Here is a 72089-nt window from a genome sequence, read left to right on the forward strand (position 1 = left end):
GGAGGCTGTAGAGATGGGTTGGCAGCTGAATGAAGGGCGGCTGTAGAGGCTGGACAGTAACTGCAGGAATGGAGGATGCAGGGATGGGAGGGCAGCTGGATGAAGGGCGGCTGTAGAGGCTGGACAGTAACTGCAGAAATGGAGGCTTCAGAGATGGGAGGGCAGCTGGATGAAGGGCGGCTGTAGAGGCTGGACAGTAACTGCAGAAATGGAGGCTGCAGAGATGGGAGGGCAGCTGGATGAAGGGCGGCTGTAGAGGCTGGACAGTAACTGCAGGAATGGAGGATGCAGGGATGGGATGGCAGCTGGATGAAGGGCGGCTGTAGAGGCTGGACAATAACTGCAGGAATGGAGGCTGTAGAGATGGGATGAGAGGAACAGAGGCTGTAAAATTAAGATGCCAGATGGAGCAATAGCAATAGAGGCTGTGAAGGCTACATCACAGCTGGAAAAATAGAGGCTGTAGAGGCGGGACAGCAGCTGGAAGAACGGCGGCTGTAGAGGCTGGAAACTCAGCGAAGGAACAAGAAACAGAGTTTAATGCCAGAGCAGACTAGAGTTGTAGATGTAGCAGAGCTGAGAAGGTTAGACCTTAGTAGAGTGCTGTTGCAGTGCCCATTGGAACATCAGAGCTAGTTTTCTCACTTACTGAATGTAGCAGAGCTGGATTTGTTAGGAGTCTCAGACATTGTAACAGCATCACAGCAGAGCTGGGTTATTTAGTAGGAACACTTCATAAATATAGCAGAGTTGGCGCAGGGAAGCAGAAAAGGAAGTGGCAAGGACAGCAGGTACCTGAATACTCAGGTGGGAAACCGCTGACTTAAAAGGTCTGAGAGGTAAAAGTTGTCCACCAAATTGCAATAGGATGGAAACTCGGCACTCTGAAGAGCAAAGGGAGACGGTGGGAAGAGGAGGAGGAGGCCGCCCTGGCGGCTGGATCTACGCGACGTGACTTACAATGTTATTACTGATGATGATAACCTAAAGTATAGCACTCAGACCCAGGCAGCTGCTTTAAAAGCCTTGTGTTATATTGGAATGGACATGGCCTGTACAGATGAAGGGTACTTTCTGACCGCCCTGATTTTCCTATGAATTTCTCAGCAATGGAACCTTAGCAAAACTACACCCAAAAATGGACATTTTGGGGGCATTCTGAAACTTGACGCGAATAAAAGGTTCCAAATTTTGCAATCTAATTGTTGTTAAATCTGGGAAAAGGTTTAATGTTCCTTCATTTTAAAGCACTAATGAAACCATAGCCATACAATCAGATATTGAGCACAGTTTCCTAGAAGTGGATGGAGACACCGTACATGTTTTGTTTTCTAGTTGTCGCCCAATTACTAGAAATAGATTATCTGGAAGTAAGAAAAAGTAAGATTAGAATTTTTGGAAACTTTTTACTGATGATTTTGGGAAAGGAAATATTTTAAATCTAAAAGAAATGATTCATGTGTTTCTTGTTGGATTTAACTAAATGCTTGCCGACCGAGATGTTCTTTGTTAGTGAACTGATAAGACCGAACCGTCTAGTTTTTATTTATTTCCCTGGTTATCTGTCACTCACACCATTGGGATAAGAATGTGCAGGGGTCCCCAAAATATTACTTTCCTGAAAATCATAGATTGAGGGACGGTCTTTTCTTTTCCAGAGGCTATTAATAAGCAACTCCTAAATGGTGATTATCTTAGGGTCTGGCAAAGTAAATGGCTCTAATCAGCCGCCAGAGGGTGCACTATTTAATGGTATTTATCAAGAGGGGCTGTCCTTTTTTATTTGTCATTTCCTCTTATTTCTTTTTTTTTTTTTTATTATTTTTTATTTACTCATGTTTTCTTGATATGTCTTACTTAAATTTCTTTTATTAACATACTTTAAAAAATGTTCTATTTTTTCATGTAACTAGCAATGTTAATTGTTTTTAAAAGGTTGTATTTCTTACACTGGTCCCTAGAGCAATGAGTGATTTAGCAGCTCACTTTACAGCTTTACTGTATAGGCTAAGACAGAGTGGGCAGAGTCATCTCATCATCATTAGGGGGCAGAGAAGATTATGACAGCTCTTTTTTTCTGCTGTAAGTCTAGATAAGCAGGATAGCAATACTATAAACCATACACACAGATATGGCGCTGTGTGCACCTACTGCGCCACTCCCTGGTCAATAGGGGATGTACTATACTGTAATAATTTATTTGATTTTTATGTCAATTTACTACCATTGTAGCCGCCATAATGCACCCCTTCCTTGCTGCATGGTCTGAACAAATGATACAGGATGGCAGCGTGCATTTCCAAGATGTCCGCACAAAGTAAAAATGTTTATAAACCAAAAATAAAAGACTACAAGATCTAAAAATAAATGACAAACACATTATTTCACTTCTACGGAATATTATCTAATCAATGAAGCTGAGATCACGTACCTGAAAATTATCCCTTTAAGGAGGCTTTTTTGGAACATTTGCTTTAGAAGTTGGAAATGATTTCTCCTAAGAATTCAACATAAAAAGCCACAAAGTGAACCTAAAACTTCTCTAAGAATTTACAAATCAGGGAAAAGTGTTTTACTCCTCGAAGCTCTTTTTTTTTTTTTTTTTTTTCTTCCCCTCACACTGAAATATTTTCTTTTCTCACCTCCCAAATGGAAGAAGATATTTTCCAAGCAAAACCCGCACACTGGCTGACCTCATGGGAATCGGTGTATTTATCAGCGCAGATGGTCTATGAAGAATTCCACCGTAGTGGGCGCACAACCAGTCGCTGAATTTGATGAATAATGAGCCACAGTCTTCATCCACATATGGTTGGTGGGGGCCACAAAGTGCAAAGTACATGAAATCTTTGCTTAAAGGGATATTCTATAAAAAAAAACACTATTAGCCAGGTGACTTCTAATGGGCACTTACATGTGACCTAATGTGAATTCAGTTCTGTTTTTGTGATCTGGGCCATTATCTCCCTGCTTACAACAACATGAAGTTCACAGATGATCACAGATGTAGGCAGCCATTACAGTTCATTAAAAGTTCAAAAGGGCAGAGGAAGATATTCTGTCTCCCAGCAGCAACAATCGTTTATTGAAGAGTGTGGAGGAGGTGGTAAAATTGTTAAAGTGGACCCGTCCCGTTAATTTTGGTGTCCTATCTGCAGGTAGCCGGACAGATAGGCCGGAGTCACACTGGCGAGGAATACGGGTGCGTGCGAGGCGCAAAAAGCACGCATTAGACACGGACCAATGATTCTCTATGGGGTCACTCGCACCAGGCGTATATTTCTCCTCCGTATCCTACGCTCCGTGCCACTCGCAGCATGCTGCGATTGTCAGCGTACTACGCCCGTAGCACGCCAATGCAAGTCAATGGGTGCGCAAAAAATACGGATTACACACTGACCACACGTGTGACCTGCGAGCAATACGCAGGTCTTTTGGCTGGTGAACAGGAAATGGACCAATCCATCATCAGGGAGCGTAGACGTGCAAATGAGCTCAAAAAGCGCTCCAGACATCCAGGAAGTACGCCTCCACGGAGTACAGCAGCAGCATGGTGTCCACATATATTAATGTTGAGATGCTCATTGTGCTGGTGCAGGAGCGTCCAGAAATATGGGACCCACGCGACGCAAACTATGCGAACCGCACACGAAAGGAGGCGTCATGGAGGCGCATCTGTCGCCAGATGTACCATGACTTCGGTGACAGACCACGTGATGAGCAGCAGAAAATTCGTAAGTGCAACCATAAAAATATAATTAACGTTAGCGCGCGCTATAAAATGACTCTACAATCAGCCCCCCCCCCTTCCTGGGCATGTAATTTTAGCCTCATGAGGCCGTTACATTAGGATGTGACACGTGGCTTCACACAGCCATAATTTGGGGTTAGGCCACAAGCTCCTCATTCTCCTAGCCGCAAAAATTATTTTCAGGGGAGCTAATGAGACCCTGGGTATCGGCCCAATTACATATGCCACCATGGGTAGAACGCACACCCCAGAAGGCCACATGCCTAGACTACTGTTTGAAAATGTGACCTCTCAAATATGTGATTTTGACAATCTTTCCTGTCACATTGCAGTTGAAGATGTGATGAAACGGTGGAGAAGCATCCGGGACCAATACCGCCGGGAACGCCAGCAGCGGTCCAGGAGTGGGGATGCTGGCCATGTAAAGCGGAAATATATATATTATGACCGGCTGAACTTCCTCGCCCCAATTCTGGCTCTGAGACCGTAAGTACATACCTCACACCACATGACACAAAAACATTACACAAATACTTTACAGGGACAAAAATATTGATGTATTTTTGCCTCTGTTCTATTTCATAACAGAACTCAATCCAACCTTACGGATCGAGGAACGGCCTCAGAGGCAGAGCCCATTATAGATCCTGTAGGGGTGAGGTGGCTGGCCCATCTTCTCCCCCTACAAGAAGGATGGCTGAAGAGGAGGCATCACCAGAACACACAATGGCTGCCCGACAAAACACACCACCAGGACGGTCTGCAGCTGCAACCTCACCCATCCTGGAAGAGATGGGCAACTTGAGCAGCAGCCCAACTGCCCAGATCAGGCCCTCCCCACAGGCTGCTCTAGCAACACGGCGAATAAGAAGAAGGCGCCAGGTCGCCATTCAAGAGAGCAGGACCAAAGTGGACACTGGGGTGCTGACTTACTTGTCCAGAGTCACTACAGATGATGGTGAGGAGGCCTATGCACGTAGCCTCACCCTTTATCTCCGTGCCCTTACCCGTGAGGTCAGGCTCCATATTAGGGGGTGTATTCAGATCCTGCTTGATGCAAGCACCCCCCCCAATACCCCATATGAGGTGTTTGAATTTCTGGAGAGGTGGCAGCTCTCACCAAGAAATTTAATGCGCATGAGACCATCCACACAGATGCTTGCTCAAGCAGGGTCTGAACAGCCCCTAATACATGGGCCAACACCTCAACCCCTTCCTCCCCCTACCCATCCTTCTATTCCGCAGCCCCAAATGTCTTCAGCAAGCCAACCCCACCAATATGGCCACTTGTACCCACCCAGTGTTGGAGGCTGGTCCCAACCTGGTTGGGGACGATCTGGCTATCTTGGTGGGTATGATCCACGGGCCTACCAGAGCCAACAAGAAGCCCCTCACCATCATCATTATTACTCTGGGCAGTATCACCAACAGGCCCAGGAGGCTGGACAACAACAGCATCATGGGCAACAGTATGGCCCCACACAGGGCGATGTTGGCCACAATGTCCAGCAGCACCCACAGGCAGTTCCTCCCCGTTCCCCTTCCCCTACATATGAGGATTTATGAATCCAAACTTTGGAGATGTCCAGTTACATGTAACTGGTGCTTCTAATATAGAGAAAAAAACAGGTGTTCTCCTTCACCAACAGTTAGAACATAATTTAACACTCACATTTGTAAACAATGTTTTCCAAACATATGAAACAATCCATCATGACAGGCAACGCTACCTCACGCCTTTCACACAGATATTACATGTGTGTATAAAAGAGAATATTTAAATGCGCTATACTGTTACCTGAAAGGATGAAAATACACTAATCACTCGCTAACGCATAGGAAAGGCGTGCTTGCCTTTAGTTAAGTAGTCAACTTTGTTATTAGCATTCTCTAGTAAACCAATTTGAGGCGAACAGCATTCACAATATCACGCTCTCTCTATGTCTTAACAAGTGAGTTTTGTATTTTCATCCTTTCCAGTATAGCATGCTTAAATATTGTCTGTTCTACAGACAGGTAATATCTGTGTGAAAGATGTGAGGTAGCCTTGCCTGTCATGGTGGAATCTTTCTATGATTGGAAAACATTATGAGGAAATGTGAGTGTTATCTTATTCACTTTATTTAGGTGATGGAGCTCACCCTTTGTTGCCTAATCAAGGTTAATCTAGGCATGCAGCAATGTTGTTATTGGCTCATGTTTGTTGCAGTTATTTTCTGTTATGTTAATGTTACATCAAGTTAACGAAGGCCCAAAGGGTCATTTTGGCCATTGCCAAATTTGTGTTATGGCAAATTTATGTTTGCCTTTAAGCAAAAACCAAAAAACAAAAAGGCAAAACTAAAAATTTGTCTACTATAGTTAACGTCTGTGTGATTTCTCACTATCCCTCACAACATACTAACAGACACCAACCAATGCAAAGAAACACTCATAGAATCATAAAAAGGCTTGAGTAATATATATTTAGACACACTTTGAACCAAAAATAATTAGAACATAGACACAGCATTCTCTTGCCAAGAAGTTGCCCCCTCAGGTGAGATAAAGTAATTCGTGAATATATCACGCACTTTGAGGCCAGAGAGCGGTCTACGTTGAGGGATGATAGGTGGTCTCACCCTGCGCACATTGTCCGGCCTACGCACAACACCATCAGAGGAGGAGCAATCATGTATCCTGGTGAAGTTATGCAGAACAACACAGGCTTTGACAACTTCATTCACATTTTGCTCACTCAACTGAATGGCAGACTGGAGTACATGCCATTTGGCACAAAGAATCCCAAAGGAACACTCCACCAGTCGCCTAGCACGTGATAGGCGCAAGTTCAAAATTCTGCGCCTGTGGTCAAGGTTGCGCCGGGGATATGGCCTCATGACATTACGTGATAACTGAAAGGCCTAATCTGCCACAAGGACATAAGGGACTGATTGTTCGGGGGAGCCTGGTAGCTGGCGTGGTGGTGGTAGTTCAAACTGGTTGGTGCGTAGCCGCCGACCCATTATGGAAGTATTGAAGACTCTAGAGTCTCCCGTCCTTCCATAGGCCCCAATGTCCACAATTATAAACTTGTATTGAGGGTCTACCAGAGCCAACAATACAACAGAAAAGTATTGCTTATAATTGAAGAATTGGGACCCTGAGTTCGGCGGCTTACGCACCCTGATATGTTTGCCATCCAGGGCCCCAATACAATTTGGAAACTGGCAGTCCTCCTCAAAGTCCCTTGAAATCCTTAACCAGTCTTCCATCCTGGGCTCGGGTAGGACAACCTGATGGAGTCTTGTCCAGATTTGTGCACATGTAGACCTCACTATGCCTGAATTGGTGGACTTTCCAATGAGAAACTCATGGTGGAGGGCGGCATAAGACAGGCCAGTGGACAGGAAGCTGTAGAACAACAGAAATAGTACAGGTTAGAATGGCTAAAGTAAAAAAAAAATCAGTTACATGCCGACCAAACTTGGTAGGAAATGAGAGAGAACAACACACACATATTTGGTGGCACAATGACTAAGTGATATGCAGGACATATTAGATGTAACATTCTGCTGTGTCAGGTGAAACATATTTTGAGTAAGATGAGGGTATTAAACTTTGTCCAAGAAGGCCAAAAAACATAAATTAACACACACATAATGAACATAGAGAATGTGGTTGTGGAGTACATACCGTATTGTGAGTAGAAGTCGCTCCTCTGCAGATATGGCTTGGCGCATCCTAGTGTCCTGAAATGTGATCCCAGGGCGCACTGTCTCCAAGAGGCGATCAAATGTGGAAATGCTCATTCGACAGTACTGGTCAAATTTTTCAGGATGCTCCCGCAGAGACGAATAGAGGCGGTGAAAATGCCCTCTTGTGAGTCGTTGCCTCAAAAGTGGATGGACCCACATGCGTCTCCTCCTCCGCGGATCCACTTTCACAGGATATGGTTGGCCAAAGCGCCGTGACAAAAGCCAGGTAAAGAGAACCTGCTCAGGTGTATTGAATGTCAGACCCTCTGCCATGCTGCACAAAGAACACCAACACACCTCGTGAAAGCAAGGTGACAAATGGACAGAATGTAGGCAGCCACCTGTTCCTGAGCCAATAAATAGGGTGCAGGCTAATGATTTAAATAGTTTGCAGGCCTCAAAACCGTTAAATGTCCATTTTGCAAGGCTGCGAGAAAATCTCTCCATACGGATTGCATACGGATTACATACGGAGACACACATGCGCAAAATACGCGACCTCACCTTGCTTACGGATGACCTACGGACCACTATTTTGTGGTCATTGATCCGTATTACGCATGTAAAATACGGAGCGTATTTTGCGCAGGTTAGTGTGACTCCAGCCATAAACATATCATTTTGCAGAAAGAGTCACTACAATTAGTTCACTGCTGTCTCTCCTGACTTATGGGTCCAGTGGGAGGTCCTGTTCAGTTGGAAGGGTGTCAATCAGTGAGTGACTCCGCCCTCTGGACTCAGAGTGAGCAGAGATTTGAGTGAATAAATTAACATGTTATTTTTTTTACACTATGGATGACATAGCTACACTTTAGAGCAGACCTGTTATTTCAAGCAAATTTTCAGAATGTCTTGTGTGCGCACATGAAGAATAACACCATCTGGCCATTATATGATTTGTATGCTGCATTACTCACCACTTTTCCTCTCTGCAGGCTCTATCTCCAATTTTCAGTTCTCGCTGAGCTAGTGGAACAAGGTTACCTTCCATGATGTCTCCCATATATCATGCACAGCACACTCAGACTAAATGAATTCCTGCTCTTATTTCCCTATGTAGCATACAGACAGAAATAGTAGCAACAGAATGGAGGAATATATATAGCAGCATTGAGCAGCGTAGCTGTGAATCCAGCTCTGGGAGATATCATTAATCAATATCTTTGTTTTCTTCCCTGCCTGTGTATCATCATGCTCCTTACTCCTCGCCATACCCTTTCCATATTGGGTGGTGTACCCTGAACAGTCATTCTGTTGGTAGTTTGTGTTGCTTTAACCTGTTTTTTTTTCAGAGTGGATGTTGAGTTCAGGAGACAGGGAGGAGGAGACAAAGTGGCTCATAAACGGAGAAACAAAGCAGATTTGTCTGATAAGATATATTACAAAAGTTCATTGGATTTGCTTGTACTATTGATTTATGCAAAGTTTGTTAAAAATGATGGCTTTTTAGACCTTATGATCACAAAGCAGCTTTCTTTTAGGTCACAGGGCCCATACAAAATGCAGAAGTTTCCTATTTTCTGTAGCTCAGTTTTTAGTTTTGCTGTGTAGACTTGGAAAGAGTTTGCAGAGTCATCTCAATATTATTAAAAACATCATCCAGAAAAGTTAATTCATTATCATTGAGCACAATGTCCTCAGAGTCATCAGACGGTAAGGTTAGCGGGGTCTTCTGAGGGGCTGCACTCTATGTCAATCCCCTTAGAGGTTGCAGATGCCCCCACAAACCAATAACACTGTATAGGGGATGAGAACAAGTCTGTGTAGTAACCAGATCACAAGCATGGTGGATACTGAAAAGCATTTCAAGGCAGTCTCACATTCTGCACCTTATCGATTTGGTTGCATGGAAAGAATGAGACATTCCGGTCCACGTACTTATTAGGGGGCTCAAATATTAAAGTGTGAGATAGATGAGCCCAATCCTAATCTTTACTGCCACGTGTCTCTGTAGGCTCCTTAAATACAAAAGCGACTCCTGAGTAGTGTTGAGCATTCCGATACCGCAAGTATCGGGTATCGGCCGATACTTGCTGTATCGGAATTCCGATACCGACTTACGATATTTTTTCAATATCGGAATTCGGCATCGGAATCGGAAGTTCAAAGTTGATTGACGGCCTGACGTCATCATGATGCGCGGTGTGTGCGCATCATGATGCGCCGTCATTTCGGGCCTTCTGGGGGTCTCTGCCGGCCTGCCGGGGGGCTGTGTGGACTGCCCGGGGTCGGTATCGGCCTGCCGGGGGGCTGTGCCGGCCTGCCGGTGGTCTGTGCACCCTGTGGGGGTCTGTACCGGCCTGCCGGGGGGCTGTGCCGGCCTGCCGGTGGTCTGTGCACCCTGTGGGGGTCTGTACCGGCCTGCCGGGGGGCTGTGCTGATGTCCGGGGGTCTGTGCAAGCATCGTCCGATGGGACTACAAGTCCCATCTGGCGATGCCTGCTACCATGACAGTGATTGACACATTAGCCAATGATGGGACAGTAGTAGTCCCATCATCCGGCTAATGTGTTAAATGTTAAAAAAAAAAAAAAAAAAACTACATACATACTACATGCTACATACATACTACATATATACTACATGCATGCTACATACATACTACATGCTACATACATGCTACATACATACTGCATGCTACATACATACTACATGCTACATACATACTGCATGCTACATACATGCTACATACTGCATGCTACATACATGCTACATATATACTACATGCATGCTACATATATACTACATGCATGCTACATACATACTACATATATACTACATGCATGCTACATACATACTACATGCTACATACATACTACATACATGCTGCATGCTACATACATACTACATACATACTACATACATACTACATGCTACATACATGCTACATACATACTACATGCTACATACATGCTACATACATACTGCATGCTACATACATACTACATACATACTACATACATACTACATGCTACATACATACTGCATGCTACATACATGCTACATACATACTACATGCTACATACATACTACATATATACTACATGCATGCTACATACATACTACATGCTACATACTACATACATACTACATACATACTACATGCTACATACATGCTACATACATACTGCATGCTACATACATACTACATACATACTACATACATGCTACATACATACATACTACATACATACTACATACATGCTACATACATGCTACATACATGCTACATACATGCTACATGCTACATATATACTACATGCATGCTACATACATACTACATGCATGCTACATACATACTACATGCATGCTACATACATACTACATGCATGCTACATACATACTACATGCATGCTACATACATACTACATGCTACATACATACTACATATATACTACATGCATGCTACATACATACTACATGCTACATACATACTACATGCATGCTACATACATACTACATGCTACATACATACCACATACATACTACATGCTACATACATACTACATATATACTACATGCATGCTACATACATACTACATGCTACATACATACTACATGCATGCTACATACATACTACATGCTACATACATACCACATACATACTACATGCTACATACATACTACATGCATGCTACATACATACTACATGCATGCTACATACATGCTACATACATAGTACATGCTACATATATACTACATACATACTGCATACTACATGCATGCTACATACATACTGCATGCTACATGCATGCTACATACATACTACATACATACTACATGCTACATACATACCACATATATACTACATACATACAATACATTCATACAATACATACATAGACATACAGTACATATAACATAGAGTAACATACTTACCAGTACTTGTCACATTGTTCCCCGAAGCCATTGTCTTTTCCGGAATAAATATTAACATAACAAACCACAAAAATACTCACCCACGATCCGAAGCAGTCCACGAGTGTGTCCCACGACGATCTTGGGTAGAGAACTGCAGCATCAGATGATGCTGCCGTTCTCTACGGGCTGCAGGAATCCAATGACGGAAGGTAGGTATCCTTCCGCACTGTATTCCTCCGCCACTTAAAAAAAAAAAAAAGTCCCTCCTGCAGTTCTCTACCCAAGATCGTCGTGGGACACACTCGTGGACTGCTTCGGATCGTGGGTGAGTATTTTTGTGGTTTGTTATGTTAATATTTATTCCGGAAAAGACAATGGCTTCGGGGAACAATGTGACAAGTATTGGTAAGTATGTTACTCTATGTTATATGTACTGTATGTCTATGTATGTATTGTATGAATGTATTGTATGTATGTAGTATATATGTGGTATGCATGTAGCATGTAGTATGTATGTAGCATGCATGTAGTATATATGTAGTATGTATGTAGCATGTAGCATGTATGTAGTATGTATGTGGTATGTATGTAGCATGCATGTAGCATGCATGTAGTATGTATGTAGTATGCAGTATGTATGTAGCATGCATGTAGCATGCATGTAGTATGTATGTAGTATGTATGTAGTATGTATGTAGCATGCAGTATGTATGTAGCATGTATGTAGCATGCATGTAGTATATATGTATTATGTATGTAGTATGTATGTAGCATGTAGTATGTATGTAGCATGCATGTAGTATATGTAGTATGTATGTAGCATGTAGTATGTATGTAGCATGTAGTATGTATGTAGCATGTAGTATGTATGTAGCATGTAGTATGTATGTAGCATGTAGTATGTATGTAGCATGCATGTAGTATGTATGTAGTATTTTTTATTTTTTTTTAACATTTAACACATTAGCCGGATGATGGGACTACTACTGTCCCATCATTGGCTAATGTGTCAATCACTGTCATGGTAGCAGGCATCGCCCGATGGGACTTGTAGTCCCATCGGACGATGCCTGCACAGACCCCCGAAGCCTGCACAGCCCCCCGGCAGGCCGGCACAGCCCCCCGGCAGGCCGGCACAGCCCCCCGGAGCCTGCACAGACCACCGGCAGGCCGGCACAGCCCCCCGGCAGGCCGGCACAGCCCACCGGCAGGCCGGCACAGACCACCGGCAGGCCGGCACAGACCACCGGAGCCTGCACAGACCCCCTGGCAGGCCGGCACAGCCCCCCGAAAGGCCCGTACAGACCCCAGAGAGGCTGTACAAGGCAAAAACAGGGTTTTTCTTATTCCGATACCGGAAGTCCCATAGACTTGAATGGGACTTCCGGTATCGGAATCGGCGATACCGATACTTTTTTTAAAGATCGGCCGATCCGATACTTTGAAGTATCGGACGGTATCGCTCAACTCTACTCCTGAGTCATTGGCCGAGGAAGAGAATAAGATGGGCCATGGGGTGCATGGCCTGTCAGCAAGTGCCATGAATTTTCCAGGGTGTGTAGGAAGCTCCTGAGATGCGCTGGGACGTCTGAGTCATAAGGGGTTATCACCAAGTAATATCTAGATAGGCATCACATAGAAAATTTGGGATAGAAAGTTAGAGAGAAATAGAATAAAATATGCAGAACTTTCCCATATAAAGATGGGTGCGAAGTTCTAAAACCTCTTAGGCTGTGTGCACACGATGCAGATTTGCAGCGGTTCCGCAGCGGATTTTACCGCGCAGAAACGTTGCATATCCGCATTGTGATGTACAGTAACCTTAAAATCAATGTAAAAAAAAAACGCTGTGCAGACGCTGCAGATTTTTCCGCGCGGTTTTCCCGCGGTACAAAATCTGCAGCATGTTACTTCTTTTGTGCGGTTTTCCATCTCCCCTGTCACCAAATCCGCAGGGGGAAAACCGCGATGGAAAACCGCATGAAAAATGGAAGAAATCCGCAGGAAAAATGCAGGTCATTTGACCTGCGGATTTCTTCCATTCTGCACGGAAAAATCCGCAGGGCCAAAAAGTACACCTGCACTCAGCCTTAGAGGGGCTGTTCACTGCTCAGACAGCCCCTTCAACGTTTCCACCAAGAAAAGTAATAACTCCTATACTCCTCTCCGGTGCCGGTACTGTTTCAGCGGCGTCAGTTCTGGCTGTCCCGGGGCTCACTTGTCATTGCGACCAATCATTTCGACTCCGCTATTTTGAGTCGAAATGCTACAAAATCCATTTTCTGATATTATTGCGGTGTCCTATTTTTGGAAGCTTTTTTTTTTTAATTTTTTTAGATAAATAGATTAGAGATACGATTTTGAAGCATTTGGACAACTTTAAGACAATGTGTGAGGCAGGGGCGGCCGCAGAGGGACCAGGACCCTCATACTTCACAGCTCCACCTGCATTAGATGTGATGGTGGCCCCTTTACTTCTTGGCGGCTGCACAGGATGCACTAATGGCGCAGTATGTCCGCCCCTGGTGTAAGGTCACCATAAGATCTGCATAATAATTAGTTTTGAGATACACAATATTGTATATACTATAATCTCATTACTTACACATACTGTTTATTATTTTTCTTCTTCAATACATTTCTGTAGAACAGAACATCCCTGTCCAATGTCCTGCAGTCTGATAGCATCCATCAAAGAGTGGGAAATCTACATACAGAATGTCAGAGGAAACGTGGAGAGGAGCTGTCAGCGATCTCTGGCCTATATACATTTCACCACTCATCACCCGAACATGATACAGAGACACATTCCCCACATTCACTGCAACTGGGAATATCTGTAAATTACAGAACCCAGAAACAACATTATAGTAGTTCTTGTACATAGGGGGCAGTATTATAGTAGTTATATACCTGTACATAGGGGCAGTATTATAGTAGTTATATACCTGTACATAGGGGCAGTATTATAGTAGTTATATTCTTGTACATAGGTGCAGTATTATAGTAGTTATATTCTTGTACATAGGGACAGTATTATAGTAGTTATATTCTTGTACATAGGAGCAGTATTATAGTAGTTATATTCTTGTACATAGGGACAGTATTATAGTAGTTATATTCTTGTACATAGGAGCAGTATTATAGTAGTTATATTCTTGTACATAGGTGCAGTATTATAGTAGTTATATTCGTGTACATAGGGGCAGTATTATAGTGTTATATTCTTGTACATAGGAGCAGTATTATGGTAGTTATATTCTTATACATGGGGCAGTATTATAGTAGCTATATTTGTCACGGGGGCTTAGTTCAACTAAGGCTGAAAGACCCGGGGCCCCTGTGGTGTCCCTTTACTAGGGGAAACCCTGTCTGACCCTCAACCCAGGGTTTTTGCTGAAGGTGCAAATGCCTGAGCCTCCGACCTTTCCTTATCTCCTGCTCAGCCCTGCACTTAACCCTCCACCCTCCACCCAGTGAGAAGTCACCACCAAAGCTCCCACACAAATAATGACAGACAGGGAGAACTTAAACTGCACTGCGCCGCACACACACAGGAATAAACAGTAATGTGAACAGGGCACAACTAAACACAAATATGGGAAGGAGAAAGGATAACGACGGATCATACGACACCAGATATGAATCTCTCTCTCTTGAACACCTCCACTCCAGACCGGAACCACTTGGTATGAAACACAAGCTATAATCGGCGACGCCCATAGGCCAGCATGACTATTTAAAGACCGTGGGCGTGACTAACCATCCAACCTGGTCTCCAGCAGGATTAACCCCCGAGAGCCTGAAGATCAGGCCGGCGCCACTGAGGCTATAGTGGCTGGAGGTGGAACTACCTCTGCCTGCCGGATGCTGTGGTGTGAACAGCGTCCGACATGACAGTACCCCGTCTTCTACGAGGGACCCCAGGGCCCTCAAGACTCATAGGACCCGGCTTGTCCGGATGACGACGGTGAAAAGAACTGACCAGCCGATCCGCATGTATGTCTGAGGCTGGAACCCAAGACCTCTCCTCTGGACCATACCCCCGCCAGTGCACCAAATACTGAAGAGTACGGCGTACTACTCGAGAGTCCACTACCTTGGCGACCTCGAACTCTAACTCGCCATCCACCATGACTGGAGGTGGCATCGGCGTTGTGTCCACAGAGCCTACCACCTTTTTCAATAAAGCCCTGTGAAACACGTTGTGTATCTTGTACACTGCGGGAAGTTCCAACCGATAAGCCACTGGGTTAATGATGGCAGAAATCCTAAAAGGCCCAATAAACCTTGGACCCAGTTTTAAAGAAGGGATTTTGAGTTTTATGTTCTTCGTAGCTAACCACACCCATTCACCCACACACAGGTCCGGACCTGGCACGCGTCTACTGTCAGCCACCCATTTGTACCTGGCACTCATGCTCAACAAACGCTGTTTCACCCGCCTCCAGACTGATGACAATTGGGCTCCTAGCTGATCCTCCTCCGGGACACCCCCGGAGTCACCCTGACGTAAGGTACAAAACTGAGGATGTTGACCGTACACACAAAAGAATGGAGACTCTCCTGATGACTCTTGGCGGTGATTATTTAATGCGAATTCGGCCAGAGGAAGGAAAGTAGACCACTCCTCCTGGTTGTCGGACACAAAGCATCGTAAATACTGTTCAAGATTTTGGTTCATGCGCTCAGTTTGTCCATTAGACTGTGGATGAAACGCCGATGAATGTGACAACTTGATCCCCAACCTTGAGCAAAAAGCTTTCCAAAACCTCGCCACAAATTGCGTACCCCTATCAGATACTATGTCAGACGGTACTCCGTGGAGTCTGACCACCTCCTTCACAAATACCTGAGCCAACGTCTTAGCATTGGGCAAAGAGGACAACGCCACAAAATGCGCCATCTTTGAAAAACGGTCAACCACCACCAGGATGACCGTGTTCCCTGCCGAGGCTGGCAAGTCAGTGATAAAATCCATGGAGATTTCTGTCCATGGCCTATTGGGTACCCCCAGAGGCTGTAGCGTGCCAGCAGGACGGGTTCGGGGTGACTTAGCCCTAGCGCACGAGATGCAAGCTGCCACGTACGAGACCACGTCCTGCCGGATTTTGGGCCACCAGAAACGACGCGATACCAGCTCTAAGGTGCCCTTCACCCCTGGGTGACCAGCCAGTACCGAATTGTGGTGTTCCTTCAACACCTTAGGCCGAAGATGCAGGGGTACAAATGATTTGTTGGCGGGAAGTCCTGGTGGTACCTCCTCTTGGGCCTCGGCAATCTCCGCCTCTACCTCAGTCGTGAGAGCCGAGACCACTACCCCTTTCTGGAGGATGGGTACCGGCTCTTCCCGAGGTTCTCCCCCCGGAAAACACCTAGACAAAGCATCCGCCTTGGTGTTTTTAGCCCCGGGACGGTACGTCACAAGAAAATTGAAACGAGTAAAAAACAATGCCCAGCGAGCCTGCCTAGGAGACAGACGCTTGGCCGACTCCAGGTAGAGCAGATTCTTATGGTCGGTGATAACTGTGACCTGGTGAGCCGCCCCCTCCAAGAAGTGTCGCCATTCCTCAAAAGCCAGTTTGATGGCCAACAACTCCCTGTTGCCGATATCATAATTCCGTTCGGCCGGCGACAACTTCTTGGAGAAGTAGGCGCATGGATGCATCTCGCTCAAGGACGAGCCTTGAGACAGTACTGCCCCCACTCCCACCTCCGACGCATCAACCTCTACCACAAAAGGTTTAGACACGTCTGGTTGCACCAGAATGGGGGCTGAAGCAAAACTATTCTTCAGACGCTCAAATGCACGTATAGCCACCTCAGGCCAGTTCGCCAGATCGGCACCCTTTTTTGTCATGTCCGTGAGCGGTTTGGCGACAGTCGAAAAGTGTTTTATAAATTTCCTATAATAATTCGCAAACCCCAGGAACCGCTGGAGTGCTTTCAGACTCTCCGGCCTCTCCCATTGCAACACCGCTTGCACCTTAGCGGTGTCCATTTTAAAACCAGCTGCGGACACAATATATCCCAAAAAGGGCAACTCCTGGACAAAAAATAAACATTTTTCCAGCTTAGCATAGAGCTGGTTCTCCCGGAGCAACTGTAACACCTGCCTAACATGCTGCAAATGAGTGTCCCGATCGCTAGAATAAATGAGGATATCATCCAGGTATACAATCACAAATCTCCCCAGGACATGAGCAAAGACATCATTAATAAAATGTTGGAAAACGGCAGGCGCGGTGGTCAACCCAAACGGCATAACCAGACTCTCAAAATGACCCTCAGGAGTGTTAAACGCCGTCTTCCACTCATCCCCCTGACGGACCCTTATGAGGTTATACGCCCCCCTGAGGTCCAGCTTGGAAAACCATTTTGCCCCCGCTACCTGGTTGAACAAATCCGGGATCAACGGCATTGGGTAGGGATCACGGATAGTAATCTGGTTTAACTCTCGGAAATCCAGACACGGGCGTAACCCCCCATCTTTCTTCTTAATGAAGAAAAACCCCGCGGCTACAGGCGAGGACGAAGGCCGGATGTGACCTTTGCTCAGACTCTCCGCGATGTAGTCTTTCAGAGCTTGTCTCTCAGGACCAGAAATATTAAACATCCTGGCCTTAGGTAATTTGGCCCCGGGTTTTAGCCTAATAGCACAGTCATAGGCTCTATGTGGAGGCAGTTCTGAGCAACCCTTCTCAGAGAAAACATCCGCGAAATCCTGCAAAGCCTCCGGCAGGCTGGGAGTCACGGCGGACACACATGTGGCCAAGCAATTGTCTTGGCAGAAACCACTCCATTGTACTATGTCCTGAGTTTTCCAATCAATTACCGGGTTGTGCCTGTACAGCCATGGAAAACCCAGGACCATTTGAGCTGGGAGATTACGGAGGACCCTACATGTAACCGACTCAGAATGTAGGACTCCAATGTGGAGTTTCACCTCTGCCACAAACTCAGTAATCTCCCCTTGAGGGAGGGGAACAGCATTAATGGTCACCACCTGTATGGGGTGAGGAAGTTTTTCAATCTTAAACCCGGCGGTGTGTGCAAACTCCTCATCTATGAGATTGGTGGCGGAACCGCTATCCACAAACACTGATATAGGTAGCTCTCTGCCGGCGACAATAACCTTGGCAGGGAGCATACAATGAGATACCATCATGGAGGATATGCATACGCTCAGTTGGGTCTCCTCCATACCCTCTGAGCTTAACAGTTTTCCACCGGTGTGACCCTCTTAGGTAGTACAGGGCAAACGTTAACATAATGACCTCCTTTACCACAGTTGAAACATGCTCCGGACCTCCGGACTCCCGGAGCGCGAGGCTGAACCTGTGCCACGCCAGCAATCTGCATAGGTTCAGGGGACTCATCTACTTCAACCACACCTGCACCTCTGTTTTCCCCCAGAGGTAGCGTCTCCTGTGCCCCCTGACGAAAACGGCGATCAATACGTATCACCAAACTCATGGCAGACTCCAATGATGCCGGAGTCTCATACATCAGGAGGGCTTGTTTCACCCTCCCTGATACCCCATGAATAAACTGGCTCCGCAGTGCTGGGTCATTCCACTGTGTGTCTACAGCCCAGCGGCGAAATTCCGAACAATAGTCTTCTGCCAAGCGCTCCCCCTGGCGGAGGGCGCGGATTTTAGATTCCGCTAGAGCCAGTCGGTCAGGGTCATCGTAAATGAGCCCGAGGGCAGAAAAAACATTATCGACCGAATGAAATGTAGCAGAATCAGCTGGTAAGGAAAATGCCCATGCTTGGGGGTCACCACTCAGTAATGACAACACCAGCCCTACTCGCTGGGCCTCATTACCTGAGGATATTGGCCGCATGCGGAAGTATAATTTGCAGGCCTCCCGAAATACGACAAATTTGCTGCGATCGCCTGAAAATCGTTCTGGCAGCGGAAACTTCGGCTCTGCACCGATACCTGCAGATGCCGTTTGCACCTTTGCTACTACCAGGCCCTGCTGCTAAACTGCCCCATTCAACTCGGAGACCTGTATGGACAGCGCCGCCAACTGGCGGGTTATGGAATCTAATGGATCCATGGACTCCTGAAAAAATGTGGGCCGATTATAATGTCACGGGGGCTTAGTTCAACTAAGGCTGAAATACCCGGGGCCCCTGTGGTGTCCCTTTACTAGGGGAAACCCTGTCTGACCCTCAACCCAGGGTTTTTGCTGAAGGTGCAAATGCCTGAGCCTCCGACCTTTCCTTATCTCCTGCTCAGCCCTGCACTTAACCCTCCACCCTCCACCCAGTGAGGAGTCAAACCACCAAAGCCCCCACACAAATAAGACAGACAGGGAGAACTTAAACTGCACTGCGCCGCACACACACAGGAATAAACAGTAATGTGAACAGGGCACAACTAAACACAAATATGGGAAGGAGAAAGGATAACGACGGATCATACGACACCAGATATGAATCTCTCTCTCTTGAACACCTCCACTCCAGACCGGAACCACTTGGTATGAAACACAAGCTATAATCGGCGACGCCCATATGCCAGCATGACTATTTAAAGACCGTGGTCGTGACTAACCTTCCAACCTGGTCTCCAGCAGGATTAACCCCCGAGAGCCTGAAGATCAGGCCGGCGCCACTGAGGCTATAGTGGCTGGAGGTGGAACTACCTCTGCCTGCCGGATGCTGTGGTGTGAACAGCGTCCGACATGACAATATTCTTGTACATAGGGGGCAATATTATAGTAGTTATATTCGTGTACATAGGGGGCAGTATTATAGTAGTTATATTCTTGTACATAGGAGCAGTATTATAGTAGTTATATTCTTGTACATAAGGGCAGTATTATAGTAGTTATATTCTTGTACATAGGGAGCAGCATTATAGTAGTTATATTCTTGAACATAGAGGGCAGTATTACAGTAGTTATATTCTTGTACATAGGAGCAGTATTATAGTAGTTATATTCGTATACATAGGGGGCAGAATTATAGTAGTTATATTCTTGTACATAGGGGCAGTATTATAGTAGTTATATTCTTGTACATAGGGAGCAGCATTATAGTAGTTATATTCTTGTACATAGGAGCAGTATTATAGTAGTTATATTCGTATACATAGGGGGCAGTATTATAGTAGTTATATTCTTGTACATAGGGGGCAGTATTATAGTAGTTATATTCTTGTACATAGGTGCAGTATTATAGTAGTTATATTCTTCTACATAGGGGGCAGTATTATAGTGTTATATTCTTGTACATAGGAGCAGTATTATGGTAGTTATATTCTTATACATGGGGGCAGTATTATAGTAGCTATATTCTTGTACATAGGGGGCAATATTATAGTAGTTATATTCGTGTACATAGGGGGCAGTATTATAGTAGTTATATTCTTGTACATAGGAGCAGTATTATAGTAGTTATATTCTTGTACATAGGGGACAGTATTATAGTAGTTATATTCTTGTACATAGGGGACAGTATTATAGTAGTTATATTCTTGTACATAGGGGGCAGTATTATAGTAGTTATATTCCTGTACATAGGGGCAGTATTATAGTAGTTATATTCTTGTACATAGGAGCAGTATTATAGTAGTTATATTCCTGTACATAGGAGCAGTATTATAGTAGTTATATTCTTGTACATAGGAGCAGTATTATAGTAGTTATATTCTTGTACATAGGAGCAGTATTATAATAGTTATATTCTTGTACATAGAGAGCAGTATTATAGTAGTTATATTCTTGTACATAAGGGCAGTATTATAGTAGTTATATTCTTGTACATAGGGAGCAGCATTATAGTAGTTATATTCTTGTACATAGAGGGCAGCATTATAGTAGTTATATTCTTGTACATAGGGGGCAGTATTATTGTAGTTATATTCTTGTACATAGGAGCAGTATTATAGTAGTTATATTCGTATACATAAGGGGCAGTATTACAGTAGTTATATTCTTGTACATAAGGGCAGTATTATAGTAGTTATATTCTTGTACATAGGGAGCAGCATTATAGTAGTTATATTCTTGTACATAGAGGGCAGTATTATAGTAGTTATATTCTTGTACATAGGAGCAGTATTATAGTAGTTATACTCGTATACATAGGGGACAGTATTATAGTAGTTATATTCTTGAGCATAGGGGGCAGTATTATAGTAGTTATATTCTTGTACATAGGTGCAGTATTATAGTAGTTATATTCTTGTACATAGGGAGAAGTATTATAGTGTTATATTCTTGTACATAGGAGCTGTATTATGGTAGTTATATTCTTATACATGGGGGCAGTATTATAGTAGCTATATTCTTGCACATAGGGGGCAATATTATAGTAGTTATATTTGTGTACATAGGGGGCAGTATTATAGTAGTTATATTCTTGTACATAGGAGCAGTATTATAGTAGTTATATTCTTGTACATAGGGACAGTATTATAGTAGTTATATTCTTGTACATAGGGGACAGTATTATAGTAGTTATATTCTTGTACATAGAGGGCTGCATTATAGTAGTTATATTCTTGTACATAGGGGGCAGTATTATTGTAGTTATATTCTTGTACATAGGAGCAGTATTATAGTAGTTATATTCGTATACATAAGGGGCAGTATTATAGTAGTTATATTCTTGTACATAGGGGACAGTATTATAGTAGTTATATTCTTGTACATAGGGGACAGTATTATAGTAGTTATATTCTTGTACATAGGGGGCAGTATTATAGTAGTTATATTCCTGTACATAGGTAGCAGTATTATAGAAGTTATATTCTTGTACATAGGGGCAGTGTTATAGTAGTTATATTCTTGTACATAGGGAGCAGCATTATAGTAGTTATATTCTTGTACATAGGGGGCAGTATTATAGTAGTTATATTCTTGTACATAGGAGCAGTATTATAGTAGTTATATTCGTATACATAGGGGGTAGTATTATAGTAGTTATATTCTTGTACATAAGGGCAGTATTATAGTAGTTATATTCTTGTACATAGGGGCAGTATTATAGTAGTTATATTCTTGTACATAGGGAGCAGCATTATATTAGTTATATTCTTGTACATAGGGGGCAGTATTATAGTAGTTATATTCTTGTACATAGTAGTTATATTCGTATACATAGGGGGCAGTATTATAGTAGTTATATTCTTGGACATAGGGGACAGTATTATAGTAGTTATATTCTTGTACATATGGGGCAGTATTATAGTAGTTATATTCTTGTACATAGGGGCAGTATTATAGTAGTTATATTCTTGTACATAGGGAGCAGCATTATAGTAGTTATATTCTTGTACATAGGGGGCAGTATTATAGTAATTATATTCTTGTACATAGGGGTAGTATTATAGTAGTTATATTCTTGTACATAGGGAGCAGCATTATAGTAGTTATATTCTTGTACATAGGGGGCAGTATTATAGTAGTTATATTCTTGTACATAGGAGCAGTATTATAGTAGATATATTCGTATACATAGGGGGCAGTATTATAGTAGTTATATTCTTGTACATAGGGGCAGTATTATAGTAGTTATATTCTTGTACATAGGGAGCAGCATTATAGTAGTTATATTCTTGTACAAAGGGGGCAGTATTATAGTAGTTATATTCTTGTACATAGGAGCAGTATTATAGTAGATATATTCGTATACATAGGGGGCAGTATTATAGTAGTTATATTCTTTTACATAAGGGCAGTATTATAGTAGTTATATTCTTGTACATAGGGGCAGTATTATAGTAGTTATATTCTTGTACATAGGGAGCAGCATTATAGTAGTTATATTCTTGTACATAGGGAGCAGCATTATAGTAGTTATATTCTTGTACATAGGGGGCAGTATTATAGTAGTTATATTCTTGTACATAGGAGCAGTATTATAGTAGTTATATTCGTATGCATAGGGGGCAGTATTATAGTAGTTATATTCCTGTACATAGGAGGCAGTATTATAGTAGTTATATTCTTGTACATAGGGGCAGTATTATAGTAGTTATATTCTTGTACATAGGGGGCAGTATTATAGTAGTTATATTCTTGTACATAGGAGCAGTATTATAGTAGTTATATTCGTATACATAGGGGGCAGTATTATAGTAGTTATATTCTTGTACATAAGGGCAGTATTATAGTAGTTATATTCTTGTACATAGGGGCAGTATTATAGTAGTTATATTCTTGTACATAGGGAGCAGCATTATAGTAGTTATATTCTTGTACATAGGGCCAGTATTATAGTAGTTATATTCTTGTACATAGGAGCAGTGTTATAGTAGTTATATTCGTATACATAGGGACAGTATTATAGTAGTTATATTCTTGTACATAGGGAGCAACATTATAGTAGTTATATTCTTGTACATAGGGGGCAGTGTTATAGTAGTTATAGTCTTGTACATATGGGGCAGTATTATAGTGTTATATTCTTGTACATAGGAGCAGTATTATGGTAGTTATATTCTTGTACATAGGGGGCAGTATTATAGTAGTTATATTCGTGTACATAGGAGCAGTATTATAGTAGTTATATTCTTCTACATAGGGGGCAGTATTACAGTATTTAGTTTCTTGCACATAGGGACAATATTATAATAATTATATTCTTGTACCTAGGGGCAGTATTATAGTAGTTACAGTTGTGGCCAAAAGTATTGACGCCCCTGCAATTTTGTCAGATAATACTCAGTTTCTTCCTGAAAATGATTGCAAACACAATTTCTTTGGTATTATTATCTTCATTTAATTTGTCTTAAATGAAAAACACAAAAAGAATTGTCCTAAAGCCAAATTGGATATAATTCCACACCAAACATAAAAAAGAGGGTGGACAAAAGTATTGGCACTGTTCGAAAAATCATGTGATGCTTCTCTAATTTGTGTAATTAACAGCACCTGTAACTTACCTGTGGCACCTAACAGGTGTTGGCAATAACTAAATCACACTTGCAGCCAGTTGACATGGATTAAAGTTGACTCAACCTCTGTCCTGTGTCCTTGTGTGTACCACATTGAGCATGGAGAAAAGAAAGAAGACCAAAGAACTGTCTGAGGACTTGAGAAACCAAATTGTGAGGAAGCATGAGCAATCTCAAGGCTACAAGTCCATCTCCAAAGACCTGAATGTTCCTGTGTCTACCGTGCGCAGTGTCATCAAGAAGTTTAAGCAACAAATATGAACCTAGCACTCAACTTAAAGGTATTTGTAAGGCGGTTTATTGTAGTACACGAAAAAAGACGTTTCGGTCAATGTGACCTTCTTCAGTTACGTGTGGTATATAGATTGTGTAGAGCTTATGGGCATCTGTCAGAAAGGACGATGGTGCTTTAGGCATTGAGGAGAATGATCTCTCTAAGGTAATGAGCTTGTCAGTATATAAGAGAGGGGCAAACGTGCCTCCAGATGCGGTGTTATATTCTTGTACATAGGGGCATTATTATAGTAGTTATATTCCTGTACATAGGAGCAGTATTATAGTAGATATATTCTTGTACATAGGGGCAGTATTATAGTAGTTATATTCTTGTACATAGGGGCAGTACTATAGTAGTTATATTCTTGTACATAGGAGCAGTATTATAGTAGGTATATTCTTGTACATAGGGGCAGTATTATAGTAGTTATATTCTTGTACATAGGAGCAGTATTATAGTAGGTATATTCTTGTACATAGGAGCAGTATTATAGTAATTATATTCTTGTACATAGGGGCAGTATTATAGTAGTTATATTCTTGTACATAGGAGCAGTATTATAGTAGGTATATTCTTGTACATAGGAGCAGTATTATAGTAGTTATATTCTTGTACATAGGGGCAGTATTATAGTAGTTATATTCTTGTACATAGGGGCAGTATTATAGTAGTTATATTCTTGTACATAGGAGCAGTATTATAGTAGTTATATTCTTGTACATAGGGGCAGTATTATAGTTGTTATATTCTTGTACATAGGGGCATTATTATAGTAGTTATATTCCTGTACATAGGAGCAGTATTATAGTAGATATATTCTTGTACATAGGGGCAGTATTATAGTAGTTATATTCTTGTACATAGGGGCAGTATTATAGTAGTTATATTCTTGTACATAGGAGCAGTATTATAGTAGGTATATTCTTGTACATAGGAGCAGTATTATAGTAATTATATTCTTGTACATAGGGGCAGTATTATAGTAGTTATATTCTTGTACATAGGAGCAGTATTATAGTAGGTATATTCTTGTACATAGGAGCAGTATTATAGTAGTTATATTCTTGTACATAGGGGCAGTATTATAGTAGTTATATTCTTGTATATAGGGGCAGTATTATAGTAGTTATATTCTTGTACATAGGGGCAGTATTATAGTAGTTATATTCTTGTACATAGGGGCAATATTATAGTAGTTATATTCTTGTACATAGGAGCAGTATTATAGTAGTTATATTCTTGTACATAGGGGCAGTATTATAGTAGTTATATTCTTGTATATAGGGGCAGTATTATAGTAGTTATATTCTTGTACATAGGGGCAGTATTATAGTAGTTATATTCTTGTACATAGGGGCAGTATTATAGTAGTTATATTCTTGTACATAGGAGCAGTATTATAGTAGGTATATTCTTGTACATAGGAGCAGTATTATAGTAATTATATTCTTGTACATAGGGGCAGTATTATAGTAGTTATATTCTTGTACATAGGAGCAGTATTATAGTAGTTATATTCTTGTACATAGGGGCAGTATTATAGTAGTTATATTCTTGTATATAGGGGCAGTATTATAGTAGTTATATTCTTGTACATAGGAGCAGTATTATAGTAGTTATATCCTTGTACATAGGGGCAGTATTATAGTAGTTATATTCTTGTATATAGGGGCAGTATTATAGTAGTTATATTCTTGTACATAGGAGCAGTATTATAGTAGTTATATTCTTGTACATAGGGACAGTATTATAGTAGTTATATTCTTGTACATAGGAGCAGTATTATAGTAGTTATATTCTTGTACATAGGGGCAGTATTATAGTAGTTATATTCTTGTACATAGGAGCAGTATTATAGTAGTTATATTCTTGTACATAGGGGCAGTATTATAGTAGTTATATTCTTGTACATAGGAGCAGTATTATAGTAGTTATATTCTTGTACATAGGGGCAGTATTATAGTAGTTATATTCTTGTACATAGGGGCAGTATTATAGTAGTTATATTCTTTTCCTTAAATATTAGCATCCAAATACATTGTATGGGTAGAATAAATAAATTGCTTTAGGGTACCGTTACACTTAGTGATGCACCAGCGATCCCTACCACGATATGACCCGGTCAAGATCGCTGGTGCATCGCTAAGTGGTCGCTAGTGAGCTGCCAAACAGGCAGATCTTGCCAGCGACATAGTAGCGGTCGGGGGTCTATACTTACCTGTCAGAAGAGGCGATCCTGATGTCCTCCCACCAGCGTCCACGCATCGCTCGTCGTCACAGCAGGAAGCCCAGCAGGAAGTGGCTGACGAGAAACGGCCCAGGACGTTCTCGCGCGATCAGCGATAACCAGCGGGGGAGCCGGTCGGAGGTAAGTATCACACATAGCGATATCGCTAGCAATATCGCAGCTGCGTCACAAAACCAGTGACGTTATAGCGATATTGCTTAGTGTGGCGGGCCCTTTACACTTGTCATGATGGCTGAAAAGGCTTGATAAGTAACAGTACAAATTATGCATTAAGCCAGGTTCACACGTTCAGTATGTGATCAGTATTTTACATCAGTATTTGTAGCCACAATCAGGATTGGAACAATCAGAGGAAAAGTATAACAGAAACCCGTCACCACTTCCGCATTTATCACCCACTCCTGGTTTTTGACTTATAAATACTGATGTGAAATACTGACCAAATACTGAATGTGTGATCGTGACTTAAGAAATGTAATCTGCAGGTCACTGTCACTTACAGCAGAGGAGAAGTAATGACAGTATAGTGTCGTGTTGGACATTAACTGTCCGGTATAAACACTGAACTCTTGAGTCCGCTCATCGCTAGTTACAGTGTCAGTGCATTTTATATGAGGAAAGTGGACCTTTCTCTCTAGATAACAGCCATCATACAACCTCCTCTGATCTGTGGTAGTGACTCCTGAGTTCCGGTACTAATGAGCGCATTATTTTGGCCTTGTTGCCGTCCTCCGGTTACACATTGTCCTTACATGTCTACATCCCATGTCCCGGAATCAGGTGCTGGGAAAGTTCAGCTACAACATGAGCCGTAAATAATTTAGAATATTCAACCACAAAGTAATGTAATTTAAACTTAAAAAGCAACATGTGGATATAGTAAATGAAATGAGGGAGGTGGAGGCAGAGCAGGGAGGGCGGCCGGTGATCGGGGATGAGCGCTGGAAACCAGAGGATCTGCAGTAAACACAGCAGTGTTACGTTATGGGGGATTTCTGAGAATTGACTTATAAAAAATGTAAAAAACCACTATAAATGTGTATATATGTATATATAGTTCAGGGAAAGGAGCGTTATGCTGCTCAACAATGGAATAGGGAGGAGGAAGTGAAGATGGTGGAAGGGAAAGCGGAGGGAAAAAAGGGTAAGTGAGAGTGGGAGCAATGAATTACAAAGGAGGAAAGGTTGGAAAGAAAGATTGAGACAAAAGAAAAATTGGTGGATTTGGGGACAAAAGAATGAATAAATAAGAGATAAGGAAAGGAAAAGGGAAGGAAGAGATAGATGAAGAAAAGAAGAAGGGAAGGAAGGGATGGAGGAAGAGAGCAAAAATAATATAAGAAGGAAGATCAGAGGGCGTAAAAGAGGAAAGAAGATGTTAGACAGGGAGGAAGGATGGAAAGAAAGGGTGGAAGAAAAACAAAGAAAGGGAGGAAAGATGGAAGAAAGGAAGGAATGGAGGATGAATGGGAGGAAAGTAAGGAATATAGTGAGGAATATAAGTAGGAAGGAAAATGTTAGGGAGGAGGGAAAGAGAGAAAAAGAGAGTGAGAATAGGGTCTTATCTGGGAAAACAGATATGAAGTAAAATAGCACAACTGCGCTCACCTGGTTTGGGTTGTGTGCATGCAACAACTAAAAACGCTTGCGGCTGCTGCAGACCCACGGGGAGATGAAGCATAGGCAAAGGAAAAAAAAGATGGCTTGATTCTATGCTGCTATAGGAAATAAAATGATGGATGCCAATCTATATAGTAAAGTGGTTTATTGCTATATAGATTGCCATCCGTAATTTTTCTTCCTATGACAGCGCAGAATCAACCCATCTGTCTTTTTTTTTTGCCAATAATCCAGATCTGGGAGATAATAATGGAGATCTGTGAGATAATAATCCAGATCTGGGAGATAATAATCCAGATCTGGGAGATAATAATCCAGATCTGGGAGATAATAAATTAGATCTATGCGATAATAATCCAGATATGGGAGGTAATAAATCAGATACAGTATATGCGATAATAATGCAGATCTGTGAGACACTACGTCTGATCTGTGAGATAATAATTCAGATCTGTGAGATAATAATTCAGATCTGTGAGATAATTAGCCATTGTTCATTTTGTCTCTGTGTTGATTAATCGATTCTCTGTATCCTGTAGAGTAATGCAGACTGATACAACCGTATAGTAACTTCTGCCACAATGGCAAGTCCTGGATCATCCCTCCTATCATCCTCTCCGGGAGGTTTTCCTTTCTGTACATTCCATATTTGCAGTCACAGTTTGTGACTTTCCTTCTGCTTTGTGTCCTGGGGAATATTTATTACTAATAGTAAATGAAAACTTCGTATTGTTCCCTAAACTCCAATTTCCTGTATCATCCATCTGGTTCCTGCACGACTTTGATCTAAAATTACAGAGTGAACCCCGGACAGGAACAGATCTCACGTAACTCTCTGCACGTGTGTGAAACCAACGTGTATCAGTGCAGTGCACAAGTATTTATTTATTTTTGCATTTTATTTCATCTGATTAGAAAACATAAAGAAAATAATTACATTTGTTTAAAGTGACAGTGCGCCTTTATAATAATGTTTATTTTTATATAGCACCAACATATTCCACAGCACTTTACAGTTTTGCACACATTATCATCACTGTCCCCAATGGGACTCACAATCTAGATTCCCTATCTTTGAAATGTGGGAGGAAACCGGAGGCAACCCACAACAAACAAACTCCTTGCAGATGTTGACCTTAGTGGGATTTGAACCCAGGACCCCAGCACGGCAAAGCAACAGTGTTATCCATTGAGCCACCAAACAGTGCTAACCACTGAGCCACAGTGCTACCTTTATAACATATCACCTGTGTATCGCATCGCCTGTATATTGTATCGCCTGTATATTGTATCGCCAGTATATTGTATCGCCTGTATATCGCATCGCCTGTATATCGCGTCACCTGTATACTGTATCGCCTGTATACTGTATCGCCTGTATATCGCATCGCCTGTATATCGCATCGCCTGTATATCGTATCGCCTGTATATCGTATCGCCTGTATATCGTATCGTCTGTATATCGCATCGCCTGTATATCGCATCGCCTGTATATCGCATCGCCTGTATATCGCATCGCCTGTATATCGCATCGCCTGTATATCGCATCGCCTGTATATCCTATCGCCTGTATATCGTATCGCCTGTATATCGCATCGCCTGTATATCGCATCGCCTGTATATCGCATCGCCTGTATATCGCATCGCCTGTATATCGCATCGCCTGTATATCGCATCGCCTGTATATCGCATCGCCTGTATATCGCATCGCCTGTATATCCTATCGCCTGTATATCGTATCACCTGTATATCATATCACCGTTGTAGAACCTTGGAATATCTCTTTGTTACCTTTTTACTCATCTTTATTTTCTTAGTGTAATATAGATAATTTCTCTGTTATTACATTCTGGAAATCAACAAATATGACAAACTTATAATACTTTGGCCAGTGATTCTGTTAATATTTTATGTGTCTCTAATGTTTACCATTGGCACATACTTATTTTATAGTACCGTGTTTCCCCGAAAGTAGGACCCCCCCGAAAGTAAGACAGGGTGGGGGTTACGGGGGGGTCCTTCAATGGTAAGGCCTCCCCCGAATGTAAGGCAGGGTTGGGGGCCGCTGTGAAATGTAAGGCCCTTACCCTTGGGCCGCCGCTGTCCCCCATTGGGTCCCCAGGCTCCAGAGGTGTCCTCAGGTGCAGCTGGGCGGGTCCAGCGCTCATGGGGTTAACTCGCCGTGTTAACCCCGCAATCCGCCCAGCTCAACAGCTCATTGGCCGCCCCTGTTCCCCACGTCACCGCCGGCCCCCGGCTCGAGCACTGATTGGTCCAGCAGCTCGGGCTGTAATTGGCCGCCCCAGCCCCACGTCACCGCTGTTTCCCTGCTGATTGGCACAGCGTTCCCTGCAGCACAGGCCTTCCGCACCCACAGCCGCACCGCAGAGGAAAACGTCCAGCATTTAAAAACCAAGTAGGGAAACATGTACTGTATAGGGTATGGGGCTGTGTGCAGTGGGATACGGCACTGTTATGGGGTGTGGGGGTGTGTGCAGTGGGATACGGCACTGTTATGGGGTGTGGGGCTGTGTGCAGTGGGATACGGCACTGTTATGGGGTGTGGGGCTGTGTGCAGTGGGATACGGCACTGTTATGGGGTGTGGGGCTGTGTGCAGTGGGATACGGCACTGTTATGGGGTGTGGGGGTGTGTGCAGTGGGATACGGCACTGTTATGGGGTGTGGGGCTGTGTGCAGTGGGATACGGCACTGTTATGGGGTGTGGGGCTGTGTGCAGTGGGATACGGCACTGTTATGGGGTGTGGGGGTGTGTGCAGTGGGATACGGCACTGTTATGGGGTGTGGGGCTGTGTGCAGTGGGATACGGCACTGTTATGGGGTGTGGGGCTGTGTGCAGTGGGATACGGCACTGTTATGGGGTGTGGGGGTGTGTGCAGTGGGATACGGCACTGTTATGGGGTGTGGGGCTGTGTGCAGGAGGATACGGCACTGTTATGCGGTATAACAGCATGTTAATAAATGTTAATTTATTGGTTAAAAAGAAATTGTCATTTTTTTTCGGCTAATGTAAGACCTCCCCCGAAAGTAAGACAGGGTGGGACTTTTTGGGGTAAAATTAATATAAGACAGGGTCTTACTTTCGGGGAAACACGGTATAATGGGTTAGGCCCTCTTAAAGGGATGGTCCAATAAGCACTACCCCTGCCTATGCCTGATAGGTGGGGAGCCAAAAGAGAGAACTATATTTTTTTAAGTGACTCTCATTTTGGCAAACTCTTATTTACCTGCTGTATATGCTACTGGAAGCCTGACACATAAAACTTCATATGTTTAATAGTGATTATCTCTGATGAGCCACCCTTCTAATGATTTATATTCATTGTTGTTTTCTTCATGGAGTCTTTACACAACTTTATTATTTTTTAGAAAACAGTTTCTCTGATACAGAACTTTAAATCTCTCTCCAAAATAAATCATTGACTTTCACCACTAGGGGGAGCTTCCTTAAAGGGAATCTGTCACCGGAAGTTGCAGGCCTATGTAAATGGCCTGGGTCCGGTCTGATGGGCGGTGTTTCTTCTTTTTTCTCCACCCCATCCGTGACCCCCGTCCGCGCTCTTCGGTATTCTTCTCCATCGTTCGCGCGTGCGCAAAGCAATCTTGCTTCGCGTACGCGCAGTATGCTTTGTCCACCTGCGGACAAAGCCAAAAATCATTACTGTGCATGTGCCGGTACACTGTGTTCCGGAAGTATTTTGCTGTGTTCTGGGACAGAGTGTACCAGCGCATGCGCAGTAACGATTTTCGTCTTTGCCCGCAGTTGGGCAAAGCATACTGCGCGTGCGCGAAGCAAGATTGCTTTGCCCTTGCGCGAACGATGGAGAAGAATACCGGAGAAGAGCACGGACGGGGGCCACGGATGGGGTGGAGAAAAAAGAAGAAACACCGCCCATCGGATCGGACCCAGGCCATTTACATAGGCCTGCAACTTCCGGTGACAGATTTCCTTTAACCCAGAAGTATAAATCTCCCATTAAACTCAGTAATAAATCTGTCTGCATTGAGCTCCCCCTACTGGTGGCTGCAGGCGGTCAACATATCATCTACACCAGTTTAATCAAAAGGTGTTTTTTTATATGTCTTTATATTGTTCGGAGCATTTATTTTCTCTGATACAATGCTCCAAACCGCTACTCTAGGTATAGTAAATAATTGACTTCCATCACTATTAGGTGCTCATTTTATATAGAAGCATACATCTCCCATTATACTCAATAATACATATCCGTCTGCAGTGAGCTCCCCCTAGTGGTGCTCGCAGATAGTCAATTTTTCTTCTGCACAACTTTGATCTAAAGTGGACCTATAAATGTCTATATATTTTTCAAAGCACCTTTTCTCTGACACAGCGCTCGAAATCCCTGATCCACATATAGTTAAATAATTAACTTCCACCACTAGGGGGAGCTCCTTTTATACAGTTTAATACATCTTCAGTTAAACACAGTGATACATCTGTCTGCACTGAGCTCCCCCTAGTGGTGGCTGAAGTAAGTGAAAATGTATTCTGCACCACTTTGATCAAATGGAGGTCTTGATATGTTTTTATTTTGCTCCGAGCATTGTTTCTCTGAGCTCCAAATCCCTCTCCAAGATATAGTTAAGTAATTGACTTCTACCACTAGGGGGAGCTGTTTTTTTTTTTACAGATATATATATACAGTTCCTAATAACATCAGTAATGAGCTCCCCCTAGTGGTGGCTGCAGGCAGACAGAACGTTATCACGTGGTTCTATGGAGTTGTAAAGGAAGCAGAGGATTGGGAACTCCAATAAATAAAAATAAATCTGCGCAGAATTTTGGATTGGTAAAGAGGGATCACACTTCTTTCCTACTAATATGCAATCTCCCTATCCTAATATAATATCCTAGAGAAAAACAAGTGAACCTGGTGGTCGTGTCCGTCCAGATGGGAGGAAATGAAAGAACATAATGGTAATAAATGTAAAATCAAAGGCAGAGGATTAAACGATCAAAGGTCCAGTAAGGGTTAATAGGATCCCCGCTGTCATCCAGAATGTGGATCTTCTATACGGCAGCCATTTACACATAGCGGAGAAATAGAAGCTTCCTGTTCAGGCAGAAAGCGGCGGCTCGGCCTGCAGGGCTGTTTCTACAGGTGCACCCTCCGATGACCTCCGGACCCTTCCTCCAACGGTGGGGTCACTGCTAACCTGAGATGCCCCACAGGGATCCATGTTTTCATTGGCTGCAGAATCAATATTCAGAGGAATCATGGGGAAGGGGAGAAGGTAAAAAGGAAACTGTGATAGGAAAAGCTACAAAGTACCAAGAGCAGAGTTATCAGAGCTGCGGTCAGGTGGGACAACACTGGGGTCTTTGATGTTCCCTCATCAGGAGGATTTGAAGCTTCACTTTTTTCTTTCCCCAATGTTCATTCCTTTATTTTTACCTTAATGTGGTATTCCCAGCTCAGACACTTCGTATTCAGACGTGAAGACCCCAATCCAGACTGGTTAAAGAGGTGTTCCACCTTTGGGTTGGGTGGACTTCTTTTTAATTAAATGATGTACATGAGGATAAACATCATTTTTGCAATTTGGTTTCATTTAAAATCTTGCACTTTGGCTCTTGGACTCTTACAAGCTCTTTACTTCCCTCCATGGTCAACTTTAATGTGGTCAGAAATCAATTGTATGGAGCTCAGATAAAGAAGATAGAAGAGCTACAAACTCAGAACGAGCTCACTGATGGATCCTCAAGTTGACTCATTCTGCAGCAGGCAATAAACAGCGCAACACGGAGGCGATAAAAGGCAAGCGGTGCAACATTTTTAATGAAATCTAAATTCAAAAATAATTTTTAGCTTAATGTATATGGGCTAAAAGGGAATCATTCACCTTGGAACCTGCGGCTACCTGGAGAAAAGTCTACTCCAGAGAGCCAATGGCTGTCAGTCATGGAGGTGCTCTGCAGAGTTAGCTGTCAATCAAATTGTCAGGTTGTGCTTTCTCTGTGTAGCTGTGATTTCAGTACGGTGGCCGTGCAGCATTGTAAGGCTGTGTTCACACTGGGCGTTTTTCAGTGGTTTTTTTATGCGTTTTTTTAATGCAAAGTTTCAGCTGTGTGCTACAACACCAGCAAAGCCTATGAGATTTCTCAAATCTCATGCGCACACATTATTTTTTTGTCTTCAGTATTTTATGCTTTGCTTGGGCTTTAGCACAATAGAGCATGTCACTTCTTTCAGTTTTTTTTTTCCAGTGCTTTCATGTACTGCACCCCTAAGGGCGGTTTCACACGTCCAGATAATTCCAGTACCGGAAAAAAACAGTACCAGAGCTACCTGTGTCCATGTGGATACGTGGTGTGGCAACCATGTGCCGCACGGGTGCCGCATCAAAACCACATGGACAGCGGCCGGGGAAGAAGCGCTACAGTAAGTGCTGTTCCCCTGCAGCTGTTGCTGAACGCGGCTGTCATCCTTCTCTCCTGCTCTGCCGGCAACAGCGAGCAGGAGAGAAGAATGAATGAAAACCCAACGTGGGGTCCCCCCTCTGTTTATGAACCAACCAGACAAAACTTACAGCTGGGGGCTGCTATTCTCAGGCTGGTAAGGGGCCATTGAACTTGGCCCCCCCAGCCTAAAAACAGCAGCCCGCAGCTGCCCAGAAAAGGAGCTTTGTCGGGTTCTTCCCACTTGCCCTGTACAGGTGGCAAGTGGGGTCATAATAGGTTAATGTCACCTTTCTCTTGTAAGGTGACATTAAGCCCAGATTAGTAATGGAGAGCTGTCAATAAGACACATCTCCATTACTAATTCTAGAGTTATTCAAGGGTGAAAAAAACACACACACAATAACAACAAAGTATTTTAATGAAAGAATACACACAGTGTTTAAAGCTTTATTATACTCCTAATTCCATATTGATGCCATCAATCTCCTGTAAAAAATAATAAAATAATATACCAACAATATCCATACCTGTCCAGCTATCAGTCACATCCCACGGCGTAATTCCTCTCGGGGGTTGATCAGTTTACAGCCAAAACACTGCTAATGCGATAGCTCCAACTATAAACTACTGGGGAATGAATGGAAGCAGAGCGCGCAGGCTCAGTGACGTCACCGCTAGTTACTGATCATGCGCAGGCTGCTTCCATTCATTCCCCAGTAGTTTATAGTCGGAGCGATCGCATTAGTAGCGCTTTGGCTGTAAACTGATCAACTCCTGAGATGGATTACGCCGTGGGATGTGACTGATCGCCGGACAGGTATGAATACTGTTGGTTTATTATTTTATTATTTTTTACAGGAGATAGATGGCGTCAATATGGAATTAGGAGTATAGTAAAGCTTTAAACACTGTGTGTAGTGTATTCTTTCATTAAAATACTTTGTTCTTATTATGTGTTTATTTATCCCTTGAATAACTCTAGGATTAGTTATGGATAGGTGTCTTACTGACACCTCACCATTACTAATCCGGGCTTAATGTCACCTTACAATAGAAAGGTGACATTAACCCCTTTTGACCCCACTTGCCACCGCTACATGGCAAGTGGGAAGAACCAGACAAATCTCCAGAATAGGCGCATTTAATAGATGCGCCTTTTCTGGGCAGCTGGGGGCTGCTGTTTTTAGGCTGTGGGGGGGCCAAGATCAATGGCCCCTTACCAGCCTGAGAATAGCAGCCCCCAGCTGTGAGTTTTGCCAGGTTGGTTCACAAACAGAGGTGGACCCCATAAAACAGAGGGGGACCCCATATCGGGTTTTCATTCATTCTTTCTCTCCTGCTCGCTGTTGCCAGCAGAGCAGGAAAGAAGAATGACAGCCGTGTTCAGCAGCAGCCGCCGGGGAACAGAGACTTACAATAGAGCTTTTTCCTCGTTGGCCATCTGTGTACACGGAGGACAGTGTGAACTGTTCTCCATGTGCCGTGTTCAGCACTTTTTACGGACCGTGCCTTCCCACAGACACTGACATGTCCCCGTTTTGCACACGGACCGTGTGTCCGTGAAAACGCGCTGGCATGTGCAGAGAACCATTCACGTTAATGTTTCAACGTGTGTCCTTGTCTCCGGTAAGTGAGGAAACGGCCACTACACGTACCGGAGCCACTGACGTGTGAAACCGGCCTAAAGTTGTGATTGCCTGCCTTAGAGGAAAGGATACACTTCCATAGTGTGCGATGCAGCAGAGCCGAGGGGTGTCCCCCGTATTCCGTAATACCCCTCCTCCTGATCATCGCACCGAGGACATATAATTGGAACCATCCCTTGTATATTGTAATTCTGCATGGAGAGAACAGTAAATACACCCAATCTAATAGAGATTAATGGACTGACTGCAGCCGCTGGGGGTAAATCCCCAGAAAAGTTTTTACAAAGTTTCTGAAGACTTTCCAAGAGTTCCGACCTCTGCAGAGCATCGCTGAAATATCATTTACCTTTCAGGCTCTTTCCACCAGTAAACACAAATTGGAAGAACATGGAGAATGAGGGGGGATGCGGACCCCGCACCGTGATTACATGTTACCCTAATGGTGACCTCAGCAGCGTCTCTCAGCAGCTCGGGGGGGCAGAGGTGGGCATTACTGCGGTTCGGGACCCCCCGGCCACGGACGTGTGTGTTTACGTGTCGTATATGTTGACAGGAATCCCATTTGCTGGTAGAAGCCAGAAATTAGCGGTGGAAGGTTATCCAAGCAACGTTCAATCACAGCATAAAGAGAAGTTCTGCAACTTCCTACTAGACTTTTAGTTTTCATTCACCACCAATTTAAAGAACTCGGCTTGCTGTCAGTCTCAGTCTAACATTTCTCACAGCTGAGGCTTTGCTACAATTGGAACTTAGAAAATCCAAAGATAACCGTTGCATCCAGCCCCCTTTTTCTTCAGTTGACCCAAAGCCCCTGTGCAACAATAGAAGACACCAATATCATTCTCAGCACCAGCCAGTATCTCTGGGTCCAGAGGATTCGTCCTGACCTACAGAGCACAGATAACCAAATCATACGACCGGACCCTGCGTGATTCTTCATTTACCCTGAGGTTCTTCTAGGGAACTAAAACCTTAGGGCCCAAATCATTATTGCATTTGCCCCTTCTTTGTCTATTTTTTTTTTATTTTTTTTAAATTTTTTGTGTGTTTTTCATTTGCGCCTTATTCTTCCATTAACTGTAATTTTAGGTCATCTGAAATTTTTGTGAAAATTTTTTCAACATTTTAGCAAAACATGTGACCTTTTTATACTAACAAAAATACCCCATAAAAGGTTCAAGAAAAAAAATAAAGAGCATTTTATATTTTGAAATGGTCTGCGCCATTGTGAAGAATTTGGCACAAAAACTACAAAGAATACCATAAGGCAAAAAAATAGAAATGCGGCATAAAAAACTGCAAGTGATGAATGGGGCCCTTCTTTTAAGATTTTCCAACAAATTACTGCTCATCACTGGGAGTTTTTAGCAGGGAGAAATTTTGTGATCAGGTTAAGGTCATGAAACCCTGGTAAGAAGGAGATATTGTCAAAAGAGGAGTTAAATTCTAAGAATTGCTCCTAAGAAAATTTAGTTATAAGAATTTCTGTAGCATTCTGGAGTGTTACTACTGATTAAAGAAACGAGCTGTGTTTACAAGCAAGCAGTGCACCATGTGCAATATTCATAAGTGAACACAAGATGGAGACAGAACTCACCTTGATTCCAATAAAATATTGTGAAAGACTACAGTTTATATTTCAGTATATATTGTTAAACATGAACAGTTTTTCCAGAGCTGAAAACAACATATTAAGGCAAAAGGGAAAAAGAAATATCCTAAATGAGTGACCTAATGATAGAACAGCAACTGAATAGTTTTGATAAATGACTACTGTCTTGAGAAGTTGTCATTGTAGCTAACTTCACCCACCACTAGGGGACGCTCACTGCATGTTGATCAATAAAAGAGCCATTTAATGTAATAGCTGTTGAATAAATCTGTATGTAGTGAGCTCCCCCTAGTGGTGTCTGTATATATCTGTATGTAGTGAGCTCCCTCTAATGGTGGCTGTATAAATCTGTAAGTAATGAGCTCCCTCTAGTGGTGACTGTATAAATCTGTATGTAGTGAGCTCCCTCTAGTGGTGTCTGTATAAATCTGTATGTAGTGAGCTCCCTCTAGTGGTGGCTGTATAAATCTGTATGTAGTGAGCTCCCTCTAGTGGTGGCTGTATAAATCTGTAAATATAGGGGAGACCCCATGTCATTTTTTTGTGGGGGTCCCCCCTATAATAACCAGTAAAGGCTACACAGACAGACTGTGAGCTGATATTAATAGCCTGGGAAGTTTCATGGCTATTGGCCCCTTCCCAAAATATTAACCCCAGCCCCCAGCTGTTGGATATCCCTCAGCTGGTTAGGAAAATTACGGGGGACCCCACGTCGTTTTTTTACAATTATTCAATTATTACGTGGGTTAGGCTAGTTTCACACTAGCGTTTTGGAGCGCAGCGACGGCCTGCGCACGGCCGCCGCTAAGCCCCCCCCTGCCGCGCCTCCGCCGGTAGCTCCGCCCACCGGCGCATGACGCTGCATGCGCCCTGCGTCCCCTATCTTTATCACTGGGGGCACAGGCCGTGCGCAGTATGCGTTTGGCGGCGCATGCGTCCTTTTGACGGTGCGCCGACCTGCGCCAAACGCAACCTGCTGCAGTTTGGTTGCGTCGGCGCACAGTCAAAAAGGCGCATGCGCCGCCAAACGCATACTGCGCACAGCCTGCGCCCCCAGTGATAAAGATAGGGGACGCAGGGCGCATGCAGCGTCATGCGCCGGTGGGCGGAGCTACCGGCAGAGGCGCGGCAGGGGGCGGGGCTTAGCGGCGGCCGTGCGCAGGCCGTCGCTGCGCTCCAAAACGCTAGTGTGAAACTAGCCTTACACAGACGGCTGGTGCTGACTACAAGTCTCATTGGCATCGCCTGGTCTTGCTGATCGCAGGGAGCCCAGGCGACAATGATGAGAGCTGCATTCAGCACCCAGAGCCTGGGAACAGTGCTAACTAGGCTGCTTTTCCAAGGTGTGCAGCTTTACAGCGCCATAAAGTGACGAGCTCCACACTGAAGGCAATAAATGCAGCGAGGAGACAGTGAATTTTGGAAAAAATGTTTGTTTTTTTTCAGGAGAAGCTTTGTATTGATGTATTTCTAATGGGACTGGAAGATCTCATTTTATAAATTAAAGGGAAACACATTTTTGTGCTTGGATTTATTCCCATTATTTTCTCTAAAACTTTTGATGAATATTTCATGTCTTGAGGGGAAAAAAAAACTTTTCTCAGTGCTTCTCAATTCTTCACAATGAAAAGAATCCTTTTTCTATATTATACTGTGGGGAAAATAAGCATTTGTTACGCTGCTGTTTTGCAAGTTTTCCCACCTACAAAGAATGGAGAGGTCTGTAATATTTATCGTACGTACACTTCACCTGTGAGAGACAGAATCTGAAAATAAAAACCAGAAAATCACATTGTATGATTTTTACATAATTAATTTGCATTTTATTGTATGAAATAAGTATTTGATACAATAGAAATACAGAGGTTAATATTTGATACAGAAACCTTTGTTTGCAATAACAGAGGTCAGATGTTTCCTGTGGCTCTTGACCATGGTTGCACACACTGCAGCAGGGATTTTGGCCCCCTCCTCCATACAGATCTTCTCCAGATCTCTCAGGTTTCGGGGCTGTCGCTGGGCAATAATGAGTTTCAGCTCCCTCCAAAGATTTTCTATTGGATTCAGGTCTGGAGACTGGCTAGGTCACTCTAGGACTGTGAAATGCTTCTTACAGAGCCACTCCTTAGTTGCCTTGGCTGTGTTTTTAAGGTCATTGTCATGCTGGAAGATCCAGCCATGACCCATCTTCAATCTCTTACTGAGGGTTGTTTTTCAATGTCTTGTGATATATAATCCCATATATCCTTCCTTTAATACGGTGCAGTTTTCCTGTCCCCTTTGCAGAAAAGCACCCCCAAAGTATAATGTTTTCCCCACCATGCTTTATGGTTGGCATGGTGTCCTTGGGGTTGTACTCATCCTTTTTCTTCCTCCAAACACGGTGAGTGGAATTGATACCAAAAAGTTCTATTTTGGTCTCATCTGACCACATGATCTTCTCCCATGCCTCCTCTGGATCATCCAAATGGTCATTGGCGAACTTCAAAATGGCCTGGACATGTGCTGCCGTGAGCAGGGGGACAGTGTGTGCCCTGCAGGATTTTAATCTGCGACGGCGTAGTGTGTTACTAATGGTAATGTTTGAGACTGTGGTCCCAGCTCTCTTCCGGTCATTGACCAGGTCCTCCTGTGTAGTTCTGGGCTGATTCCTGACCTTTCTCAGAATCATCCTACCCTATAAGGCGAGATCCTCAATGGAGCCCCAGACCAAGGAAGATTGACAGTCCTCTTGTGTTTCTTCCATTTTCTTATAATGGAGACAACAGTTGTTGCCGTATCACCAAGTTGCTTGCCTATTGTCCTGTAGCCCATCCCAGCCTTGTGCAGGTCTATAATTTTGTTCCTGGTGTCCTTACACAGCTCTTTGGTCTTGGCCATGGTGGAGAGGTAAGTGTGATTGAGTGTGTGGACAGGTGTCTTTTTTACAGGTAACGAGTTCAAACAGTTGCAATTAATACAGGTAATGAGTGCAGAGTAGGAGGCTTCTTACAGAAAAACTAACAGGTCTGTGAGAGCCAGGATTCTTGCTGGTTGGTCGGTGATCAAATACTTATTTCATGCATTAAAATGCTATTTAATTATGTAAAAATCACACATTGTGATTTTCTGTTTTTTCTTTTTAGATTCTGTCTCTCACAGGTGAAGTATCCCTATGATAAATATTACAGACCTCTCCGTTCTTTGTAGGTTGATTAATGGAAAGTTTGTGACCATTCAGACATTGCAAAAGTGCAAATCTCTCTTGAGTCCAAGACTCCACAATATCACGAAACAATCATTGACCTCAGGGAGACCAGCCTTTGCCGGCTGCCGCAGTGTTTTCTTTGACTGGTCTCCCTGAGGTCAGTGATTGTTTCGTGATGTTGGTCTACTAGGCATTGCTCCCACCTAGCCAGAATCCTACTCCACACTGATGAGGGGCAACACCCCGAAACAGCTGTCTGTGGATGGATACCTGGCCTTGGTATTTCCCTTGTCATATCAGTAAACTCGTAAAGAGCTGGATATTGACTTAAAGGGCCACTTAATATGGTGGTAATGGTGGTTTCCGAAAGGAGCCACTCCTTGGCTGGGTCCTTCCCTGGAGGAAGATCTGGCTAGATCCATGTTTGAGACTCTTAAATGAGGCTCCACCGACTTTATTTGCATATTCAAGACTCCACAATGACACTGATACAGTGTGACAAACCCGCAGCTGGGAGAGGGTTAATATTTGTGCAGGTGGGTCTTAAAACATAAGTATTTTTTGGATTGAAATAATGGTAAGAATAATTAGGAATTCAATTAAAGTGAGAATTCAATATTATAATTCATTAGGGACATGGGGCAATGACATCTTGTATCACCGCCCTCCCCAATAATGAGCCATTTAGCCCCATACAGAGAGCCCGTGTTTGTGAGATCACTCTCATTGAAATGCACGGTAGTAATGGAAATTGCATACATTTCCTATTTAGTTTCTTATGATCCGGGTAATCGGGGTGATGCTGTGTTGTTTTAGGCAAGGTGACCATAAGGGATGATGGAATCAATGGCTCTCAGATCATTGCTGCAGGGAATTTGCATTAAGCTTTGAGCTTTACTAGTAAAATAAGGACGGAGCCCTAATTGCTGGGGATAATCGTCGCCAACTCGCATTACTCGATTAAGAAGTTTGAATTTTATCCAAGACGAAGCCAAGAAAATCATTATTGCCATGAGAAAAATAGAGGGGGGGGGGGGGTAAAAACCAGGGCAGATGAAAGGTGAAGCATTAACCCACAGCAGCCAATCAGATCCCGGCTCCAGAAGTGACCCCCTCATTAAAATCAGTTATTGCCAGAATCATTAGAAAATAATGACATCCCCGGGGGTAGAAATTCCCAAAAATCTGATGTCATTTTAACCTGAGTATCTCCTGAATTTAAGTATAATAGAAAAGTTGGTATAACCTGCGCTTTTCTTATATATAATTATATATGTACAGCCGATCTAACCTGGGCATCTCCTGTATATAAGTTTATTAGAACAGCTGGTATAACCTGGGCATCTCCTGTATATAATTATATATGTATAGCTGGTATAACCTGGGCATCTCCTGTATATAATTATATATGTATAGCTGGTATAACCTGGGCATCTCCTGTATATAATTATATATGTATAGCTGGTATAACCTGGGCATCTCCTGTATATAATTATATATGTACAGCTGGTATAACCTGGGTATCTCCTGTATATAATTATATATGTACAGCTGGTATAATCTGGGTATCTCCTGTATATAATTATATATGTACAGCTGGTATAACGTGGGCATCTCCTGTATATAATTATATATGTACAGCTGGTATAACGTGGGCATCTCCTGTATATAATTATATATGTACAGCTGGTATAACCTGGGCATCACCTGTATATAATTATATATGTACAGCTGGTATAATCTGGGCATCTCCTGTATATAAATATATATGTACAGCTGGTATAACCTGGGCATCTCCTGTATATAATTATATATGTACAGCTGGTATAACCTGGGCATCACCTGTATATAATTATATATGTACAGCTGGTATAATCTGGGCATCTCCTGTATATAATTATATATGTACAGCTGGTATAACCTGGGCATCTCCTGTATATAAATATATATGTACAGCTGGTATAACCTGGGCATCTCCTGTATATAATTATATATGTACAACTGGTATAATCTGGGTATCTCCTGTATATAATTATATATGTACAGCTGGTATAACGTGGGCATCTCCTGTATATAATTATATATGTACAGCTGGTATAACCTGGGCATCACCTGTATATAATTATATATGTACAGCTGGTATAATCTGGGCATCTCCTGTATATAATTATATATGTACAGCTGGTATAACCTGGGCATCTCCTGTATATAATTATATATGTTCAGCTGGTATAACATGGACATCTCCTGTATATAATTATATATGTACAGCTGGTATAACCTGGGCATCTCCTGTATATAATTCTATATGTACAGCTGGTATAACCTGGGCATCTCCTGTATATAATTATATATGTACAGCTGGTATAACCTGGGCATCTCCTGTATATAATTATATATATACAGCTGGTATAATCTGGGCATCTCCTGTATATAATTATATATTTAAAGCCGGTATAACCTGGGCATCTCCTGTATATAATTATATATGTACAGCTGGTATAATCTGGGCATCTCCTGTATATAATTATATATGGACAGCTGGTATAACCTGGGTATCTCCTGTATATAATTATATATATACAGCTGGTATAATCTGGGCATCTCTTGTATATAATTATATATGTACGGCTGGTATAACCTGGGCATCTCCTGTATATAATTATATATGTACGGCTGGTATAACCTGGGCATCTCCTGTATATAATTATATATGTACAGCAGGTATAACCTGGGCATCTCCTGTATATAATTATATATGTACAGCTGGTATAACCTGGGCATCTCCTGTATATAATTATATATATACAGCTGGTATAATCTGGGCATCACCTGTATATAATTATATATGTACAGCTGGTATAACCTGGGCATCTCCTGTATATAATTATATATATACAGCTGGTATAATCTGGGCATCACCTGTATATAATTATATATGTACAGCTGGTATAACCTGGGCATCTCCTGTATATAATTATATATGTACAGCTGGTATAACCTGGGCATCTCCTGTATATAATTATATATATACAGCTGGTATAATCTGGGCATCTCCTGTATATAATTATATATATACAGCTGGTATAACCTGGGCATCTCCTGTATATAATTATATATATACAGCTGGTATAATCTGGGCATCACCTGTATATAATTATATATGTACAGCTGGTATAACCTGGGCATCTCCTGTATATAATTATATATGTACAGCTGGTATAACCTGGGCATTTCCTGTATATAATTATATATATACAGCTGGTATAATCTGGGCATCTCCTGTATATAATTATATATATACAGCTGGTATAACCTGGGCATCTCCTGTATATAATTATATATATACAGCTGGTATAATCTGGGCATCACCTGTATATAATTATATATGTACAGCTGGTATAACCTGGGCATCTCCTGTATATAATTATATATATACACCTGGTATAACCTGGGCATCTCCTGTATATAATTATATATGTACAGCTGGTATAACCTGGGCATCTCCTGTATATAATTATATATATACATCTGGTATAACCTGGGCATCTCTTGTATATAATTACATATATACACCTGGTATATGTTACACATTACAAAAAGTAAAAAATGTATCAACTGGCAGAACTTTCTAAAGTGCGACCCGGGAGTTTTGGCGCTCTTCCCCCCTTGTCCTACAGTTGGGGTTCGGTGAGATTCTACAGTTTCATTAGTTTTGTTCTCCGCTGCAGAACTGCCTGCATAACTTTGCCAGAGTTTCCGATGCAATAAATGTGTCCCCTGTACAAAGCCTTTGATATGTTGGGCCGCAGGGATCTTGTGTAATCTGTGGCGTGGCGTAGTCACAATACTCCGGGGGGCATTGGCTTCAAATTTCCAAATGAATGAGATATGACTAATTCAACAAGCCGCTTTACATAAAAATGTGACACAGAGGAACAGAGTGTACGGCAAAGAGGAGAACAACGTCAGAAGGGGCAATGTGCCCGGGGTCAGGAACGCTCTTCTCCATGAGCTCTGCTCTTATAGGTCAAGATCAGTTCTTATATTTTATAATAATATACAAATTTTCATATTTCTTCTATCATTAGATGGCAAAAAGCTTATGCGGTAGCAGATTGACACTTGCCTGAAACCCAGGAGCCCCTCTAACATGTGAACCGTTAGCACACAATGAGTCCCTTCCATTGTTTTTAGTACAGAAATCCCTATCCACTTAGCACATGTATTGGATTTTAAGTAAAATATTGATGAAATTACAGTTTGCTGTTTTGCCCTTCCAGTTTTTTGTTTTTTTAGCTTTTTGCTGAATTCAGACATAAAATGTAAAAAATAAAAGATGTTATACATTGGTATAGTTTTTCACTTTATAATTTTTATTTACTTTCTTTATGTAATTATTTTCCTATCCCTACATCTAACTCTAACCCTATCCATAAACCTTGTTTTCACTTTATAATTTTTATTTATTTTCTTTACACTACCGTTCAAAAGTTTGGGGTCACCCAGACAATTTTGTGTTTTCCTTGAAAACTCTTATTAATCAAATGAGTTGCCAAATGAATATAAAATTTTGTCCAGACATTGACAGGGTTCGAAAAAAAGATTTTTATTTGAATTAATAATTTTCTCCTTCAAACTTTGCTTTCGTCAAAGAATGCTCCCTTTGCAGCAATTCCAGCATTGCAGACCTTTGGCAATATAGCAGGTAATTTGCTGAGATAATCTGGAGAAATTTCACCCTATGCTTCCAGAAGCCCCTCCCACAAGTTGGCTTGGCTTGATGGGCACTTTTTTCGTACCATACGGTCAAGCTGCTCCCACAACAGCTCAATGGGGTTGAGATCTGGTGACTGCGCTGGCCACTCCATTACAGATAGAATGCCAGCTGCCTGCTTCTTCCTTAAATAGTTCTTGCATAATTTGGAGGTGTGCTTTGGGTCATTGTCCTGCTGTAGAATGAAATTGACTCCAATCAAGTGCTGTCCACAGGGTATGGCATGGCGTTGCAAAATGGAGTGACAGCCTTCCTTATTCAAAATCCCTTTTACCTTGTACAAATCTCCCACTTTACTAGCACCAAAGCATCCCCATACCATCACATTACCTCCACCATGCTTGACAGATGGCGTCAGGCACTCTTCCAGCATCTTTTCAGTTGTTCGGCATCTCACAAATGTTCTTCTGTGTTATCCAAACTTTGATTTGTCTGCCCATAACACTTTTTTCCAATCTTCCTCTGTCCAATGTCTGTGTTCTTTTGCCCATATGAATCTTATCCTTTTATTAGCCAGTCTCAGATATGGCTTTTTCTTTGCCACTCTGCCCTGAAGGCCAGCATCCCGGAGTCGCCTCTTCACTGTAGATGTTGACACTGGCGTTTTGCATGTACTAATTAATGAAGCTGCCAGTTGAGGACCTGTGAGGCGTCGATTTCTCAAACTACAGACTCTAATGTACTTGTCTTGTTGCTCAGTTGTGCAGTGGGGCCTCCCACTTCTCCTTCTACTCTGGTTAGAGCCTGTTTGCGCTCTCCTCTGAAGGGAGTAGTTCACACCATTGTAGGAAATCTTCTGTTTCTTAGCAATTTCTCTCATGGAATAGCCTTCATTTCTAACCACCGATCGACCAAACCGCTGCACGACCAGCTCTACCCTCGCCTACTGTATTATCACCCATCCCTTGAAGATTGTGAGCCCTCGCGGGCAGGGTCCTCTCTCCTCCTGTACCAGTTATGACTTGTATTGTTTAAGATTATTGTACTTGTTTTTATGTATACTCCTCCTTACATGTAAAGCGCCATGGAATAAATGGCGCTATAACAATAAATAATAAAATAATAATAATAATTTCTAAGAACAAGAACAGACTGTCGAGTTTCACATGAAAGTTCTTTTTTTCTGGCCATTTTGAGTTTAATGGAACCAACAAATATAATGATCTCGATCCTCAGCTAGCTCAAAGGAAGGTCAGGTTTATAGCTTCTCTAATCAGCCAAAGTGTTTTCAGCTGTGCTAACATACTTGCACAAGGGTTTTCAAGGGTATTCTAACAATCCATTAGCCTTCTTACACAGTTAGCAAACACAAAATACATGAAGAACACTGGAGTGATGTTTGTTGGAAATGGGCCTCTATACACCTATGAAGATATTGCATTACAAACCAGACGTTTGCAGCTAGAATAGTCATTTACCACATTAACAATGTATAGAGTGTATTTCTGAATCATTTAATGTTAGATTCATTGGAAAAAACTGTGCTTTTCTTTAAAAAATAAGGAATTTTCCAGGTGACCCTAAACTTTTGAATGGTAGTGTATGTAATTATTTTATTTTCCTATCCCTACATCTAACCCTAACCCTATCCATAAACCTAACCTTTGTCCTATCCTTAGCCATAAACCTAACTCTATATTTATTTCTATCGCTACGCCTACCCCTAAAACAAGCCCAAAGCTTAGCCGTATCCCTAACCTTAAACCTAACTCTAACCCTAAGACTAATTGTGGACCTAACTCTAATTAAGGTTAAACCAATACAATATAAAAGCAGCACGTAATAATGAATGATGTCAGTACTGAATCATATGCAGTGCACTTTATTCAACACTGTCTTCATTCATTAGCTGCTCAGCTTCTGTCATGTTGCAGGCTTCCTATGCAGAGCTCAGCAGCCGAGATGTGTTTGTCAACAGCTACTATGCTCTGCCTTGACATGATGATGAACTTTGTCATTTCAGTCACTGCCTATGCGTAGTGCTTTAAGAAAATGCAATGCCTTCCAGACTCACACATTTAACAGTAGTTTAAGGGGCAACATTTAGCTCCCCCATAGATCTTGGCACTCAGGCTAACTGCCCTAATGGGCCTCCAAGCTACACCACTGCCTTTGGCTCCATTGTGTGCATTGGAAAAAAAAATACACCGATGGTTTTTCGCTAACCAAGGTTGACCATAGTGGCCCTTGGGGGTTAACTTCACAGTGGCTTGCCAAGCATGGTCTTTCTAAACTAGATTACTTTGGCCAGCAGTGTATCTTGAAACTCAAGGCCAAAATGTGAAATCTCCAACTGGGCTTCCTTCTCATATGGGTTACAAAAAAAACCTTTTGGGCTGCCCTAGACTGCAGGGCCTGGGTGCGCCTACAATCCCAGCTCTCAATATAGTTACACCCTAGAACTTGACCACCCAAACACAAACCTCTGGATGCCCAGGATCCGAAAATTATCTTGCGCAGTAGGCAAATTCAACACTTTCTGCCAGGTTTGTGATCATCTCATTGGCAGAAGACTCACTGAGTAAGATGGGAACCCCGGTTACAAACATTAGGTAGACAGAACCGTGACCTAAACCTTAAGCTTAGATAATGGATTATTATTATACATGATTCCATTACAATTAAAATGATATCTTTAACCGTGGCTGCTACGAGTCCACCACCAGATGTGGACGTGAGATGTAGAGCTCTAGGCTTCAGGCACCATGAAGAATAAATAATGAGGAACCGTCACACAGCCCGGATGATGAATGAAGATCTCTGAAGCTTTTGCCTCATTTATAGTTACAGTTTGATTCATGTAACATCTTTTACGGCCATGGAAAGGGCATCGCAGGTGAGGCAGCGTCGTAGTCAAGACTGGATGCCACCATTCATCTGCACATGTATCTCCGACACGTTGTTGATACAGCTGGTTCCAATAATATCCATAATGATGCTTCCACCTAAACCTCCACAAATTACTGTAAAGTGCGGGGGGCACATAAGGTATATCTTAGCCTTGACATCAGGAGGAGTATATGACATGGACATGCATCCAAAGTCAATCCTGAATAACAGATGAACATTGTTTCATTGGGATGAATGTAAGATGTTGTCTTGGGGTTAGGAGTAGAGACGGGTCTCTAATGGGGAAAATATTGACACTGGCAAATGTTAACGATTACAATGCTTCTCCAAAGTAAAACTGATGACAGAACATGTGGGTTAAAAAAAAATTGACATTTTTTAACCCAGCTCTGCCAAAATGGGTAGGTGTTGGGGCGGAACAGGTAGCGATGTTCACGAGTACAAGTCATGACGAGCTGCGGCATGCCTCATGCAAGAAACCTTGACCAAGATTTGTGGTCAAGCGTACACCACTTTTCAGACACATCTGATTCTTCAAGAGGCACCCACGTCTTAAAGAATCTGATACATCTGACTCCAACAACCCCCTCGTCAAGACCGTGGTGAACAATGCTGGTCTTGATTCTTGATGATTCGGGGCCGTGGTCTCTTCTTCATTTTTCCATAATTTGGGTACAAGGCTGATACTAGCGATCGTCAAAACTTTTCATTATTCTTCATCCATGGGTGGATGGGTGTCTCAGTTGGGTCCCTTTCCTGCTTTGCCCTTATTCCCATATTGGTCTCGTTTGACACATGGTATGTTTTTAACACTAGAGACAGGTCGAGACCATCCCGATGGTTACACCTTGTCGTAGTGGGATGGCTTTTATGAATTTTTTTAATCAAAATAGCATTAACTATGTATCTTTTGTTATTTACATGTACTATTACAACTTACCTATTTATTTGATGTAGAGTATATGCTCATTTGGGTTTTTTGCCTTTCTTCTTGGGTTTTATCTGTGAAATAGCCACAGTGTGAACATGATCTTTCACTTTGAACGTAAACCAACTTATGGTCCAGCTCATTATTTTTAGTTTTGCCGTTATTCTTTATCCATGTCAAGCTTAATGCCCTCATTTTGTTACTTACCAGCATAAGTTTGTGGTGACTGAAACTTTGACAAATGTTAGGATAGACTTTCCTTATGGGGGATGAAGACAAGCAGCAAGTAAGCAATATCCAAGTAAGCAATATCCAAGTGAGCAATATTCAAGGAAGCAGCACATAGGTAAGCAATAACCTTGTAAGTAATACTCAAATTAGGAATACCCAGGAAAGAAATTCCCAAGTAATACCCAGGTAAGCAATATTCAAGTAAGCAATACCCAAGTACCTAAACCTCAAATAAGCAATACCGGGGTAAATAATACTCTAAAAACCAATTGCCTGTGGATCAAGACTCTCTTTCGAAGAGAAGGAAAACTACTATGTCTAGGGGAGTGATTGACTTTCCCATTAAAGGATGGAGGAGAGGTGAATGCCATAAACCAGCATTGGTGTTTTTTTTATTAGGGTTCCCTCTCATTTATGAATAATTTATAGAAAGTTACAGAAATTTGCTAAAGTTCCTTTTTTTGTTCCAGATTCTATATTTCTTCTCTTCTGGGATCTTTGGTGTTGACAGTTGTCGATTATTGAACATCAAATGCGGAATGGATGTTCTCAGGAATATTCACTAAATCACTGGCCATCTAGATTTCAACTGAGAAACTAAAATAAATTCATGTCTCCATTTCCATACTTCCCACTGAGCCTGCAGTATTATCTTTAGGTTCCTGTGATCTCCTGTCTCTCAATGGAGATGTCTTCAGAGAAGAAGAAAGTGACCCCACCACCTGCAGCACACTCTCACCGCTACACTTTCATCACTGTAACTCATATAATGCTTGTAATATAGTAGTTACCTTCCTGTATAAAGTGAGAAATATCATAGCAGTAATACAGAAGCGGATACAGATAGAATAGGCCCCTGTGCAAGCATAATATATGGGCCCTTTGTAGCCCAACAGCTCATCATAATGCAAAATTCCACCTGCTTTCCAAGTGACAGTGGACCCCTTTCCCTCTTGTGCCCCTGTACATAGGAGCAGTATTATAGTAGATATATCCTTATACATAGGGGGCAGTATTATACTAGTTTGTATAGTGCTTGCTTGGGATCCAGACAGACTCTTGCATCTTTCATCCAGCCACTGATGTTTTTGGATTGTGAATCATGGGGAAAGCAAAAGAATTGTCAATGGATCTACAGGAAAAGGTAGTTGAACTGTATAAAACAGGAGATGGATACAAAAAGACATCCAAGGAATTGATAATGCCAGTCAGCAGCGTTCAAACTGTGACAGGGGCTCTGTGAAAACAAAACCATGGTCAGGTAGACCAACAAACATTTAGTCTATAACTGCCAGGAAATTGTTCGGGATGCAAAGAAAAACCCACAAATAACAGCTGTAATACCGGACTCACTGGAAACTAGCAGTGTGGCAGTTTCATGATGCACAATAAGGAGGCATTTGGAGAAAAATGGGCTGCATGGTCGAGTCGCCAGAAGAAAGCCATTACTGCGCAAATGCCACAAAGTACCTCACCTACAATATGCAAAACCGCATAGAGACAAGCCTCAAAACTTCTGGAACAAGGTAATTTGGAGTGATGAAACCAAAATTGAACTTTTTGGCAACAACCATAAATGTTACATTTCGAGAGAGGTAATCAAGGCCTATGATGAAAGGAACACTATTCCTACTGTAAAGCACAGAGGTGGTTCGCTGAAGTTTTGGGGATGTGTGAGCTACAAAGGCACAGGAAACTTGGTCAAAGTTGAAGTAAAGATGAATGAAGCACGTTATCAGCAAATATTGGGGCAAATTTGCAATCATCAGCCTGGAATCTGTGCATGGTACGTACTTGAATGTTCCAACATGACAATGATCCAAAACACAAGGCCAAGTTGACCTGTCATTTGCTACAGCAGAACAAAGTGAAGGTTCTGGAGTGGTCATCTCAGTCTCCTGACATCAATATCATTGAGCCACTCTGGAGAGATCTCAAGCGTGCAGTTCATGCTAGATAGCCCAGGACTTTATAGGAACTGGAGGCTTTACCATCTGAGAAAATATAGAACCTCATCCACAACTACCCCAAAAGACTTCAAGCTGTCATTGATGTTAGAGGAGGCAATACACGGTATTACGAAATGGGGTATGTGAACTTTTAATCAGGGTCATTTGGATGTTTTGGGTTGTCATTCTGAAAAAAAAGCGAAGAAAGCAAAAATTCTGCCAGGGTATCTAAACTTTTGAGCACAACTGTGATGCATATGCTTAAGCCCCAGTGATTGCTACATGATGTATACATAGCAGTCTCAGTGTCTTCTATGCATGTGTCTATCTTATGCGATGTATATAGCAGTATTAGTGTCTCCTATGTGATATATACATCAGTCTTGATGTCTCCAATGTGTTGTATAGATCAGTCTTGTTGTCTCCTATGTTATGTATATGCAGAAGTCTGTGTCTCCTATGTGATGTACACAGCAGTCTCAGTGTCCCCTATGTGATGTATACAACAGTTTCGGTGTTCCCTATGTTATGTATACAACAGTCTCAGTATCCCTTATGTGATGAAACCAAAGACAGAAATAATTATTGAAAACCCTGCAGTAAATAAATAAACAGCATAGTGCATGAAAATAATATAGGGTACTTAGTTAACATGTTTTTTTATAAAAAAAAACTGCAAAAACCATCCCACCACTTCACAGTGACCCTAATTGAGACAGTCCTATCTCCAATATTAGTAATATATAGTGACATGCATGTGGGTAAGGACTGAGAAGGACTGGGCCCAACTAGTGGACACACAACCATCGGAAATCACATCAATATAATGCCCAGCTCAAAGAAAAGGTGGCAACACCTTTATATGCATATGATCAAACAGAATGAAAAAAACCTAACTTTATAAAATGGGATATAAACTTGTGTGCATGCTGCGGGTAAAGCGCATGTTCACACTGGCCACTTTTCTATCACAGTGGGATGGTGTTTGCATTTTTTTTAAATAAAAAAAAAATGTTAACTAAGTACCCTTTATTATTTTCATGCACTATTGTTTATTTATTTACTGCAGGGTATTGAATCATGTTTCTTTGTTTTTTTTCTGTTCAGTGGCCAGTGTGAATGTGCATTTACATGCTGCAGGCACACCGATTTATATCCCAGTTCATACCTTTAGGTTTTTATCTCCTATGTGCTGTAGACAGTAGTCTCAGTGTCCCCTATGTTATGTACACAGCAGTCTCAGTGTGTTCTATGTGCTCTATACAGTAGTCTGTGTCCCCTACTGTATGTTATGCATACAGCAGTCTCAGTGTCTCCTATGTGCTCTATACAGTAGTCTCAGCGTCTGCTATGTGATTTGTACAGTATTCTCAATGTCCCCTATCTTGTGTATACAGCATTCTCAGTGTCTCCTATGTGCTGTATACAGTGGTCTCAGTGACTGCTATGTGATTTGTACAGCAGTCTCAGTGTCCCCTATGTGATGTATACAGCAGTTTCAGTGAACCCTATGTGGATGTGTATACTGCAGTCTGTGTCTCCTATGTAGTGTAAACATCAGTCTCTGAGTCTCCTGTGTGATATATACACTGCAGACCTCCCAGTGGTTGAATTCTATAAATGTAACTTGAGCAGCGATGAATTTTCAGTTTTGAGGAGACCTGCAGCTTAATATCAATCTCTGATTGGAAAAACATACTGCTTTGCTTACAAAGAGTTACAGATAGATGCAAAAATGGAGAAGAAGTTGTGAGTAGCAACATTATCTATGGCATAAACATCACAGCCACAGCAAAGAGAAGCCGCTCCAGCCGTCACATCAGGGGCAAGTTAATTAATTGATCAAATATAGCAGAATCATTTTTAAGTTAATATTTTTGTAGGAAGGATGGAATAAATATCCAAATGACCCCTGGTAGAAAAACGGTTCTCCACTCCTGGTCGATTCCATCCCAAATATGTTTCTTCCTTTATACCGGGGGTCTTGCACAAAACCAGTTCCTTTTGTGGTTAAACACCGAATAGTAATATTAAAAATTGTATTTCATCTGAATATACTTTCTGTAATAAAGCGACTGGTAAAAGTCGGCTTTTGTAAACCCCTTGGTAATGTTTTCCTCCATCACCTCCAGCACGACCGTCTCATTTTCATCTGGAATCAACAATATATAAATCTACTTTACCGCTCTGTTTTGTCACATAGTGAAAATTACTTTGCACTTCTCTTTCTCCTCCTTTGAGCAGTTGGATTTTGGGAGTCATTTTCTTGGCCGCCTCTTGGTGCTCCACTTTCATCCGTCTTTCAGCGCAAACATTTCCTCTTTGAACCTCGGACCACGAAACCATTTACTTCCACCACATTCTCCGGTCTATAACCCTGAGTGTCAGACTCTGAGCAATGAGCGGCACTGTACGACTAAAGCTTGTGAGACCAGCGCCATTGGTAAACACTTCAGGCTTTTTGGGTTTGTGATTGCTGCATCTTATCGGGAATCTCAATCAGCGGTGCCGAATGAATGATGGCGAAAAGCTCGTTAATTAGCCTGTATACAATTCTTGTTGTCATAATTATTTCCTGATGGATTTGGCTAAACGTAAGCAGCTGGGAGGGCGAAATTTTTAGAAAAAAAAAAATTCCCTTAAAGAGGAGGGTGTGCGGGGTCAGAAATTGCGTGTGCTGGGATCCTGACCGACTTTACAGTATGTTTATCTTGGATAAAGTTTACACCCTAAAGGGATTGCAGGAATGAGACCCAGATCATCAGTGTAGGGGGAAAATGTGCTGTTGTCTATGTGCGGACGGAAGAACGTTTGCCATTCAGGGTTTAACTGCCGAGATCAATAATTTCATCGCTTCTTTCTTCTGTTTATTTTTGTATTGATTTTAGTTGTAAAGATTCATACATTTTTATATTCAGCCCTAAAGAAAACAGGGTCAGCAGAAGTAGAAGAAGAGATCTTGCCTTAAACGTAAAGCAGATGTGAACTTTACTGACAAAGAAATGTCTGTCACATAATTCACTATTAAGCTGCAAAGTGCAAGATACCGAGGAGCATGTAACTAGGAGAATTACTGAGTGCTGAGACTTGTAAAGTGTGTCTGCAAGTGCATAATAATATTACTAGCTCTATAACCTAGGAGAAGGCAATATTTCACATAAAAATAAAGAAAAACATAATCCAGTGCCCTATTCAAAACTATATAACTATAATAATATCACCTCTTATGTACAAGAATATACTATAATACTGCCCCCTATGTACAAGAATATAACTACTATAATACTGCCCCCTATGTACAAGGATATAACTACTATAATACTGCCCCTATGTATAAGAATATAACTACTACAATACTGCCTCCTATGTACAAGAATATAACTGCTATAATACTGCTCCTATGTACAAGAATATAACTACTATAATACTGCATCCTATGTACAAGAATATAACTGCTATAATACTGCTCCTATGTACAAGAATATAACTACTATAATACTGCTGCTATGTACAAGAATATAACTACTATAATACTGCCCCTATGTACAAGAGTATAACTACTATAATACTGCCCCTATGTACAAGAATATAACTACTATAATACTGCATCCTATGTACAAGAATATAACTACTATAATACTGCGCCCTATGTACAAGAATATAACTACTATAATACTGCCCCCTATGTACAAGAGTATAACTACTATAATACTGCCCCCTATGTACAAGAATATAACTACTATAATACTGCGCCCTATGTACAAGAGTATAACTACTATAATACTGCCCCCTATGTACAAGAATATAACAACTATAATACTGCCCCCTATGTACAAGAGTATAACTACTATAATACTGCCCCCTATGTACAAGAATATAACAACTATAATACTACTCCTATGTACAAGAGTATAACTACTATAATACTGCCCCCTATGTACAAGAATATAACTACTATAATACTGCCCCCTATGTACAAGAGTATAACTACTATAATACTGCCCCCTATGTACAAGAATATAACAACTATAATACTACTCCTATGTACAAGAGTATAACTACTATAATACTGCCCCCTATGTACAAGAATATAACTACTATAATACTGCGCCCTATGTACAAGAGTATAACTACTATAATACTGCCCCCTATGTACAAGAATATAACAACTATAATACTGCCCCCTATGTACAAGAGTATAACTACTATAATACTGCCCCCTATGTACAAGAATATAACAACTATAATACTACTCCTATGTACAAGAGTATAACTACTATAATACTGCCCCCTATGTACAAGAATATAATTACTATAATACTGCCCCTATGTACAAGAATATAACTACTATAATACTGCCCCCTATGTACAAGAGTATAACTACTATAATACTGCCCCCTATGTACAAGAATATAACAACTATAATACTACTCCTATGTACAAGAGTATGACTACTATAATACTGCCCCCTATGTACAAGAATATAACTACTATAATACTGCACCCTATGTACAAGAGTATAACTACTACAATACTGCTCCTATGTATAAGAATATAACTACTGTAATACTGCCCCAATGTACAAGAATATAACTGCTATAATACTGCTCCTATGTATAAGAATATAACTGCTATAATACTGCCCCTATGTACAAGAATATAACTACTATAATACTGCCCCTATGTGCAAGAATATAACTACTATAATACTGCCCCTATGTACAAGAATATAACTACTATAATACTGCCCCTTATGTACAAGAATATAACTACTATAATACTGCCCCTATGTACAAGAATATAACTGCTATAATACTGCCCCTATGTACAAGAATATAACTACTATAATACTGCCCCTTATGTACAAGAATATAACTACTATAATACTGCCCCTATGTACAAGAATATAACTGCTATAATACTGCTCCTATGTATAAGAATATAACTGCTATAATACTGCTCCTATGTATAAGATAATAACTACTATAATACTGCCCCTATGTACAAGAATATAACTGCTATAATACTGCTCCTATGTATAAGATTATAACTACTATAATACTGCCCCTATGTACAAGAATATAACTACTATAATACTGCTCCTATGTATAAGATTATAACTACTATAATACTGCCCCCTATGTACAAGAATATAACTGCTATAATACTGCTCCTATGTATAAGAATATAACTACTATAATACTGCCCCTATGTACAAGAATATAACTACTACAATACTGCCCCTATGTACATGAATATACAGTAACTACTGTAATACTGCCCCTATTTGCAAGAATATAACTACTATAATACTGCCCCTATGTACAAGAATATAACTACTACAATACTGCCCCTATGTACATGAATATACAGTAACTACTGTAATACTGCCCCTATTTGCAAGAATATAACTACTATAATACTGCTCCTATGTACAAGAATATTACCATTATAACACTGCTGGTTGCTGCTGACAGACCTCATCTTTTGTTTGCATTGAGAATTTTTTAATTTATCATTAACTAGCTGAAGAGCCCGGCGTTGCCTGGGCATGGTAACTAGCTACAGTTAGTTATAACAAATTATACTGATTATATATATATATGTAAAGCTGAGTGTGTAGCCCCGCCCACGCCACATAGCCACATTTACTATAATATCCCACATCATCACGTCAGCCACAGCTACCGGACTACTACCCCTAATATCCCACATCGTCCCGTCAGCCAGACCCACCGGACTACTACCACTAATGTCCCACATCATCTCGTCCGAGCCACTGGACTATTACCCCTAATATCCCACATCATCCCGTCAGAGCCACCAGACTACTACCCCTAATATCCCACATCATCCCATCAGCCTGGGATCAGAACCAGAGCGTTGAGTGGACTTGCCCTAACTTCCATACCGGGTTTCCCTTTAAGAGAGGTCTGGGGTCAGAACCAGAGCGCTGAGTGAAATGGTTCTATCTTCCATACCGGGGATCCCTTTAAGAGAGGCCTGGGGTCAGAACCAAAGCGCTGGATGGATTTGTCCTGACTTCCATACCACTGATCCCTTTAATAGAATCCTGGGGTCAGAATTAGAGCACTGAGGGATTTGCCCTAACTTCCATACCGGGGATCCCTTTAAGAGGGAAGATGTGCCTATGAGATGGAGGATATGTGATGGGAATATGGGCAGGGAGGGGGGGATTCATTTTTGTTATGGGCTCTCTGCTCCTTTCTGGGGGGCAGACAATGGCTGGGAGCTTATGTTCCCGGGGATGCTAGATTTCTCCCACCTGGTCAGTGTCTGCTGAGGTGTTGTCGTGGAGTAGGAAAACTGTTGCTCATAGCAACCAATCACAGCTCAGCTTCTTTTAAACAGCTCTGGTGAAATGAAAGATGCTTTGTGATTGGTTCGTGATACACACATACATTCAATTTTATATATATCGATATGGTCCTACTTTTCCTACAATGATTATTTATGAAATTAATTGGCACACATTTACTTTTACTTAGTTTTTATGTGGTGATAAATAATAATTGTTTCCTAATGGCTCATTACGGTGCCGCTTTGTCATCATACAAAATGAAGCAGATCCAATTAGCGCCTCCTTATCAGCACTTACCGCTAACACACCATACACCACTTCGGCTTCAGAATTGTATATTTTCGCAACATTGTTTCATGAAACCCTTTCCTCCATGGTGAGGGCCGCATGTAATTTATTTCGGGCCGTTTGTCATGGGGACGTTGTATTAAGTTACTCCTGTCATTTATCTCCCGCCGGATCGTATATTATAGGGTTTGCTTATAACACAGGTGCAGATTATCACCGCGGCCTTAATGATTGCCGCAATTTGAGAAAGTGATGTTGAACTTCAATCACAAGTTTTCAAAGTGGATTCTATTTCCAGGGCGTTTTTTGTGCAGATATTTACAGCTCTACGGTGGAGGGACTGTTATTTTTGGAAGGTCTCCGTGGCTCGTCGGCACGGTCCTTCTTTATATAGAACTCGGCGTCGTATACAAAGTCAATTCAATTTTCCAAAATTTATTTTACGTCTCAGTAAAATTCCATCAAATGAGATTTTGTCACTTAAATCACCTGTAGAACTTTATTTATTCTGCAATCGAAGAGGATTTGGGGGTTAAAACCTCTTTTGAAATCTTTCTTTGGTATTAAGACTTTTTTTTTTTTTTTTAAATTTTTGAAAAGACGAGGAAAATTTCCAAGAGAAATAATTTAGGCAATGAGAAATAAACTAAAACAAAAGAATAGAAATCAGCTTCTGCCGGTAGGTTGAACGTGACGCTGTTCCCCTAACTCCCCATGCAGGACCAGACTGGGACTAAAATTCAGCCCTGGCATTTGAAGTTACACAGGCCCACTAGTCACATGGTGACTATATAATATCTTTGTACACTTGTAGGTTGCAAGAAGTGAGAGGAGATTAACACAACTATATAACATGTAGTCAGAGCTGTGCCCAGTATTTCAGCTCAGTCCTATTTATTGCTTTTAGGTATAGTACTACTCCCAAAGCTCTGTCCTCTTTTGTACGCACGGTGACAGAATTCCTGGCAGAACTGCTATCCATTGGGCAACCAGACCCCCTGGTCATAGCGGCCCCTATCATACCTCCCAACTTTTGAAGAAGGGAAAGATGGAGAAAGGCTCCAGACCTTAATCCCATAGAAAACCTATGGAGGGAGATGAAGCTCCGAGTTGCCAAGCAACAGCCTCAAAATCTTAATGATATAGAGATGATCTGCAAAGAGGAGTGGACCAAAATTCCTCCTGAAATGTGCGCAAACCTCATCATCAACTACAAAAATGTCTGACTGCTGTGCTTGCCAACAAGGGTTTTTCCACCAAGTATTAAGTCTTGTTTGCCAGAGGGATCAAATACTTATTTCTCACTGCAAAATGCAAATAAATTTTATATAATTTATACAATGTGATTTTCTGTATTTTATTTTTGGTATTCTATCTCTCAATGTTAAAATTAACCTACCCTTAAAATTATAGACAAAATCACCAAGGGATAAAATAACTGTTTACCCCACTGTATCTAGTTCTATTGTGTCTGCTGTATCTAAGCTTATCATGTTTGATGCAGTCCTGCTAAGTTCCTGTATTTAAGCACTGTATATCCTGCGTGATATTGTATAATGAGTCATGTATCTAATCTTGTTGTGTCTGCTGTATCTAAGCCTGTCATGTGTGATACAGTCCTACTGAGCTGCTGTATCTAAGCACTATATATCCTGTGTGATACTGTACAATGAGTCATGTATCTAATCCTATTTTGTCTGCTGTATCTAAGCCTATCTGTAGGACTTCTGTATCTAAGCTTAGATGCCATCTGATGCATGGGTGTATCTCGGTCTATCACGTGTGATACTTTCTTCGTGGTACTACATCCCCCATCATGACTACTCCGGCACCAGTTGACGTCCTGACGACACGTTTGAGAACATTTGTAAACTTTTCACTTACAAAGGAATTATTACAAGTTCTCTTTCTCAGTCTGTGGTCGTGTCAGTGCTCCAGAAAAAAGCGTCAGAACCCCGAGATGTGAGGACACCCCCGCCACATACCCCCGATGTGTATAAACACAGAGCTGCCATGATTAAGGCTCTCCAGCCGCGTCCTCGCACCGGGGATCACAGACAACCAAGGCAAATACTTGGTCTACATCCAAAAAATACAGCTGCTGACCCTGGTACCTGCTCCCAGCCCTCACATGGACGGCGGTCTGAGCGAGATAGACCCCCGCTGACACCCTGCGAGTGCGGCCCCTGCCTCCACTTACTGCTGTGGTTTACAAAAAATGATGGGGGAGGGTGACAAATAAAATAAACATCTCCTGCCGGCAATCCTCAGCGGCTCACGGCCTCTTAATTCCATTTTCTGCATGAAAAATGATCTTTCTGAAAGCTGCAAGTATGTAGCGAAATGTAGCAGGTCCACCGCCGGCGCGTGGAGCGGAGCGCCGCCTGTTAGAAGCCGTCCGCTAAGACATATATTGGTGGAGGATCTGGACACCTTCTTTGTGATGGCTGATGGCACCCTGATTACTATTTGGTACCAGGATGAAGTTCTCAGAGCCATTGTCAGACCTTACGCTGACGCACCGGGCCTTAGATGATGAGGGCATTGGTGTTGATGTCATTGACTGTCGTCCTTTTCCCAGATGACAATTGAGATCCATCAGAACATTATGTATCAGTACATCTGGCAAATTTATGTGATCTTTTAATTATATTGTGTCTATACCAAGTGGAGAGTTGTTTAAGGGGCGGTTCATTGTGGGTTGGTGCCCTTAACAGAGACAGGCACGAACCCCAATTTTAAAGACGCTAACAGCTATGTGACACTTTTACATTCTTCCCATAGGCTTTGTAGTGCTTAAAGGGGTTGTCCGGGACTTTAACATTGATGACCCTCCACACCCCCCGCCGATCAGCTGTTCCCGATGCCAGAGGCGACCGGAACAGCTCAGTTACAGAAATGCACAGCGTCGTCGACTGTATAGTGCCTGTAGTTAGGTACAACTTCCTATTTAAATGAATAGGTGGCAGATGTGCAGTACCCAGCTGTAGCCACTATTCATTGCACGGCGCTGTGCAGCTCTGTAACTGAGTAGTTCCGACCACCATCGTCAGTGGGATCAGCTGATTAGCGGGGGTGCCAGATGTCAAACCCCCACCAGTCAGACATTGATGGCATACCCTAAGGGGGCTGTATTACGGGTTAATATCTAATATTTCTGCAGATCTGTAATTATTTACAGGTAATATTTATCCATTGTTCTATTTAGGATAGCACTGGGGTTAGTGGTGGTGGTGTTAAGGGGAGGAGAGGTTGCAGCCAGGAAATTCTACCTATAACAAAATGGTCCATACTTCCTATACATTTCAAATCCTCAGTTTCCTCTACACATGATAATATCCTGTCTTCTTGCACCTGCCCCTAGGGGGAGCTGAATACATAGGGAATGTTATGGTTTCATATTTATGTGCTTGAGCTCCCTCTAGTGGTTGAACAATTGTAGCTCAGGGAGGGCTTTTTTTGACTGCAAAGAATAAGACTCGAAATCTAATCAGTTATCTTAGAGATCTTGGGATTTATCTGGACAAACCCAGAGACCAGAGACATGACATATCAGAATGCTAAAATATAATTTACTATTCTTTGTTACCTAAGCCCTGTGGCTCTTTTTACCCTTTAGATCTTATATCTCCTGACTTAAATATATGTCGCCATTGGAGATGAGCAGATCATTGTTTTGCACATCCCACCTTCCATGGACCAGGTCAGTTCTCTCTGGCCATGGATAGGAACTGCATGAATTTCCTTATTGTCGCAGAGCCTAGGCTTTGATCATGATTAGCCAGGCTGGCAAGACGTCACTTGTACGCTGCATGTCACACATATGATGTCACATGAGGGAGGCGAATCAAAAACTGCCACAGCTCCTGTCCACTGACCTGGACCATGTTCTGGGGTTGCGCGAAGCGATCTGCTCATGTCTAGTTACCATATAACAATGATGACTCAGGTGTCATAAAATATCTGAAAATCTTCCATTATGAATGTGAATTATTCATCTTTATGCTTTTTCCTATGACTTAAATTGGAAATTTGTAGTTGTCTTCAACTGTACCCGGAAAATGTGTGTTTTCTGATGTCTGGATGATTAGTAGGTCACTTGTAAGTGCCAATGTGTTACCATTATAGATGAGAAAGTGAAAAACCCTTCCACCGGGAGTCACATCATGAGACATGATATATTGTAATCTGTAAATGATCTGAAAGTGTGACCTGAGCAATGTTCATACACTGGGCCGAGGGTGGGACCCATTGCTGTCCCCTTATGACCAAATGCCACTCGACTGCCAAGGAGTCAGGAGCACTGACTCATATACAATGCCGGATGCCCAACAAGGTCGGGTAAAGGTCAAGTTGTACTATTTTGCTTTTGTTATAAATGAGACATGACAAAATTTGGCCTGTATGGGTTCCAATTGGCTTCATTTTTATTATTGGGGATCTTTTAAAAGGATTCATCACTTTCCAAAATATGTAATTTTTTTTGTCCAATATAAATGTTTTCTTCCTGAGCCAACAATATGGGCCCCTCTACCTTGTATGTAAATCGAGTCTTGTTATCCAAGTGGATGTGTCTCTCAACTTTCTCCGTGGGAGTTTTTTGTTGTAAGTATCCTACAATTTTCCTAGTTAGTTATTTTATGTGTACCACAATATTTTTCCACTATTTTTTAAGACTTTTTGCAAAATGTTCTAGTTTTTAGTGCTAAAAATGTGCTAAAAAATTGAGGGAAGATTCAGCAACGAATACCTCAAGTAAAAAAAAAAGTTGCTTAAAAGATGAAAATGATGAATTGGAGCCTTTGCGTTGTTTTAACCGTAGAGAACATGTTGTGTGAGTCAAAGCAGGGCAGGTTTTCGTGGACCCCGGGCGAAAGAGTCTCAGTGAGCCCTTTTAACACATACCACAATTCATGATGCACAGATATGGCAGAGAAATATAGATATAATACAATGCCAAAGATTTCACTTACTTCTTACATTACATGAGTCACATCTATGGTAACTTGTACAATATCTCAGGAACCAGAAAGTATATTCCTCCATACAGTATTATGGGCACCACATAGTGCTCCAATCAGAACGAGCCCCATATAGTGCTCCACACAGTATAATGGGCCACATATATTGCTCCATACAGTACTATGGGCTCAACATAGTGCTCCATACAGTATAATGAGCCTTATATATTCCTCCATATAGTATAAGACCCATATAGTACTCCATACAGTATAATGAGCCCCATATATTCCTCCATACAGTACTATTGTCACAACATAGTGCTCTATACAGAATAATGAGCCACTTATAATGATCCATACAGTATAATCAGGCCCATATATTGCTCCATACAGTATAATGAGCCACATATATTGCTCTATACAGTACCATGGGCACAACATTGTGCTCTATAGTGAATAATGAGCCCCATATAATGATCCATACAGAATAATAAGCACCATATAATGCTCCATATAGTATAATGAGCCACATATATTCCTCCATACATTATAATGAGCCCCATATATTGCTCCATATAGTATATAATATGCCCCATATATTGCTTCATATAGAATACTGACCCCCATATAAAGCTTCATACAGTATAATAAGCCCCATATATTGCTCCATACAGTATTATGAGCACCACATAATGCTTCATACAGAATAATGAGCCCCATATATTGCTCTATACAGTATATAATGGGCCCCATATATATCTCTAAACAGGATGAGCCCCATACAATGCTTCCTACAGAATAGGCCCATATAATGACCCATACAGTATATGATGGACCACATATATTGCTCCAAACAGAATGGGCCTCATATAATCTTTCAAATATAATGCGCCACATATAATGCTCTATATATAATGGGCCCCATAAGATGCTCCATATAGAATGGGCCCCATATAATGGTCAATATATAATGGGCGCCATATAATGCTCCATATATAATGGGCCCCATATGATGCTCCATACAGAATAGACCTCATATAATGCTCCATACAGTATGATGGGTCCCATATATGATGCTCCAGTGCATGATGGGACCCATATAACATACAGTTGTGGCCAAAAGTATTGACACCCCTGCAATTCTGTCAGATAATACTCAGTTTCTTCCTGAAAATGATTGCAAACACAAATTCTTTGGTATTATTATCTTCATTTAATTTGTCTTAAATGAAAAAACACAAAAGAGAATGAAGCAAAAAGCAAAACATTGATCATTTCACACAAAACTCCAAAAATAGGCCAGACAAAAGTATTGGCACCCTCAGCCTAATACTTGGTTGCACAACCTTTAGCCAAAATAACTGCGACCAACCCCTTCTGGTAAACATCAATGAGTTTCTTACAATGCTCTGCTGGAATTTTAGACCATTCTTCTTTGGCAAACTGCTCCAGGTCCCTGATATTAGAAGGGCACCTTCTCCAAACTGCCATTTTTAGATCTCTCCACAGGTGTTCTATGGGATTCAGGTCTGGACTCATTGCTGGCCACCTTAGAAGGCTCCAGTGCTTTCTCTCAAACCATTTTATAGTGCTTTTTGAAGTGTGTTTTGGGTCATTGTCCTGCTGGAAGACCCATGACCTCTGAGGGAGACCTAGCTTTCTCACACTGGGCCCTACATTATGCTGCAAAATTTGTTGGTAGTCTTCAGACTTCATAATGCCATGCACATGGTCAAGCAGTCCATTGCCAGAGGCAGCAAAGCAACCCCAAAACATCAGGGAACCTCCGCCTTGTTTGACTGTAGGGACCATGTTTTTTTCTTTGAATGTCTCTTTTTTCTCCTGTAAACTCTATGTTGATGCCTTTGCCCAAAAAGCTCTACTTTTGTCTCATCTGACCAGAGAACATTCATCCAAAACGTTTTAGGCTTTTTCAGGTAAGTTTTGGCAAACTCCAGCCTGGCTTTTTTATGTCTCGGGGTAAGAAGTGGGGTCTTCCTGGGTCTCCTACCATACAGTCCCTTTTCATTCAGACGCCGGCGGATAGTACGGGTTGACACTGTTGTACCCTCGGACTGCAGGGCAGCTTGAACTTGTTTGGATGTTAGTCAAGGTTCTTTATCCCACATCCGCACAATCTTGCGTTGAAATCTCTTGTCAATTTTTCTTTTCCGTCCACATCTAGGGAGGTTGGCCACAGTGCCATGGGCTTTAAACGTCTTGATGACACTGCGCACGGTAGACACAGGAACATTCAGGTCTTTGGAGATGGACTTGTAGCCTTGAGATTGCTCATGCTTCCTCACAATTTGGTTTCTCAAGTCCTCAGACAGTTCTTTGGTCTTCTTTCTTTTCTCCATGCTCAATGTGGTACACACAAGGACACAGGACAGAGGTTGAGTCAACTTTAATCCATGTCAACTGGCTGCAAGTGTGATTTAGTTATTGCCAACACCTGTTAGGTGCCACAGGTAAGTTACAGGTGCTGTTAATTACACAAATTAGAGAAGCATCACATGATTTTTCGAACAGTGCCAATACTTTTGTCCACCCTCTTTGTTATGTTTGGTGTGGAATTATATCCAATTTGGCTTTAGGACAATTCTTTTTGTGTTTTTTCATTTAAGACAAATTAAATGAAGATAATAATAACAACAAAGAATTTGTGTTTGCAATCATTTTCAGGAAGAAACTGAGTATTATCTGACAGAATTGCAGGGGTGTCAATACTTTTGGCCACAACTGTAGGCCCCATACATGATGCTCGAGTGTATGATTGGCCCCATATATGATGCTCCGGTGTATGAGTGGCCCTAGGGTGCTGACGCCGGCCCTGAGTCAGTCTTCACCACAATGTGCGCTCGTCTCTACGTAGTCACTCACACCGGCCCCCCAAGTACTATACTGGCCTATTCCATCCCATCCCTTCTCCAGACATGCAGAATTAGTTTTGTTTTAATAACTCAATATCCTTAGTGGTCCGGAGTGAAGAGGCATAAATCTACGACTCTTGAACTCTACCCCGACTAATCCTGCCTGGCTTCGAACTAAGCAGCCTCCTCATAACTCAGATCAACTTGTGGTTTTGGCAAAATTTCATCATTTTCTTTCTTCCCCTCTGTGCAAACCATGGGGTACGGTGTAAGGAGCTCTGCGCTATGTAAACGTATGACAAACTTGGATCCCCTGCGACAAAGGGGGGCTAAAAATGCCTCAAAATGACTTTGCATTATACACTATTATGGCTGACTGCGCACGATCTGGGTTTAGTGCAAGGATAAAGTCACAGAAAAGCTGCCTGAATTATCACATCATTACAAGCACTGACTCTGGAGATATCCAAATGGAGAATTTACCCTTAATTTCAAGGATTTAAAGGTGTTTTCCCTTTTATACAATTTACGGCAGATATATTGGACCTTCTCCTATTGGAAGAACAGGACTATAATGTCTGCACTGAAATATCAGGGGGATGCCCACCACATGTTGGAGGATACTCAACTTTTGGCCATCATTTAATATTATACTGAAGCATAGTTGCAATCTATCTGGAATTTACCATTGTGGTTGAGAATTTTTGGAAAAATCCTGACTAATTTGGGCACATTAAATTCCCAAATATTGAACTTACCATAATCCCTGTCCAAAAGAGAGCGTTAACTTCTGTTTTTTGGCAATACTGCCGCACTCCTGTGAATGGGGCCAAAATGTCCAACCAAGACATTGGTAGGAAAGCAGCAGTAGGTGTCACAGCGTCCAACATAAGGAATTGAGGCATTAGCTGAATATTGGCAAATAGGAAGTTTATGGAAATACTTTTGACCATTTAAAGAGAATCTATCAGCAGCTCTTTTAAGACAAGTGCAGCAATACCTTTTCTCTCATATGCAAATGAGGGTGAAGTGCTATGGTAGATCTGAAGCCTCTGTCACTCCAGCTCTATTTTATGCCCAGACCCACCTCTTCCTGTGTGACTTCAGCAAAGGAGCCATCAGTCAAGCAGCAGGAGGAGGCGGCGGCACTCAGCAGGGAATAGAGCTGGAGTGACAGAGGCTTCAGATTACCATAGCTCCTCAGCCTCGTTTCTATGTCAATTCAGTAATGGAGGAAATGGATTGACCATGTTAAGGTATTTCCGGACTTGTCTTTGAAAGAGCTACATAAATATTTTGGGGGTGTTAAACAATGCTGATGGATTCCATTTAAACAAGTATTCAGGTATAAAGAATAGGTGAAAAATTCTAGACCGTTGGGGGGTCCGACTGATGAGTCCCCCACTAACTCCCATTGCTGGAACAGAAGACTTCATTTCTCTGTTTGAATGGAGCCTCAATGCACAATTGACCTCTTCTCTTTTGTTGTCTATGGGACTGAAGAAATAGTGGATTATAGCACAATCGATGATTTTCTATCATTATAGGTGACAACATTTTCTTAGGGGAATACCCCTTTAAGCCTCTGTGCTCACTTTTTCAAGAACAGTCAAAAAAACAAGAGCCAGGAATTTGATATACAAGACATTCTGCTTCCATATTCATTTTTCCAAGACTGGATTATACTTTACCTAATTAAGAAAAGGAAAATGCATAAATATTTAAAACGTTGTTTTTATGCAAGTGTCATCTTCCTCTCCATACACGGGACATACAGTTCCCCTTCCACTGCCGGCAGGATCCTTATAAACTTTCACAAAACTCCCCAGTTACTAGAACCTTTACCTAGAGTAATAGAGCAAAGGGAGAGTAGAAGAAGGGGAAGGGGGAGCTGCAGCTGCAGTTTATCCCTGAATGTGCATGTGACGCTGCAGAATGCCAGTGGAGAGAGAGAACAGCAGTGGGAAGACATCTGATTGGCTCAGAGCACGTAGCACCATGGTGACATCACAGCACAAAGAGCCTATCTAGCCACAGATACCAGAAATGGGAAGAAGAAAAGATCACACATGGTTCAGACAACTCTTTGTTTTTCCACACTATGACAAAGCAAAATATGATCTTTTGATCCTTCTTTATAATTAGGATGAATTCAACATCTACAAATGTTGTTATTGACATGTTACCCTCATCCCCACCCAAGGGATGACTAACATTGACAAACAGATTAAAACATTCAGAAATTGGCAGGTGACATCCCCGGCCTCATCTGCCTTCTGTGATACTCGTTTTAAGTACAAAATAACATTACCCCATAACACAAACAGACTTACAGACTTATCAGCGACTCCTATGTATCAGGCTGGGATCTAAAAAAAACAATTTGTTTCAGCAATGAATTTTACTTTTGAAATATCCAGTGGGGTTTTCTCTTTACTATCATAGATGGTTCCTGGTAATCTAGCTGAAATGTTCCCAATTTCCATAGAACAAGCAATAATCACAGACCAACTGGGGCTAAGGTCAAAAAAGTAAATCTTCCATATTGTGTTTATACCCCGCATTATGCTCCGAAAAACAGAATTACCAATTCCCTTCAGCTTCACGATAATCTGATCTCAGTGGGACAAGATTGGTCTTTAACCCCAAACATCTCTGAATTGTTATGATTAATAATAAAATATCCTCACTTGTTATCATGTGAGCGTTTATATAATCTACCTATAAAGCACAGATACATCCTGTATTATACTCCAGAGCTGCACTCACTATTCTGCTGGTGCAGTCACTGTGTACATACATTACATTACTGATCCTGAGTTACATCCTGTATTATACTCCAGAGCTGCACTCACTATTCTGCTGGTGCAGTCACTGTGTACATACATTACATTATTGATACTGAGTTACATCCTGTATTATACCCCAGAGCTGCACTCACTATTCTGCTGGTGCCGTCACTGTGTACATACATTATATTACTGATTCTGAGTTACATCCTGTATTATACTCCAGAGCTGCACTCACTATTCTGCTGGTACAGTCACTGTGTACATACATTACATTACTGATCCTGAGTTACATCCTGTATTATACCCCAGAGCTGCACTCACTATTCTGCTGGTACAGTCACTGTGTACATACATCACACTAGTGATCCTGAGATACATCCTGTATTATACTCCAGAGCTGCACTCACTATTCTGTTGGTGGAGTCACTGTGTACATACATTACATTACTGATCCTGAGTTACATCCTGTATTATACTCCAGAGCTGCACTCACTATTCTGCTGGTGCAGTCACTGTGTACATACATTACATTACTGATTCTGAGTTACATTCTGTATCATACTCCAGAGCTGCACTCACTATTCTGCTGGTGCAGTCACTGTGTACATACATTACATTACTGATCCTGAGTTACATCCTGTATTATAATCCAGAGCTGCACTCACTATTCTGCTGGTGTAGTCACTGTGTACATGCATTACATTACTGATCCTGAGCTACATCCTGTATTATAATCCAGAGCTGCACTTACTATTCTGCTGGTGTAGTCACTGTGTACATACATTACATTACTGATCCTGAGTTACATCCTGTATTATACTCCAGAGCTGCACTCACTATTCTGTTGGTGGAGTCACTGTGTACATACATTACATTACTGATCCTGAGTTACATCCTGTATTATAATCCAGAGCTGCACTCACTATTCTGCTGGTGCAGTCACTGTGTACATACATTACATTACTGATCCTGAGTTACATCCTGTATTATAATCCAGAGCTGCACTCACTATTCTGCTGGTGTAGTCACTGTGTACATACAATACATTACATTACTGATCCTGAGTTACATCCTGTATTATAATCCAGAGCTGCACTCACTATTCTGCTGGTGCAGTCACTGTGTTCATACATTGCATTACGGATCCTGAGTTACATCCAGTATTATTCTCCAGAGCTGCACTCACTATTCTGCTGGTGCAGTCACTGAGTACATACATTACATTACTGATCCTGAGTTACATCCTGTATTTTACTCCAGAGCTGCACTCACTATTCTGCTGGTGCAGTCACTGTGTACATACATTACATTACTGATCCTGTACTGATCCTGAGTTATCTCCTGTATTATACTCCAGAGCTGCACTCACCATTCTGTTTTTTTTTATATAAATAAAGTTTTGTAAGATCTTTAGATATAATATTTTTGCCTAGAAATGTTCTTCCACTTTTTACTACAACCCTGCCGGAGTCAGAATTGTAACTTTTTCTGTGACCTTTTAAAAATTGAAATTCAACCATGAGCACTTTCCAATACGCCCAGGGTAAAGTTATAAAAAGTTGCAAATCTTTGCTAGAATCAGCATATGCCACACAGACTGCAACTTTTTGACACAATAAAATTGCTGCAAAAAAGCCTTGATAAATTCCTCCATAATTGTCTATCTGGAATAGTTTGCCTTCTGCTTGACATTTTCAGAGTGAGGTTTTCATCAATTCTGTGTTGAACTTATCTCTCCTAAAATCAGAAATGTGAACAATAGCAGAGCCAGGAGACATTGTTCAGTCACCTCAGACTTCGTTTTGTTCCATTCACCTACATTACTGTTGCCAAGGAATCGTGTAAAATATAAACACGTTACAATAACTACATAAGAGGCTGCAAAGCGAAGAGATCCATTTATAGACCAAAGAACCAGGGCAAATGTCCATTTTAAGGCATTTTTGAGTTTCATCTGCTTCATATTTTACTATCTGTTCTGCTTGGACTTTGGAGGCTGAGATAATGCCAAGTAATAGAGCCAAGAACAGAGCTCAGCAGTAGCATTGATTCTGTATGGTCAGTAAGAGAGGAAAGCAAACAGTCCCAAGAGATGGAAAAAAACATCTTTACTTTATATAATGATGCTTTAAATGGTTAATTCTAATTTCTGTAAAAACTTTCTTCCCTATGGATAAGAGTACAACTGTAGCAAAACTCCTACAATTTATAAGAAAATAACATATAGTATTGCTTATACTTACTTATAGTACTGCTCCTATGTACAAGAATATAACTACTATAATACTGCCCCTATGCACAAGAATATAACTACTATAATACTGCCCCTATGTACAAGAATATATCTACTATAATACTGCCCCCTATGTACAGGAATATAACTACTATAATACTGCTCCTATGTACAGGAATATAACTACTATAATACTGCTCCTATGTACAAGAATATAACTACTATAATACTGCCCCTATGTACAAGAATATAACTATTATAATACTGCTCCTATGTACAAGAATATAACTGCTATAATACTGCCCCTATGTACAAGAATATAACTACTATAATACTGCTCCTATGTACAAGAATATAACTACTATAATACTGTCCCTATGTACAAGAATATAACTACTATAATACTTCCCCTATGTACAAGAATATAACTACTATAATACTGCTCCTATGTACAAGAATATAACTACTATAATACTGCTCCTATGTACAAGAATATAGCTACTATAATACTGCTGCTATGTACAAGAATATAACTACTATAATACTGCCCCTATGTACAAGAATATAACTGCTATAATACTGCCCC

The sequence above is a fragment of the Dendrobates tinctorius genome, unplaced genomic scaffold (assembly GCF_039654945.1).
Source record: "Dendrobates tinctorius isolate UK_male_01 unplaced genomic scaffold, ASM3965494v1 ptg000138l, whole genome shotgun sequence".
Taxonomy (NCBI): domain Eukaryota; kingdom Metazoa; phylum Chordata; class Amphibia; order Anura; family Dendrobatidae; genus Dendrobates; species Dendrobates tinctorius.